The sequence below is a fragment of the Oryzias latipes genome, chromosome 1 (assembly GCF_002234675.1).
Source record: "Oryzias latipes chromosome 1, ASM223467v1".
In the NCBI taxonomy this organism is placed as follows: Eukaryota; Metazoa; Chordata; class Actinopteri; order Beloniformes; family Adrianichthyidae; genus Oryzias; species Oryzias latipes.
In genome coordinates, this window is record NC_019859.2 from 27,792,210 (window position 1) to 27,864,298 (window position 72,089).

Consider the following 72,089-nt stretch of genomic DNA (forward strand, 5'->3'; position numbering starts at 1 on the left):
GGGGGGGGGGGAGGGGTTCCTCCTGAAGTCCACTGTCATCTCCACTGTTTTGTGTGGGTTCAGCTCCAGGTGGTTCTGGCTGCTCCAGAGGACTAGCCGCTCCACTTCTCCTCTATATGCAGTCTCCACAGAGTCATAGAAAGTTCTTAGCAGTGTCCTGCACACCCCAAAGGACCTCAGTCGTCTGAGGAGCTGGAGACGACTTTGGCCCTTCTTGTACAGGGCGTTTGTGTTGTGTGTCCAGTCCAGTTTGTTATTTAGGTGAACACCCAGGTACTTGTAGTCCTCCACGACCTCGATGTCCAAGCCCTGGATGTTCACCGGTGCAGCCAGATGTGGTTTCCTGCTGAAGTCGATCACCACCTCCTTCGTCTTGCTGGCGTTGATGTGCAGGTGGTTCAGAGCACACCAGTCCACAAAGTTGGTGATGACCTCCAGGTACTCCAGATCATTTCCCTGAGATACCCACCCGACAATGGCTGTATCATCAGAGAAATTCTGGAGGTGGCAGCTGTCAGTGTTGTGTGTGAAGTCCGATGTATACAGGGTGAAGAGGAAAGGAGAGAGCACGGTACCCTGCGGCACCCCAGTGCTGCAGACTACCACATCAGACACACAGCCATGAAGCCTCACATACTGCGGCCTGTTGGAGAGGTAGTCGATGGTCCATGTAGCTAGGCTACTGCTGACTCCAGCTCCCTCCAGCTTCCCCCTGAGCAGTGATGGTTTGATGGTGTTGAAAGCACTGGAGAAGTCAAAGAACATGACTTTCACAGTGCTACCAGTGTCATCTAGGTGGGAAAAACATCTGTGCAGCAGGTGGATGACAGCGTCTTCCATACCTATTCCTGGACGATAGGCGAACTGCAGCGGGTCCATGTTGTCGTTCACCAGATGACGGAGGTGGTCCAGGATGATCCTCTCCATTGTCTTCATCAGATGAGAAGTTAGGACTACTGGCCTGAAGTGATTCGGCTCACTGGGACGTGCAGTCTTGGGAACTGGAACCACGCAGGATGTTTTCCACAGGACCGGAACTCTCTCCAGACTGATGCTCATGTTGAAGATGTGCAGAAAAATCCCACAGAGTTGGTCTGCACAGTCCTTGAGGAGTCTGGCGCTGTTGCCATCTGGGCCAGTAGCCTTCCTTGGTTTGATCCTCCTCAGCTCCCTCCTCACCTGCTCCGTGGTTATGGATGAGTTGGAGGGGTGATGTGAAGAGAGCCCTGTTGTGTTGGGTGGGGGTTGTGGTGAATGGATCCCCCCAGCAGAGTGTGATGGAAGAAGGTGTGTTTCTGATGACAGTTCAGAGGTGTTCTCGGGGGTGGGGATGTCGTGGGGGGTTGAGGATAGGGGGTGGTCAATGGGTGCCGTTTCGTCTGGACTGTGGGGGAGGAGGCAGGAGCACAGTCAAACCTATTGAAGAACAGGTTCAGTTCATTGGCCCATTCACGGTCTCCCGCTTCTGGGCCCCTTCCGCTGTCCTTCCCGTGTCCGGAGATGGTTTTAAGGCCTCTCCAGACCTCTCTGGTGTTTTTATCCTGGAGGCGCTCCTCCAGCTTCCTCCTGTAGCTGTCCTTAACCCTCCTTATCTCTTTCTTCAGCTCTTTCTGGATCCTCCTCAGCTCCTCTTTGTTTCCAGTCTTGAAAACCCTCTTCTTCTCTTTCAGCAGATTTTTTAATTCCGGGGTCACCCAGGGTTTGTTGTTGGAGAAGCACCGTACCTTCTTCATAGGTACGGTGTTCTCCACGCAGAAACTTATTTAGTCTGTGATGCAGGTTGTAAGGCTGTCGATGTCCTCCCCGTGTGGCTTGCATTGCACATCCCAGTCTGTGGTGTCGAAACAGTCCGTCAGCGTCGCACTGGCCTCCTCTGTCCATCTCCTCACATACTTCCTGGTGGGTGGCTGTCTGTTTACCATGGGTATGTAGGCAGGGATCAGATGAACCAAGTTGTGGTCAGAACGACCCAGTGGGGGGAGGGGGGAGGAGGTGTTTGCATCCTTGGTGTTTGCATACAGCAGGTCCAGTGTCCTTTTGTCTCTGGTCTTGCAATTTACATACTGGGTGAATGTGGGGAGAGTGGAAGACAGGGAGGCGTGGTTAAAGTCCCCGGAGATCAGAAGCAGGGCCTGGGGGTGCGATGTCTAAAGCTCTGATACAACAGTGTGCAGGAGCTCGCATGCTGCAGCAGAGTCGGCAGAGGGCGGGATGTACGTTGTTATCGCGATGACTTGCGAGAACTCCCTCGGGAGGTAGTACGGCCGAATGCTAACAGCTAGCAGCTCAATGTCCCTGTTACAGAGCTGCTCCTTTACCCTGATGTGCCCTGGGTTACACCATCTGTTGTTGACAAACATCGCAATGCCCCCTCCTTTCTTCTTACCGCTCTCCTTTACCTTCTTGTCCGCTCTCACGATCTGAAAACCGTCCAATGAGACGTGCGAATCCGGCGTCAGTTCGTTCAGCCACGTCTCCGTGAAGTACATGACGCTACACTGCCGGTACTCCCTTTGCAGCCTGGTTAGCGCTGTCAGCTCTTCCATCTTATTGGGGAGAAATCTCACGTTTCCCATAATAGCAGACGGCACACATGGTTTGTACCGTCTGTTCTTCTCCCGACGCTTCACTCCAGCTCTGCAGCCCCGTCTCCTTCTCCGTAGTTCCACGGGGATTTCCGGTCGTTGTCCCGGGAGCACCTTTGTGGTGCACAGTGCTATCAGCTGATTCTGTGTGTAAACAATGGAGCCCTGGCTGAACGGGTCTCCCGATGCCGTATTTAACAGGCAAAGAAGTAACCCTTGTGCTATCTTAGATGACCCCACCCTTACATTGACGTGTTCTCCCTACCATGACAAAGGTGGATAAATGTGGAAAGATTTCATGTAATCCATGGACATCAGTGAAGATCACAAATCATTGAAGAAAAAAGGTTCAGAGCACTGTCTAGTGGGTCTAGATGACCCAACTCCCAATGCTAAAGTGCCTAGGATAGCACAAGGGTTAAAAGTACACATATTCCAAACCTTGCTATATGTACATCCATAGGAGTAAAAGTCCGACTGAGGTTGGCAGCAAGAAAATGACACGAGACAGCACGAAAAAACACAAAAACACGGCGAAACTCTCGGAGCGACTGTAACTGGCTGCCAGCATGTCCGGCGCCACATACAGAATTGAAGTTGTAGTTGTAATAGCCATATGTGCATTGAAAAAGAAAAATCCTCAGGAAACAAACAATTTTCTCAAATGTAGTAAACAGGTCTGCGTTGCTTTGTATTCTTTGAAAAAGAATCTAAATTTTTTTGCTCCTATATCAACAGTTAAATAAGAGGTTTCGTGAATCATGACAAGATTTCTTGGGGTTTTTTTTTTTTTTATATAAATAAACTTAAACAATGGACAGACCTGCAGTCTGTAACCCTTGTGCTATCCTAGGCACTTTAACATTGGGAATTGGGTCATCTAGACCCACTAGACAGTGCGCTGAACCTTTTTACTTAAATAATTTGACATCTTCACTGGTGTACATGGATTACATGAAATCTTTCCACCTTTATCCACCTTTGTCTTGGTAGGGAGAACACGTCAATGTAAGGGTGGGGTCATCTAAGATAGCACAAGGGCTAAGAAACATTCAGCAATTCATAATTGTTTAGGTTTAATGAATTTCTCTCTTTTCTTTGGTCCTTGACATGTTTTTTTAATGTTTGATACCTTATCCTTGTAGGTTTTTTATTTGGCAAAATAAAAGCAAAATTCCAAATAACACAGCCCAGGTTGGTACATTTTATTCTGCACACATCTTTTAACAGAAAAAACAAAAAGGAGAAGTTTTTTCTTTCTTTATTGCTGACATGCAAACACTCTGAACTGCTCTAGCATCTCATCTAAGCCCAGGCATGTGGCTCTGTGTTCATCCCCTTGACACTCCTCTGCTGTTGGCCAATACTCAATCCAAGTTCTCTCTCCAAGGACGTACTGATATCTGAAAGCAAAGAAGTGGACGAACAATTAAATCTTGGTTAAACCTGTGGTTAAAGTGAAAACCACAGGTGAGTCCAATTCATGTGAGTTGTATGGGGATACATGTGGACACCGATTTGCATAAACCAAACTTACGTGAGCTGTTTTTCATCTTTGTGAATGTCTCTGGATGATCCCATGATCAGGTATGTTTTACCTTTCTGCAGTTTCAAAGCATCTCTGCAATGGGGATAACTGAGGAATGGCCGCAGTTTTCCCCTGGGGCCAACATCTGTACTTCCTGTAATAACAAAGGGAAATGTGTGTGTGAGGGGATAACTTACAGAAAAAAATAACCTTAAAAATTCGATTTCAGGCACAGACCATCACAAATTAATGTGTCTGACATGGAAAAAGGATAAACTGTAACTGTGCCCCTCAGGATACATTGTGAGTAGTGTGATACATTAACAGTTATTGATACTCACTCCATCCTTTTAAAAGAGTGGGAATTTTGTTTCTGTAACCAACAGTAAGTCAAACTTTTAAAAGTATAAAGCAACCCCCTTGTCCCCCACTTTATGGACAATTTTATTTCAGCACAGCCAAAAGGAAGAAGGGTGTCTCTTTGGGAGTATAAGAATACCTTCTGGTGTACGCTGATAAGTGTGGAGAATCAATTGATAAGAATCAGCACCTCCAGTTAGTGGCCATGGTTCCCAACCAGAAAACTATTACGTTTCCACTGCTGCTTAGAATCAATCACTCTGCCAAGTGGTTAAAGTTTGAGAGCTTTAGCATTCTGTTCCAATTAATGGACAATTGAAATATGATATTCACTGATAGAATGATGGAGTTTCTACAGTATTGCATTTGTAGTGTTGTTCAGATTGCTGTCACCAGAGCTACTGCCTAGAGCCAGCCCTGGGGTCTGAGCAAGCAAGCCAAAGCAAAAATAAGTCAGTTCAGTCAGTTTTTTCACGATGTTGAAGCCAGACAACTTCAGTAAGCGGTGATTGGTCCAAGTTGGTCTGAGTCAACATTTCTATGGCAACCACTCTCACCAATCAGAAGTGAGTTTGTCAAAAGGCCACACTGGAAACTGGGCTCAGGGGATTCTCTCAAACATTTCAAATGTTCAATGCAAGACCATATACTTTTCTTGAGACCGGTCAGTTTATAAATTGAATAACTTACAATAAAGAATTAATGTCATGAAAAAATTCCCATAAGCAAGAACGTGTTAAAAATAAAGGCATCAGGTTGGTTATTTTGACAAATATGATGACTAAGTAAAAGGTTTTTACTTCTCAACACAAGTCTATGGGATTTCGGCTTTTTGGGACCAGCAGGTACTTCCTATTTGGAATGTAAGGAGGAACGATTCACTAAGTCCAGTTCTCTTATACAGTCAAACTGTGTGACCCAGGTGGACACAGCCCAGAAAGGCTAAAAAGGATATCCAGTCTCCAACCCCACAACTTGCGGAAAGGTTTATGAGGGTCCGGTGCTGTCAGATCTTGGTCATAAATATAGGATTAGATCAAGGAATGGGATGTAACTTGTCTGCGAGGAAAGGGGTCTAAACTTGTAGAGGAAACTGAGCTGCACTGGCATCAGACAGACAGAAAGATCTGTTCTGTTCCGTTATTGGATTTCTCTACTGCTCAGTTTGTTCATAACAATTACTGTGTTTGAGCATAAGGATGTTCATCAAATGGACTCTTGGCAGAAAGACAGGGATACATTAGGTAGTCATGTGATCTGACCTTAAACCATCTCTCTTTTAGAGGTAAGAAGAGCTGTAAACTGACCCAACACTTGGTGGCTGAATTCATTGATGGACATGCAGTCCAACAAACTTGTCAAACAGACTCGGGAGTATTGTATTGTGAATATCTGGCTAAGCCAACACATACAATGGAATTTAACTCTATTTGTGTTAACCCAATAAGCCAACCCCAACCCTTATCTAGGAGAACAGTTTATTAGTATAAATTGCACAGAAAGTAGCATTGTTGGTGTCAGAGAGAAAAAACAACTGCACATTATCACCAACCTTCTTTGATGGAGTCCTGCACCCGCATGGCATAGATGTCTATAGACGGTTTTTGGACAACATCTTCCACCAGAACTTTGTACGCTGTAAGGCGACAAGGGAAGCTGTCAGTCTTAAAATGTGCATACGGAAGATGCACACTCAAACAGTTGCAAATGTAGCGCAGCTCTTACCATATTCAATTTTGCTGCTCTCTGTGCTCTCACAGATTTTAGATGTTCGCTCATCGTTGCTGATTTGACCATTCTTCTGCATGCTGCAGTTCTCTAGAAAAAAGCAAAGAACAGTGTAAGCGCACTGTCTGAAACAGAAGCTAATGTCACTGTAAATTTTAGTGCAACTGAAAACAGCTGACCATAAGAACATCTTGTGCAACCACAAAGAGCATCATCCACTGCTTTTGTGTGCCAGTCCCAAGTCCAGGTAAATATATTTACCTGGACTTGGGACTGGCACACATATATATTGTATATTGCTGGTGTATACACAACCAGCAATATACAAAAAAAACAAAGTTCTAAAGCAATTACTGCCTTAAATGACCCTTGTATCTGTTTTAATTATTGTTCTTACTATTTACTACTATTTATTTATTTATTTTTCCTTTTTAATCAAGAAATCTGATTTATTGCCGTGTTCAAAGACATTTATTTTCTTTTGAACAGGCAATAAAGTTATCTAACTTTAGAAAGGGTTTAGTCAGATGCGGCTTCTATGTAGAACAAAGGCCAAATCAATCATGCATATCACTATCAGAGCTTTCATACAACTTCAGTCATGGCCCATGTTAAAAAATATATGTACCGTTGTGTTTTGGTGCTTTTCTTGTATACCAGGGGCATTTTTTCAACATCTATACTCAGACAAAAGCAGCGTGCAGATGCATGCTTTTGTTTGATACTGATTGGTTTGTATCATTCTTGCCTGGAGTCATCAGTAGAAGTCCTGGGACACAAATGTTACCTAGTTACCTTCTGCACATGTGCACTCGTCATCTTTGCAGAGCTTCAGCAGCTGTCCTCCCTCCCTCTCTGGATGGTAAAACTTCACACAAGGTGTTTCTGTGAACAGAAAAAGGGTCTTCATAAAATTAACTTTTATCTTCACTTATCATTACTCTGATGAGAACAGAGGCAGCCTGTTCTTACGCTCATAATATTCATAGACAGACACTGCTGCAGGCTGAAGAACGCCCACCTCCATGGTCTGCTGGACCCTGAAACTGATCTCCTCTGGTCGGGTGTGAGAAATCTACAGATAAATGTAATTCAGAGGTCAGTAATTTGCTGTCATTTAGGAATACTCTGATCAGCCAGCAAGACTGTTAGCTGAATGGTTATGTGAGCGGGCCTGTTCTTTCTGAGTTTCAAATTCTTCTGCTTGTGATCTTGTTTAATAACTCAGTTGTATGATATAAACGTTACACAAAGGTCAGATGATCCAGAACATGCAGACAGTAACAAGAAGCAGCCAGGGGTCAAACCTTATCCAGGTAGATGATGAGTGAGCCTCGTTCCGACAGAGCTGTATTCATTTCATACTTGCTAATGAGGGGAAATCGCCCTCCAGACAGCTACAGACACAAGTACAAGTCATCATTGGTTTTGGGCACTCAGTAAATCTCATTTTGAACTGATTTACAGTCTTACAGCTTTTAGGTCATCTAAGTTGGGAGTGAAGCCTGTCTGCAAACCGATGTCTAAGATGGACATGGTGGCATCACGATTGCTGTCCTTGTATCTGCAAAGGAGAGCACTATAAAGAAACTGCAGAGAATTGGAGCAGAGCAAAAACAATGTTACTTACAAAACCTCTATCTGAAGCTTGTAGACCTTTTGATTCCCAATATTCTTAGCTGCAGGAAGAAACTTCTTTTTATATGGCTCAAAAAGTAAAACAGTAAAACTCTAGAAACAGACAGTTACCTGGAAGCAGCTGCACTGACACGTTAAACTTCTGGCAGTCACTTTCCTTTTCTTCAGGCAGAGCATAGTACAAGGACACCATCTGACCAACAGGACAAGCAAAATAAATGTGCATATTAACCAAAGCAAATCAAAATCATGGAAATTGTTTGCACTTGGTAGGGGGCAAAAGGGAGAACCCCAACCAAAAAGATTTTTGAGAGCAGCACTATGGCTTTAAAATAAGAACCAGGATTGAAAAACTCTTTGCTCTTCCCATTTCAAAACCCCATGTTCAAACAGATTTCTATAAATGAGGTCAACTTTAAAGTTGTCACTTTAAAAGTCCCCTTCTCTCCATGTAGATGAATTGTCTTCATGATATTCCTCTTTGCTATTTTATTGAGTTTAATAGAAAGATCAAAGTTGTTTAAAAAAGAGATGAAGATGTTTTCTGGTGACTGTGGTTCACATTCTGAGAATAAAGATATTTTCTTGGTGAAGGCTTCCTGGAAACCAGTCCTGTCCTCATGATTACTGATTACTCAAAAAAGATGCAGTCCTTACTTTGAGAACAGCTTCTCCCGATCCAGTAGCCTTCACTTTTATATCTTTGTTTATGTCTTTGATCTGCAGGGACAGACTCAGTCATAAATAAAACTAACAAAAAATGAACAAACACAGAGCTTAAGTGTATCAGCAGCAGGATCTCACTTTAGAGGTTCTTGTAGCATAGCTGTTTTCACGGTTGAATTCATATTTGTCAGGCTTTGATTTGCCTGGCAACAAGATATCCACTTTCAGATCATACTCTGGTTCTTGAGCATTGGCCCAGTACTCTGCTACAGCCTGGTACACAATTATTGTAGCCTAAATGAGAGAGGGGGAAACAGATTTAGGGCTCCAGAAGGATTTTGAATGTATATTCCTGAAAGTACAACGAGGTCAAAATTATTTCGAACCTGGGTGGATCCATAACCCCCACCAACAAACTGCTGCTGGTTGAACCATCTCACAACAGGTCTGGCATCTTCAAAAGACTTAAAAAGAAGAAAGAAGTTTAAACAAATATACACGTCATGTGTCTGAAGTTATATAACCCTCTATTGTAAGAAATGTCCTCTTCCTGATCAAAGGTTTAGTTAAAAAGGAGCATATATGTTTTTTTTTAAATAAATATGTGAACCAGCGCAAGCAAGATTCTTTATGTGAATAAGGGATGAGCTCACCTTGGTCTTGACCAAAGCCAGAAGAGCATAAGCTGTGGCCTCAAGGGTAAAGAGGTGCTTTCCAGGAACAGGCCAGTGGGTCAACTCTGGCAGACAAGAGCAAAACTGTTACCATGACACATGCCAAACAGGGACATGTTATAGGTTATAAATCCTAGAATCAGCAGTATTGAGTGATGCTTGTTGAATGATTTCTGTTTCAGCACCTGGAGAAACAAACTTGTAGAGAATATCGCGGTTTAGTTTTCCCTCATTAGCCAGAGCATATGATGTCATGGCAACAGCGTAAGGATTTGTAAGGCTGGGAAGTCGTTTCTCCAGGTAGGCAACTGCCTTGTCAATGCTGCCTGGCAGGGTCTACACAGGAGGGGGAGAAACAAATGATTAAAGAGAGTAAAGTTTCAGTGGTTAAAAGCTGGAGTACAAAAAGTGGAGACAAGATTTGTGAGGACTGCCATTTTGGCGCATAATTCCATTACTCTTGAAACACTAGTAATCTCTGTGTTATATCTGCAGACATACCAGAGAGTTTCTCACTAATCATTCAGAAATACTATGAAAGATAAGCCGTGCCCCCCGAGCGCGGCTTGTCTGCAGCTCACCGCTCCCCCTAGGGGATTGGTCAAAATGCGGAGAACAATTTTCCCATTGTGGGATAAATAAAAGTAAATTTAAAAAAAAATGTAAATCACTGTAGGACAACACTGATAAATCATGGACTAAGACAATCAGGATGTCCTTCCTACAACTCTTAAAAGGCAGAAAATGTGATTAGGTTGACCACCACACATCTCTAATTTGCATTACATGTTTTACAAAAACAGTATAGAATTGTGTAAAATAAATTATTTGTACGGATAGGTCTATCTGGTAAAGAACAGAGTACCTAAAAAGTGTTTCTACAAAAATCTTAAACTGTGAAAAATCTAATTAGATGGAGATGGGTACTCCAACTTGATAAAAGTTACAATAGTCTCCAAGAATTCAAAAGAGAATAAATTGTTTGTAGCACCAATGGTTTGGAAGATTATGGCCTAAACGTGTTTTGTATAACCAACAACCTGGTGGTGCAACTAAGTAAGCTTTATTAGAGCTTAAAGTAGATTTAAAGGTTGTCATCTGGACTAAGTTTTTTAAAGTTGAAGACTTTTCACCTCTTATCCATAATGCTTTGTCAATTGACAAAGTGTAACCCTTATGCTATCCTAGGCACTTTAACATTGAGAGTTGGGTCATCTAGACCCACTAAACAGTGCGCTGAACCTTTTTTCTTCAATGATTTGTGATCTTCACTGGTGTCCATGGATTACATGAAGTCCTCTTCACCTTTATCCACCTTTGTCATGGTACGGAGAACACGTCAATGTAAGGGTGTGGTCATAGGAAAACACAAGTGTTAAAAAGATCATATGTGTTTTTTTAACTAAATATGTGAACCAGTCAATTGATAGAGCCTTTTAGATAAGAGGTGAAATATCTTCAGCTTTAAAAAAAATTAGTCCAGATGACAACCTTTACACCTACTACTATGATGGAATCTACCTGGATGAATATAAGTCTTCACAGACTTCTTACAGCTTGGGTAGAAAATTCAGAAGTTACCAGTCAATATGTTTCATACCATTAGCTGTAGTAGTTTTTGAGGTATAGACATTGAAACTTTGGCCCTATTCCTTTTACTATAGCAGAAAAATTGTATCAAATTTTTATTTTAAAATAAACCAAAACAACAAACAAGCAGCTTTTCTTTGCATCAGAAGACATTAGAATAATGTTAACTACTTAATAGATCGATGAGCTAGAGTAGTTCAAAGAGTGTGTTATTTGCTGTTGCTGTTGACAGCTCCAGGGTTAAAGCATTGAGTACATGACTGAATTCTGATACAGTTACATAATCAGCTGCCACCGTGGCACTCCAATGCACTATATACCAGCTTGGCAAGACACTCACAGGTAAGTCAACATGTGAAATGGGGCAAGAGGAGGATCTGCCAAAAGCAAACAGAGTTTAAGTGTGGCCCAGCAGCATCAAACCTCCCTGATATAATAGCATTGTTGAGACACATCACACAGAATTCTTGCTTTGTTTGCTTTGAAACTCTCAAATCTAAGAATGAAAGTTTTATGGTAAGGCCAGATGTTCACAGATACATGCAGACAAGTTGTTGAAGGTGTCTTCTCCTTCAAATTTTTGTTGGGATTAAATTTTCAACAATCTGAATTTTCCGTTTGCTGAATAGATCTATGGATTTATTCAGTGCATTCTGTTTGTCTTCTTCCAATCCTTAGTGGACGCTAAATTTTAAAGACAATTGTTAGGATCAGCCTTGAAACTTCCTGCTGTAGCACTTTGTTTACTGTTCACTTCGTAACCAGTTGTACTTGATCTGGGTGGATGATGCCACATTTGATATAATGCACACACTTTTAAGAAAAACAAAATTTTTCTAAAAAACAATAATTTTGCAAACACCGGTTTGCAAAAAAAGAAAAAGAAAAAGAAAGAATGTTAAAAAAGTAGTTAGATTTATTATCAGAAACCTACATTGACAGTGGCTGAACAGAGCGAGCGTGACTCCTGCATGGCAATGAGGCAGAACGCTGTCATAGAGGCATCAGAGTCAGAGCCACGGACATCACCCTAGAGTGCACATAAATATAAGCAAAGTCTTAACTTATTCTAAGTTGGAAACGTGGACATGAAACAGTTAAAGATCAGTGGTTTCACTTACAATCATCTCTCCATGGTACATTTTTCCAGTTTCTGTGAACAAGCCATCGGGCTGCTGAGCTCTGAGTATCAGGAACTTCACAGCATCACAAATGTGTTCCTTTTTGATGGCCACCAGGTTGTTGGCCATGGAAAACACTTTAATAACATATGCTGTTAACCTTGTGGAATAAAGAAGACAATGCAGTGGTTCAGTTTCACAGAAACCATCAAGGCTGAGTGTGCCAAGCACATAACCTAACTACCTTATTCTAAAACTGTATAACCAAAGCCTGGAGGCACAAAGCTTGCTAGAATGAACAGTTAACAAATCTATCTTTGTAGTAGTTGCACATAAATAAATAGTAGTCTGATAGGGTAGCTTTAATGCAGAGGCAGTGCAGGCGACCTCTGACTGGAGGAATCAGTGACAAGTCATTCATATAACGGAATAGAGCTGTGAAAGATAAAGCTTGGAACAAGATTCACAAGATTTGCCCCACTTAAAACATTTAACACCAAGCTTCTACCAGCTATGATTGGTGGACATGCACTAGTGAACAATAGAAAAGAAAAAACAAGAAGGAGCCTCTCCTTCCTTGCCCAGTGGGAACACCATGGCTATATGTGCTTTCAAGAACCCCAGTTTAGAGCGTTCTTGAATGTGCGTCACATTCCTGGTGTGAACGTATCTTAAGGCAGCAGAGCTATGAACTGATTATTTATTCCTGCCACCACGTTGCACACAAAACTTTTTAAGTTGCAAGTAAAAATATTAAATATTTGTTTTTCTATTTTTTTTTATTTTGCTTTGAATTTTTTTTTTCTTTTAAAAATGCATTTCCGTTTGCAAAACACCCGTTTTTGCATGCGTTGTGTCAAATCTAGCTTTTTCCTATCTTTGATTTTGCTGACCACTCGGAGTGCGACTTAGCGTGATAAAACTGCCAGAGCCAAAAAAGTTCTCGCATGCTTTGTGTCATATCACTTTTTTCCCTATCTTTGATTTTGCTGACATTAGTTTCAGTTTGATGTGAAAAAGCTGCTATCAAACAGCTGCTGATTGGTTGAAAGCAAAAAAATATTGAAAGCAAAATAAATCTAATTGAAAAGCAAATATTTATTTTTTCATTTGCAACTTAGAAAGTTTTGTGTTCAACGTAGTGGCAGAAATATCACTCCATAAAGAGCTGCCATCAGTGTGTGAATGTATGTGTATGGGTGAATGGGCCGTCGACCGTAAAGGACTTGGGCATTTTAAGAAGGTGGTGAAGCACTAAATAACTATAAAACATTATTATAAAACATTAAACTATTTACAATTCTGTGAGATTTTTTTAAACTTGTCTTGATTAGCTGAAAGATCACATTACCCTGCATTTTCTACAGGACTATAAGGCACTATTTCATCTTTTCCCAGCTCATGGTTTGTGCTGACTGCAAACATCTGAGGCATTGCTATTGAAACCTGAAACCAGCACATCTCAGTAGAATGAAACCATTTTGTGAGCACAGTTTGTAGCGTCAACAAATCACACCCAACACGTTTGAATTTAAGGGAGTTAAAATGAAAAGCAGGAAGGGGGTGAGGGCCAGCCTTGTACCTCATCATTTGGTTTGAATGAAGAAACATGTAAACACTTCAGCCATGACGGTAGAATAAGTTATACAAAACCCTGTAGCACGATGTCTCATTCCTCTAATTTAAAAATACTGAAGACGAGCCTCTTATTTAACTAACATGTTGATGTATTTAGCATGTGTGCTAAATGATAATTGGTAAATACAATGTAAATACATGTGGTAAATACAAATAAAATTTTGAAAGTGTAGTAGGATTAACTGGCTCAGGTGTGGCTGAGAATAATTACGAGCGGTGGCCTCTTGGGGCAGTATAAAAACCTTAGGCGGTCACTGGCAGGATGTGCAGCATTTGGCCACTGGAACCGCCCACTTCCAGTTGTATACATCCGGTTTAGCCCCACAAAGTAAGGTAGCGGTGGTAGCCTGTTGTCAGTGTGTGGTCGGCTTTCCTAATTTTATGCTGGTTTTAGCGCCGGATACTCGCGGCCAAAGGGTGAGCTCTTGCAGCTCTGTGGATAGCTTAGCGCTTTTTTTTTGTTTTTGTTTACCAGGTGCTGAACAGACAGAGCCTTGGTAAGCTGGCGTCGCTCAAGCGCTGCGTTTACCTAAAGCTGATAATTTTAAGTGTTAATGTTGATTTTTTTTTTTCTGTTTTACCAGGGACTTTCTAACGCTCCCAAGAGTGGAACAGCTGCTGTTTTTTTTTATACGCAGTTTGTTATACGTGGCTTTTATACTGATTTTTATCGGTAGCTTTTATTGATCCTGTGTGGAAAAGGATCCAGTTTGGACTTCAAGGAGGGTTTGTCTGGAGTGCTCGCCGATGGAAATTCGCCAGGGAGGCGATCGGGACATTTTGGGGCCTGGACTCCCCTCATCTACCCCAAAGCGAAGACGAGCGGCACTCACTGCACTGTACAGCATCCAATTGAACGGCTAACCCCCGCCTGAGTAGCCAACTGGTGTTCTTATGTTAATCTTGTATTTTTAGGGTTGGTTCTGGGTCACCGAACTGCTGGGACCCGTTGTTATTAGTTTGTTTTTAGACGAACTATTCAATTATTGTCTCCAACTTTTTAATGACCCTGTTTTGTTTTGTCACCAGCGCTGAGGACCCAGGCGTCAGTCCTGTGTGTAAGGTGGAGGCCTTCCCCGGTTGGAGTGGCGTGTCTTCGGGTGAAGGGTTCACCGTGTGAGTGGGGTGGTTTATATTATAAGTTGACATTTTCTTTGGGAGCCTCCACTTCTCCTAGTGAAAAAGGTCCTCAGGCCAGTGAACGGGTGTCTGTGGTGCCCATCTTTTTAACTTCTTCATTTTAACTGGTTTTAGGAGTTTGCAACTAAATTATATTTTAATCTTGATTCCTCCGTCTCTTGTTTGTGCGCTTCCATTGCAAGAAAAAGTGTCCCTTGGGGCCACAAAAGCATAAAGCCTAAAGTGCTAAATAAAAAACCCACATTATAAAAATGTGTAACCATTCTGTGATATTCTTGATGGTCAGTACAATTTTCTTATAGCACTTGACCAAAAATATGATTCTGACCCAACTTTGGCTTGTTGTTTTGGCTCAGTGGCATGTCAGTGGATGAAGGTTTCTGTCAACAGCTAGACGTAAATGAACTGACAGATGGATGGACACATCAGTTAAAGGATGCATAAATGGATGGAAGGATGGATAATACTGATAACCTTACCAGGAGCTGCTTCCATGATCAGCCCATACAGCAAAAGAGCCGTCGCCTTTTAGGTAGGCTAGTTCGTTGGTGTAGCCTGTACAGAAAAGTAGTTGTTTGTTGGAGAATGACCCATGACTTCCCTTTGCATACAACCACAGCTTTTCAACCCCGAACTTTCATCTTACCTGTTTTTATGTGCTGAAGGGCCTCAGCCCGTTTCTGAAAGCCAACGGCTTCCCATTGGTTGGTTTTGTCCAAATATATGGTTGCAATGACAGGTAGGGTCATGTGGATCATGTTCTGCTCTCCACAACCAGAGGGCTGATAAATCAGAGTACCCATTGACTTTCCACTGATGGCATTTTCCACCAGTCCAGAAACTTGTTCTCGGCCTGCGTGCAAAATGTAAAACCAAAGTGGAAATAATCACCAGCAACTATGCAGAGCTCAGTTTGAGGATGAAAACTGACCTGTCAATGAGATCTGAGTGCTTGTTGGTGAGCTTGGAATAAAATTACTTTTGGGAATGTTGCTGTTCAGAACTTCCACTTGTTCACCGTCTAAAAACCCCACAATTGTGCAGTTATGGAATATAGGAGTCCACAGAAATACTTATTGCTATGTTAAAAAAGTTACTTCAATTTATGCAAAAATCATGTATAGGACTCACTTTTCCCCTTATGAGCTGGATCCAAGATTGTAGATTCTATAGCTTTAACCAGAACTCCTGGAGGCTGAGGAAGAAAATATTGGACAATAAGCTTATTTTTGCCACTGCATACTAGTGTCTGAAGCTCATTTTCTTTCTGTCACAATAGTTATTTTTTGGAAAGCCTTAGAAACTTTTTTTAAGATTTGGTCAATTTTTTTTACTCAAAACTCAATGTGGCGGCTGGGTAGCTTGGTTGGTAAGGTGAGGTGAGAGGCTGAAATCCTGGGTTCGATTCCCAGAGGGGAATGAACAATGTGATTGGGGCAATTACCCTATCAATGGCGAGCAATTAACATCACCCAGTGAGGGCCCTTAGGCAAGACCCTTAACGCTACTGCCTCTCGAGCGCGGTTTGGCTGCAGCTCACCGCTCCCCCAAGGGATGGGTCACATGCAGAGAAGAATTTCCCCATTGTGGGATAAATGAAGTATCAATTATTATTATTAAAACTACGTGTGAATCACAGCTATGCTATTTTTGTACAATGACAACAGTGTCCAGGCTGAGACTTGTTAAAAAACCAGATTGACTTACAACCACCCGCAGGTCTTTCTTCACTCCATCACTCAGGTACGAGTCTTTGACAGCAGCTTTGACCTCGATGGGAAGAGTCCCCTCCTTCATGGGAATAATGATGAAGGGAACAGATCTTGTGGACATGGCGCCAACGTTCACCTCTTGTCGATATTTCCCACGTTTAGAAGCTGCGCTGCACGTGTCCTTTTCTTCGGCTAGATCTATACGAACCTGAAGAAAGACAGAATGGTGGAGAAAATTCAGTCTTTCAACAAATAAAGACTAACAGTAGAATAAAGTGACATTTGTGGTTTTGTGTTAAAAGTCACATTAATTGCTTACTCCTCAGTCTGCAACAAGCACCTCGGAGCCCATAGTTTCCATATTAAAAGAAAACACTAACAAATATTTAAATGTGTCATTGGCTGATCAAGCATTTCTATCTTTCCCATGTCTAAGTTTCAGTCATAATCCTGCTTTGCTGCTCTTACGGTTATGAGCTCTGGCCTGTAGTTGTGTAGAATGGCTTTCACTTCCAGCTGCTCTCCGCGGACAGCTGAGTACGGCAGCCGGAGGTCTATGAAGAAGTCTTTGCGAACAATCACCTCCAGTGACTCTCCCACACAGATGCCTTCAATAAATACCAGAGGAATCAAACGTTTACAGAAGTGGTCATGGTGCAGGGGTCATATAATACAAACAGGAGCTGACTATCCACTAACCATGAGTTCTTGAGAGGCTGATGCCGGTGAACTCCCAGGTTGTGATGGAATCTTGCAGAGGAACATTTTTCACAGATGAAGTGGAGCCACTTGAGAATTAATAAGGGAGGGGCACTTTTAGACACAACTGGCAAAGGGGGGGTGTGTGTGATTACAGGTAAATGGAGAAGTGTCCCTCCAGCAGGACAGTTTTTACTATGGACTCACCAGTTGGGTGTATTTGGGGGGCATTGTGGCAAAATAATATCGGACCAGAGCCAGCTTTCCGGGAAATTGCTACGAGTAACGATTTCATTGCTATCCATGTAGCTGTCATCTGTCTCACCTGAATACAAAAAGAAACTTTGAGGTGTTTGTTTCCATGTGAACAGTCAGTTTTGTTGATACAGAAACTTACTTCGGGCCAGCTGCAGGCTCTCCTCTTTCTTTTCAAGCTGTTGTTTTTCCATTTCTTTGCAGCAGGTGACAAAAGCATCGACACAAGCCTGACCACCATCCATAATGTACTCAGAGCGACGCTCACATGTGTATGAAACTGGGGAGTCCTTCATGCCGTCCAAACAACATTCCCGCTGTAGATCTTCCTTATACTGACTCACTAACCACAATGAAAGTTTAGATGGAAACATTTAGGAGACAAATATTGTGAATAAAGTAGAGAAACTGTCTTTCTTCTTTAGGAATTGAAATGACATTGCATGCATTGAGATTTGCTTCACTTCTCACATAATGTGGTTCTGACATCCATGATGGTCGAGGCCCGCCTTCTCCTGGACGGTGCTGCACATTTCTTTTCTGAAACAAGAACAGAACAGAAACAGATGAGCAAAAAGAAGCTTGAAAAGTCCTCAGATGTCAGCAAATGATCAAAGAAGGGAAACAGTAAAGACACTTTGAAGGCTCTTTCACACAGCAATACTGGTCTAAAGGTGTTTAAATGACCCCACCATTCAGCCTTCATTTGTCTTCTATGGTTTCATTCGGATCTGACCCTCCTCCTTAGTTTTTTGTTTACTAAAAAAATTGCGCACTTACAGTCTCCAGAGTGATCAAGACAGTCACAGGATATTTGACAACATATATTAACAGATTGTCCTAGATAGATACCATCTATCTAGTTTAGACTAAATGTGTGTGTGCAGTTACAAAGGAATATGAGGTGCCGTGTAGGACATTATTCAGAATTAGCATTCATAAACACATATGTAAACTCTCACACACACTACTGAAATGCTTGTATACATACAACTGAAAATGTATTCATTCACATACACATGTGAAATCTCTCACATACACATGTGAAAATGCTCTCACACACACTACCGAAATCCTCTCACACTCACTACCGAAATCCTCTCACTCTCACTACCGAAATCCTCTCACACACACTACCGAAATCCTCTCACACACACTACCGAAATCCTCTCACACACACTACCGAAATCCTCTCACACACACTACTCAAAATCCTCTCACACACACTACCAAAAAATCCTCTCACACACACTACCAAAATCCTCTCACTCTCACTACCGAAATCCTCTCACACACACTACCAAAAAGTCCTCTCACACACACTACTGAAATCCTCTCACACTCACTACCGAAATCCTCTCACACCCACTACCGAAATCCTCTCACTCTCACTACCGAAAATGCTCTCACACACACTACCGAAATCCTCTCACACACACTACCGAAATCCTCTCACACACACTACTCAAAATCCTCTCACACACACTACCAAAATCCTCTCAGACGTGGAAGACTCTGAATATAGAACATTAATTATTTCATTGAGGAAATTAAATGTAATTTTTTGAATGTTTCTATTTCTTTCTATTTAATTTGATGTCTTACATTTTAGTTTATGAAATATTTATGAATACTGGAAAATCTCATGTTTTTTTTTTGGCCGGGTTTTTGGATTTTCATTTAAATTTTTAAAAATGAAAGTATTTTTTTTTATAAAACAAGTGATATGGTTTGACTCTGAATAAAAAATACTAAACTTTGAACTCACAAGTGTTTCATGTAATTAGACTATACGACTCATAATCCAATGTTGGAAAAATAATACAAAAATGACAAAAAGGTCACCCAGACCAGTTTTCCCTCAGGTGCAAACAATCTATTGTAGTTTAAAGTTGTTACTTTGGTCCGAGTTGTTTTAGGCTGCCGATACACATCACCTTAGCAACGCTTTTGACTGCCGTTAAATCTCGCGATAATCAGCCAACTTCCGTTTCTCCCGAAATGCCTTCCGTTTCTATCGAAATTTCAGTAGTATGTGTGAGAGGATTTCGGTAGTGAGTGTGAGAGCATTTTCGGTAGTGTGTGTGAGAGGATTTCAGTAGTGTGTGTGAGAGGATTTTGGTAGTGTGTGTGAGAGGATTTTGGTAGTGTGTGTGAGAGGATTTCGGTAGTGTGTGTGAGAGGATTTCGGTAGTGTGCGTGAGAGGATTTCGGTAGTGTGTTTGAGAGGATTTCGGTAGTGTGTGTGAGAGGATTTCAGTAGTGTGTGTGAGAGCATTTTTCGGTAGTGTGTGTGAGAGGATTTCAGTAGTGTGTGTGAGAGCATTTTCGGTAGTGAGTGTGAGAGCATTTTCGGTAGTGTGTGTGAGAGCATTTTCGGTAGTGAGTGTGAGAGGATTTCAGTAGTGTGTGTGAGAGGATTTCAGTAGTGTGTGTGAGAGCATTTTCGGTAGTGTGTGTGAGAGGATTTCGGTAGTGTGTGTGAGAGGATTTCGGTAGTGTGTGTGAGAGGATTTCGGTAGTGTGTGTGAGAGGATTTCGGTAGTGTGTGTGAGAGGATTTCGGTAGTGTGTGTGAGAGGATTTCGGTAGTGTGTGTGAGAGGATTTCAGTAGTGTGTGTGAGAGGATTTCTGTAGTGTGTGTGAGAGGATTTCGGTAGTGTGTGTGAGAGGATTTCAGTAGTGTGTGTGAGAGGATTTTGGTAGTGAGTGTGAGAGCATTTTCGGTAGTGTGTGTGAGAGCATTTTCGGTAGTGAGTGTGAGAGGATTTCAGTAGTGTGTGTGAGAGGATTTTGGTAGTGTGTGTGAGAGGATTTCGGTAGTGAGTGTGAGAGGATTTTGGTAGTGTGTGTGAGAGGATTTCGGTAGTGAGTGTGAGAGGATTTCGGTAGTGTGTGTGAGAGCATTTTTCGGTAGTGTGTGTGAGAGGATTTCAGTAGTGTGTGTGAGAGCATTTTCGGTAGTGAGTGTGAGAGCATTTTCGGTAGTGTGTGTGAGAGCATTTTCGGTAGTGAGTGTGAGAGGATTTCAGTAGTGTGTGTGAGAGGATTTCAGTAGTGTGTGTGAGAGCATTTTCGGTAGTGTGTGTGAGAGGATTTCGGTAGTGTGTGTGAGAGGATTTCGGTAGTGTGTGTGAGAGGATTTCGGTAGTGTGTGTGAGAGGATTTCGGTAGTGTGTGTGAGAGGATTTCGGTAGTGTGTGTGAGAGGATTTCAGTAGTGTGTGTGAGAGGATTTCTGTAGTGTGTGTGAGAGGATTTCGGTAGTGTGTGTGAGAGGATTTCAGTAGTGTGTGTGAGAGGATTTTGGTAGTGAGTGTGAGAGCATTTTCGGTAGTGTGTGTGAGAGCATTTTCGGTAGTGAGTGTGAGAGGATTTCAGTAGTGTGTGTGAGAGGATTTTGGTAGTGTGTGTGAGAGGATTTCGGTAGTGAGTGTGAGAGGATTTTGGTAGTGTGTGTGAGAGGATTTCGGTAGTGAGTGTGAGAGGATTTCGGTAGTGTGTGTGAGAGGATTTCGGTAGTGTGTGTGAGAGGATTTTCACATGTGTATGTGAGAGATTTCACTAGTGTGTGTGAGAGATTTCACATGTGTATGTGAATGAATATATTTTCAGTTGTATGTATACAAGCATTTCACTAGTGTGTGTGAGAGTTTTCATATGTGTTTATGAATGCTAATTCTGAATAATGTCCTACACGGCACCTCATAAAGGAATTCTGCCTCTTAACTGCAATGACCAGGCATTTACAAGAGAAAACAACACAACACTAATTTACTTTTATGACTTTTAGAATTGAAAGACAGTCAATATTTCAGTCCTCGAAGGCCCAAAGCGCTTTACAGTCACAGGCCCGCTAACCCATTTACACACATTTGCACACTGATGGTGGTTCTGCTGCTGAACACTGGTGCCAACCTTCAAAGGACAATGTTTCCTTTTTACAATAATAGGTTTGCAATGGCACTCATTCTAGATTCCAGTTTCTAATGGAATCACTATTCTACTATTGTTCTCATTATTTACCTGTTCTAAGCCAACATGAGTTGTATCAACCTCCCAACTTGAAAAAAAAATGCAATATTTTGAATAACAAGTGACTTCACCCTGCAAAAAGGTCACTGACACAGGGAAAATGTGCCTACCTTGTCTGTAAACTGTTCCTGATGCAGTACTGGACTCAAATAACAGCCCAGCATCAAAGAACACACTCAAGCCATTCTTCCCTCCACCAGGAGTGCAGCCAGTGTCAAACTTCTCCACCTCATCCCAAATCTGAGATGCAAAAAAATAAGACATCTGAAGGTTATAGATTCCCTTGTAAATTAGGCAGAAAATCTGGTGACTGAGTTGGATCATTCTTGAGTAATCATCAAACAACCAAGAGCTTTTAAATGTGCAGGGGCCTACTTTTTTCTGCGTGAGTCTGTGCTTGCTGTTTAGGACGTAAACACCTTTGTCTACGGCCACCAGTCCCACTGTGGCACCTGGATCTCCAGAGACCTTTAAACTAAACATCTTGCGGGGCTCATAGGAAGCAGCAGGGGTCTTTGGCTCCAATGTCAGCTGCAATTTTTGTCACACAGACATAAGCGGCAGCCCTTTCCATGCTGGGAAAAACAGCTGCTTGAACATGACTCACCGAGCCCATGCATGAATCTTTAACATCCACCCAAACTGAATCTGACACCACTTCATTATCGCTGGGATGGTAGAAAGCAATGATCCGGAAAGATGGCAGCATCTCTTGGGTAACGGGAATTATGAGGGAGATCAGCACTTGGCCTCTTGTTTTGTAACGTCCAAACTTCACCAGCTGACCCCTGCTGGTGATCTGGGGGGAAAGAGTCACAAATCCAGCAATCAGGAAACACTGAGTGAAGTATGTTTATGACCTAAAATCAAAAGCCAACAGCTCTCACCAGATAAGTGATGTCTTGGTTTCCACCTGGTTGCTTGTTAAGATTCAGGTTGACCTTCAGATTGTCACCTAATTTGACCTCAGGCGTGTCCACACCTGCAAGTGGGAAGAGTGCTCAAAGCCATGCAAGAGTAGACTGCAGAATGTTGAATCATAACACTGGATCATTTGATCATATTTTAGATGTTCATTAATGATACGGCTAAGAATCAATGTGATTCTAAATGAGATGTTTACAGTTAGTTTATAATTTTGATTTAAAACAATTCTACTTAAAATGTGTACATTTTTTCTAATTTGATCACTTTCATCACTACTAAAAAAACTGCTTTTAAATAGTGTTATAGTTTTAACTTAAAGTTTTCACTTAATAGATTAGGAATTTTACTGTAAACACTATGTTTTTATTTGTGTTTTGTTTAAAAACGAAGGCACTAAATTGCATAAAATAAATTGAATTTATAGATTTGATGAATAGACACTCCATTTTATAAGTAAAGGTTGATTTGATTTTTAATACACTTTAATTAAACTTATTTTCTACTCAGCCCTCCTTACCAATATGGATGTAAGTCTTGCTGTTAGTAGAGTACTGGTTTGCCTGCATTGTGGCTTCGGCTTGTCTGTTAAGGGAAATGTCTGGATCATCAGTCTTTGCCTGTGAAGGACATTAAAGGAACACATTGATTTCACTTCGGTAAAACAGTGGAGATAATTCAGCTAAATGTCAGCAATTGTCTTTTCAAAAGCTGAATGTGCTGTAATCTCCCAGTGGAAAAAACAAATGATGCTGAACATGGTTCAAAGGAGGCTACTTGATAAAATAGTTTAAAAATAGCACATAAAAAGCTGAAGAGTCACAAAGTAATCAATGAAAAATTCTGATTACTGTTAGTAAAACATAAGGAGGGTCATTGGCGCTCATGTAAAATGAATTAAAGAATAATACATAATATATTTGAAAGTACAAAACAACAAAATGTAGTCGCGAAAATGTATTGTTGAGTAGCATGATTAATAAAAATGCAAATAGCTGAGCAAAGTAAACATTTCCTCATTGATTAATAAATAGACATTATTAATTGTTCAGAAATGCCCAAATTGACCATATTTATAGTTATCTGCTGCAAAATTTAAAAAAAGAAACTTTTAATAAAATGTATTCCTTACAAGAAAGAGTAAAACGATTAATAATGATAATTTTTTACATGTAGGTTTTCACTGCACATGATAATGTTATAATTATGTTAATATTACAATAATTCAATTTTAAGAAAACTATTTTTCAGTATCCAATATTTTGTGTACTTTGCCCCTAAAGGGCCTATACCATGCAAAATATTTTTGTTTTTTTGTTTACAAGTACATTATAATGTTCTTTCTTCATGAAAAGAAACCCCCAGGCGGTATTTTGATCCATTCACGCATTTCTGAGTATTCCTCTAAAAACTTGGGTTTTGAGCAGCAGCCCATCCCAACCCATGAAAACAAGAGGGTTCTCACGGGGTGACGTAGACCAGTGAAAACAGCCCCTTCCAGGAAGAGTCTGTGCTGCCAGCACCGGCCCCAGGCTAACACACAAACCCACTTTCTCCGTGGAGCTAGCAGTGAACGGCTAAAACGCTTTTCTTTTATAACATGCACATCCATCTTTGCAAGAGTTCGGTTGTTTGTTTTCGTGAGCCAAATGCAGATACGCTGCTATGGCCAGCTGTACGTACATGAAATGTACGTTTCATTAACGTCATGAAATGAGCGGCACCCACTAGGAGTTCAAGCCGGTGCCTCAGAGATCGAGTCACCTAGGAAAATAACTCAGGAAAATAACCAATATTTACTAAAAGATGTGTTCTTTTGTGTGCCAAAGGTAATATATTATAATATATATCGATATTGTTTACTACAAAAGGCTTAAGAATAGCATAATATAGGGCCTATATTGATGTCAACTGGATTGGGTTGGAGTAAACTCAGTTTAATTGGCCAAAAGTATTCAACTAAGTTTTACTGAACTAATTCTGACTGGCTTGTAGTTAGTTAGTTTCATTCCCTTTATCTTTAGACTAACTTAAACCACAATGAACTGAAAATGTTGTGTTATATTTGCAGCAGCTTTTCCACTGTAGTGGTGTGGGTTTGGTCTTACAGAGATTGACAGCCTTTCATCCTGTGTTGCTGTATTGATGGTCAGCCGCGCCATGCCGTTGGCTGCAGTAAAGCCCCTTACAGGACCAGGAGTTACAACCACTGGGATGTTCCCTGCTGGACTTTCATCAGGATTTAAAACTTCAACCTGTCATCCAATAAAAGAAAGGTTAAACCATCAATTTAAGGTTCAACTTTTCTCTTTTGACATTTTTTAAAGATTCAGTGCAACAAACGTTGCAGTCAAAATGTACATTACAAATGTAGGTCAATGATTTACCGCCACATCAAAGGACATTCCAGGTTTAAAATATTTTGGAGTTCTTTTAAAGGTGATGGTGTAAGGAGATTTGACGATTTGGATGCCTCTTAGCTCTGCCTCCACCATCTCACTCCCTGTCAAACATTTCAACAAATTGAACAATGAAGTCTTTTCAGCCACGTTTTGAAGCAACACGATTGACATGAGGATGGATTGTCTTCATCTTACCGCTTTCTGTCAGCACGCTAACAGAAACAAAGATGGAGGTGCCCACAAGCTGATTGATATCCTGAAAGGTTTTTGTGATCTGTTCCCTCTTCAACACTACTTTTCCTTCTCCGTTTTCAATCTGAGGACCCAAAGACACATGCAGTTCTGACTTTCTGAAACATTGCAAAAAGATCACCATGATGGAATTGGAAAAATGTACAATCTGTTCTCACCGGCACTCGAGATAGAGAGTCAGGGAAGCTCTTCTTCTGTCCTTGGTCCATGACCCCAAACACAACATAGGCATTTCCATTCACTTCTTGTCCAAAAAGATACCTGCAAACCAAACAAAGGTTACCATGGAAACAGGATTTTAATGCCACAAGTTGTTTCACACAAGTTTCACCGACCTGGCTTTAATGTCAATCTCCAAAGTCTCACTGTCCACGTAGAAAAAAGGTCTCAGAGAAGAGAGCTTGACCTCAAAGCTGGGGAGCACTGTGAAAAATGTATTTAGGTTTGGTTTTGGTCCTTCAAGAGAAATATGTAAGTAAGAAGGTTTATAAGAAACAATTTTACCATATTCTTTGACCTCGAAATTTGCAGAGAAGCTCTCCTGTGGGTTGCTCTGGAACTTTGCCACAATTTTCCAAAGTCCAGGACTATACAGACACACATTATCAAAAAGATTAGAATTTACAAGAAACGAAAACGGTTCTGCACTGGAAATATGTCATGAAGTACACATGCTAAAGCAGAGATCTGCAGAAGGCAGCAGTGAGAATCATCTGCTTCCATTTAACCCTTTCCTCTGCATCTTCTGCACTCACACCAATCACCCTCATGTCCTCCTTCTTTACTTCCATGAATGTCTTCTTTGTTCATCCACTTTCTTTGTATCTCCGACCTCAGCATCATCATTATCCCTTCTCCAAATTTCTCCAGATCATCTCAAACTGGTTTACAGCATTTATCTCAAAAACATTTTCAATGAGACATCCCTCTTAATTACTTTTTCTTGATACTGTCCTTGTCACACCACATTGAAGAAGATCTCACCTGACAATCTCATTCAGCTGGTAGTCTCCGGAGTGCAGTCCTGACTTCAGAGAGACAGGGTCCAATGGTAGGATGATGCCTTCAGGGGTCTGTAGTCAGACAACATTTGGTGTTTCTGGTGGTCCATTTGTTGATCAAAAGCCAATTTGAAAACATGGAAGAATTAAGCAGAATACCACAATCTCGATCGAGATAGAGGTGTCAGTCTGGGCATCATTAAGTCTCTCTAGTGGCTCCATGCGAGGGGTCACTCCAAACATTCTGTAATACACTAAAAAACACACACACTTTGTTCATTTGCTGTCTGTCTCATGTTTTTGCATGTGTGAGTGAATGTTTATGCAAACGTGTGTGAATGTAGATGTGATGCACATCTGTCTAAATGTTGGTGCACAACTGTAAATTTGTGTTTGTGAATGTTTCTGAAACTATGGGTTAATTGGTTCATTTCAAGCAATGAAAACAAAGAAAAAAACAATTAAAAACAAATATATTGATATATTAAATCTACGTATTTATAAATTTATAAACTGATTAGAAAAAAGATGAATATAAATGTGTTTAATCAAAAATAGACATATAATACATACTGAACTCACACATTAAACATTGTATCCATTAAATATGATTTTCAATAATGTTTGAGTTATTGCTTGACAGGAGTGTTTTATTTTAATTTTTACATATTTGCCACAAACCAATCCATGATGGAATTTTCATACACATATATCAGGACATTCTGATGCATCTGTTTGAAAATATTGATTAAAATTTGTGTCTGTGAATGTTTTTACATGCTTATGCGTGTTTGTTGATATTTGTGCATGTATGCATGCTTTGTGCTAGTTTATGTGGATGTTTAGGCAGATGTGTGAATGTTTGTCAGTGTACATGTTTATTTTCCGTGTTGTATAAATTACTTTTAAAAAGTAATTATTTAATTTACTCAGATCAAATTAAATGACTTTATTCATTAACTATTTCAAAAATAATTCACTATTCATTTATTTACTTTACCTTTTTTCTTTTCAATTTCAAATTCTCAAGGGGAAACAGCACAAACTAGAGCCTCTTGTCTTTCATTCAAAGCAATTACTTCATGCAAAGTATGAACATGGCTCAAGACATAACCTGCTTTTTTTTGGTCTATGGTAATTGGTAAATGGTGTATACTTATATAGCGCTTTTCTACCTTCTTCAAGGCCCAAAGCGCTTTACAGTCACAGACCCATTAACACACACATGCACACACACATTCACATACTGGTGGCTGTTCCGCTGCCAAACGCTGGTGCCAACCCTACCACCAGAGGCTAGGTGGGGTTCTTGCCCAAGGACACTTGTCTCAAAGGCATGTAAGGCGGGAGTCGAACTTGCAATCTTACGATCATGGGTCAGCGAACCTGCACCACGGCCACCCCTGGTCTATGCCATTGCTCAAAGTAGATAAGGAAAAAATCTGTTACCCCTTCATTCATATCTATGCCTCCATGTCAATTTTCTTTTTCTAACTTGTCCTGTCCAACAGCTGAACATTCAGATAAGAGCTAAAGGCTTTGAATCTTCTGATTCACAATGTGTATATTTATATAAACTCATTTTTAAATTTGGGCTAAACTTTATTTACCTTTAAATTGATTATATTTGTTATAGTTTTTGTTGGACCAGATGGAAAAGAAAAGTAGGGAAGAGGGGAGAGGGATGTTAAAGACATCGCCCACACCACACAAAAAGAGAGGAGCCAAGAAAGAGCCAGTCACAGGGGAAAGCCATGGACCCCACCACCAAGCGCCTCCCCTGGGAGAGCTCTGGTCAGGCACAGACGGGACTGAGGCAGCCAAACCACTTATGGCAGCCTCTGTTTGCCTCATTGGAGACCCCAACCCACCAAGGTCCCCTCCCAGGACAGGACCAACCAGCCCGCCTACCTGCCTTCCACAAATCACGCGGCAATGGACGGCCCCAAGAGGGTTGCCCCAGAGCCACAGAAGGAGTGATCCCATCCCCAGGTACTGATCCCAGGCCCATGTAATGATACCTACTCCACGTTCATTTTAGCTGACTTTAGGTATTCCATTAAAATGTGTTGCACCTTTCTCCTTACCTCTGCCTTTCGTGCACAGTTCTGCGCTGCTGCACTAACCCCCCCATCATATTGACCAGAGACACGTGTAGCATGGAGCTTGGAAAGAAAAATAAAGTCATGCAACTTAGAAGGGTGAATTGATAAAGAAAGCTACCAAGAAGGTCAGCTCTTGTATTTCACACCAAAGAGGCCCTCTAGAGTTGTTTCATTCATAACCGACACATCAGTACTCAGGGAGGGGTTTGGCTCTACTGCTCACCTGCAGCTCCTCGGGATGAGAAGACTCCCTACACCAGCTCTTTTTGTTTCACCTTTGAGCCAGTTTAGAAAGCAATGTGACTACAGCAATGACGCCATGTCTGTTCTTTAATCCATCCCCAATTCTCCGTGTGCACCAGTAACTCAGTTTTTTTAAATTAACCTCTGTTTCGTTCCATTCAACAGAAAAAATGTCAAAGCTTACAAAACTTAGGTAACAAAGGAACAAGGTTCCTATTGTCCAGTAATCATAACTAATTACTAATATTTGAACTGTAATTCGTTACGTTCCTCCTTTACTGACAAACAGGCAAACAGATAAGAGCTGAGGTCCCCTGGTGCTGGACATTATGTAAATGTTACAAAAGTGGGTCATTTAGGTATGGACACAAGTCATGAATTTGTATATATTTTTGTTGCTTTTGAGGCTAAACATTATTTTACTATATTTGTGAGCAAGCAAACATGCAATTTTTTACAACTGTTTATAGGCTTTAAGTACAAAACAAACAGAGATCGAGTGGAAAATTACACTGGGTCAAACTTTGGGACTCAGATTTGGTAGTGATGTATGGATGGCATCCCTTTTAATTAAAGGAAGTGCCAACTGCTTGAAAATTGATCACGAAGGGGAAACTATTATGAAGATTTAAATGCATCAAGTTTTACATATACCAGAATAGAGCTGTGAAAAAAAAGAACCTGCAGCAAGATTCTCAAGATTTGCACTAGCACTACTTCGATGTTTTGTACCAAGACTCTTCCAAGGTTGCTGTCATGGGACAGTTAGCAGCAAAACAAAAAAAAGAAGCCCCTCCCAGCTTGGCCAATGTGAACACCATTGGACAGCCTTTTAAACTGTATTTTAGATGGTAAAATGTGGATGGGAGAGAACTTTTTGCAGCTCCATCAGGACAAGACTGAAGTCTTGGTTATCGGTTCTGAAGCTAAGAGAGATAGGGTAAAATTTTATCTGTCAAACCACTTTATGAAAATATGTGATACAGTAAGTCACCTCGGTGTGATTCTAGATGCATATCTTAGCTTTGAAAAACACGTGAATCAAGTAACTAAGACTGCATTTTACCATCTGAGAAATATCGAGTGAGACCCTTTCTCTTTAGAGCCAGGGCTGAAATCTTAATCCATGCTTTTATTACATCAAGATTGGATTACTGTAATGCCCTCCTTTCTGGGGTAAAGAAAACCACTCTTAATCACGTGCAGCTAGTCCAAACTCTGCTGCACGCCTTTTAACGAGAACCAGGAAGAGGGAGCACATTACAGCAATCTTAAAATCTCTGCACTGGCTCCCTATCAGCTTCAGGATTGATTTATGCCTTGGTCCTTTGTTTATATCAGACTTGCTTTTAGCTTATGAACCTCCCAGAGCCCTTAGATCCTCAGGCGCGGGCCTGCTGAGGGTCCCTAGGGTCAAGACGAAAATCCACGGTGAGACCTTGTTTAGAAACTCCGGGCCTCGTCTGTGGAACAGCCTGCCTGAGGATGTGAGGGCCTCGTCCACTGTTGAGGTTTTTAAAAATACACTAAAGACTCATCTATTTAACTCAGCTTTTAATTAGATCTCAAATGTGGTATTTTTACTGTTATTTTTTACATGCAATTTTATCACATATTTATTTGTTTAATACCTTTTAGTCCTTTTATGTCTTAACTTATTCTAATTTATATTTTAGATTTTTTTATGCATTAACTCTCTTATCTTATTTTATTTTAATTAATATTTTCATATTTTACCTGTTTTTATATTTTAACTTTCCTATTTTATTACTTCTACATTTTATACTGTTTACGAGTGTTTTCTCACCCTTGGCTGGGGTGTTAGTGTTCGGGCTCCAAGAGATTTTGGCCATGCTTGTCCCTGGCATCTCTTGTTGTGGGTCCTCCGGGCTGCCGGGCCTGGTGTGCCCATGCTGGGGGCACTGGAACTGGGGGTCGGGGGGCGGGAGGTGCTGGGGATGAGTTGTGCTTGTGCCGACACCCCGGCAAACAGGAGGACAGGGCGGACGGCGCCTTCTGAGTTCTCTTTTCTTTAGCTCTGTCATTTTTCTTTTATTTGTGCTTGTTTTTTGTGTATTTTATTATGAGGGGGCTTATATAATTATTTTATTACATGTGTGGGGATTGGTTTTACTGTATTCTTGTTTGTTTTTTATGGAAAGCACCTTGAGCTGTCTGTTTGACATGAAAGGTGCTTTATAAATACAAATAATTTGAATTTGAATATGAATCATATGTCGGTGTATACGTAGCTTCACATGTAGCTGTTTATCAAAAAGGGCTGTGCCTCTCCAAAGACACACACGTTATGGAATGTGGGGAGTAAAACAAGACGGGGAGTGTCCAGTCACACCAAGCCTTCAGCAGAAGGCAAGGTAATAGTGGCAGCCAAGGCCTCCCCCAGACATCCGTAAAGTGAATTTGCCCCCAAGTAATCCGACACCAGGCACCCAGACCAGAGACCGTCAGAAGGACCCCCACAGGATCAGGGTCAAAGGAGCACAGACAGCACAAGCCCAAGAAGCCCCCCCCCCCACGTGCCCAGGAGCCAGTACAAGGCACCACCCGAGAAACACCGACGTTACACTGCAGGCAACCACCCGCCCACCCGAATTGTAAATGGCTGTTTACCTTTGTGGGATTGTTTATGCAAAAGTGTGTGTGAATATATTTGATGTCTGTCTGTTGGTCAATCTTCCAGTTTCTGAGCAAGAACACTTTACAACATGAGCATTGAATGACGTGTGCATGTGGGGGGTTACCTTTGCTGTTGGGGGTGTACAACGTCTTGTCAGTCTGGATGAAAATGTACCCGGACTGGAAGGAAACCATGACGACTTTCTCCAGTGTTCGGCCTGGGAACGCAGCTTCCAGGTAGACATACTGTTTTACAGATGGATCCTTGCTGAAGTCTCCAGGTGGGATCTAAAAGCCAGATTGGGGTGGGTGGCGTCTGTACATGCAAATTTTGTAGTCATGAGAGCACATGAATACCTCCATGTACATGTGTACTTACAGTAATCTGTCCAAAGCCTTGAAAGTTATTGTCATTGGTTAGGGTTACTTGTGTGGTTGCCAGTGTTTTAGCTTTTGTTGGATGGTTTTTAACAGAGATGGTGACCGGTTGGTTCGCCCCGCTACAGTCCTGGCATTCAACAAAAATGTTTTCTGGTGTTCCCACTCGCAGCAGGTTAGGGGCAGACATCAGGTTGCTGTGAAGCAGATATTAGTTATTGAAATATTTACCCTGCTACTTATTGTTCCATTACTGCTTGAAAATATGCACACTTTTGTTTTCTAATTCACTTTTTCCTTTGGTTGAGAGGTGGGGGTAAGAGGTATTGGGTCTTCACTGAGCCACAACTATTCACTGGACTTTATACTCCACGATCATTTTGAATAGGATCCAGCAAATAATCAATAAATACTTATCCCTGAGTACACAAACCCTTAACCTAAGTGTGTCTAAAGGGTGGGGGTGGGGTGCAGCCTTATGATAACGGAGCAAAACAAGACATACTTAATATTTTAAGACATTTAATATTTAAAGCATAATGCTGGCAGCAACAACACTCCTAAACCTCACATGCTGAAGTTACAATAATACATTTTCCAAAGTTTTTATTACATTGCACAAAATACCGTCCACACACCATTATGTACAACCATCTGTAATCCTGCACATTACTGTATGATTACCTACTATCCTGTAGGATCCTGGGTAATCTGGTAAAAAGATGAATTGTTGTGATCATACGAGTTTCTCATGTTTATGTTTACATAAAGAAACAGGTAAGAAAAAAAAACTAGTTTGTAATAATCAAACTAAAAGCCAAACATTTTTAGAGAGGGCATAGCATTCTTCTTTATGCACTGTGCTATGAAAGCTTTCACAAGTATTGGTGGGGGGGGTTACTCACAGCGGTCCAGCATCGATGAGAGACATCAAGGAGACCAAGGCCAGAGAGGCCAGCAGCAGCTGAAGAGCCCTCCTCATCCTCACTTTGCTCATTTGACTGTGTGCAGCGGGACTCTACAGCACCTCTTTTTTATCGTCCCAACTGTCCTTCCATCCCCTTTTCACTATGTAGCAATCTTGAACCTCCCCAAAGTGCAAATGTACAAAGAGGAACATGAACAAGGTAACGCAGGATTTTCCGAAAACAGTTGAGAAATTCAAATAAACGTTATCGTTGTGAGGAAAAAGTCAAACATCATATAATCAATAAATTTTAAACAAACTTTCAAGATTTTGATTTGACAAAATGATGGAAAGCTCTCTACAGCAGATCTGCAGGGCGTCAGCTTTTGTTGTTTCCTTGGTGGGAGAGTCCTAAAACTTGACCTTGGCTTGGTTTTTTGGATCAACAAGTAAACATGTGACATTGGTGCCAAAAGTCGTCCTGATGTCATGACAGAGTTCTGGCAGGACTTTGTGATGTAACCGTAAAATCGGAATTTCACAAATCTGCAAACAGCCGGTGGATGAAAGATCTCTTGTTACCTTTTTTGGGACATTCTATGAATGATGACGGATGATGTGCAGGTTGGTGTTTAGGCTACAAAACAAGGGAAGTTTCAGAGGAAACATTTTTGCCAGTAAATAGATTTCTGCTGCTTTCAGTTGATAGGAGTGATCTTCTCATGTTGAAAATGAACGTTTACCAGATGCAGACAACAACCCCCTGTCTCCGCAAACACACACAGACGCACACAAACAAAGATAAACTATTCAGAATTTTTTGTTTCAGATTCTGATTGAAATAATAACAATAGGGGATTTTGATATTCATGTTGATGACCCCAGTGACTGTCTAGGAAATGCTTTTGCAGCTTTATTAGATTGTGTTTGTTTTACACAAAACGTAAATGAACCCACTCACTGTCACAAGCACACCCTGGACCTTGTTTTAACTCATGGTATAGAGATCAGCCAGCTGAGTGTCCTTCCTCATAACCCCATAATTTCTGATCACTTTCCAGTTTAAATTAGAATATGCTACTGCCCCAGTGAATAAAAACAGCTTAGAAGAACATTATCTGACCATTCTGTGTCTGAATTTAAACTCACAGTTCAACCAGTACTGAGTAACATGCTGAGCAAATACTCTGAGTCCAGCTCCCATAGCATCAGTCGTATAAATGACCAATTTGTCAATGATACCTTACAAGCCCTTAGGAGTACTCTTGATGTTGTTGCCCCCCTGAAACCTGACAAAACCCGAGTAGCACCGTGGTTTAACACTGAAACACGTTCTCTTAAACAAATAACCGGTAAGTTGGAAAGAGAATGGCGCAATATAGCCTCTTAAATTATAAAAAAAGCTCTGCATAGAGCTAGAACCCAGTACTATTCAACCTTAATATCAGAGAATGGAAATGATTCCAAGATTTCTTTTTAGTACAATTGCTAGATTAACTCGCAGTCAGAGCTCAGTAGAAACACATATCCCGTTTTCTCTCAGCTCTGATGATTTTCTTACATCTTTTGATAGTAAAATCTCAAATACTAGACAGAAGTTGAATCTAGTTATTCGTACTACCAGCCCAGAGCAGGCTGAAGCGGCAAAAGTGGAGGCATCCATAGAAACCTATGTAACATTAAGGCCCGTACACACCGGGACGAATATTCGCCAGGCGTTATTCGCCAGCGTTTTTCGCCACGTTTTTTGTGTTCACACCCAGGCGATTTTCGCTGACGATGAGCCGAGCGAACTTGCAATTTCCTTCCCTGACATTAGATGGCGCTTAATGTAAACAGAAATACTCCTGTACACAAGGTGGCGCTGCACAACTTTACGCTTCTTAAAGTCGCTTTTTACTCAGAAGAAGAGAGCAAGTATTTACGCGCTTGTCAGAATTATACAAAGAAAGCATGAATATTTCAAGCACCGGTAGCTCCAACTGGTGCTTGGTTCGGGGATATTTTAGAATGTCCGTCATTATTTCTTCGCGGCAGTGTAGACGCTACTTGGCGTCTATCTTCTTCGCTGGTATGTGTGCTCAGCAAGGCAGTTTTGTGTTTGAGCGCCCCCAAGTTGTGTTTTACTGTAACTTCAGAAGCTCCAGACACGTGTGCAAAAGTGCCATTCTCATTGGTCTAATATAATTCTACGCGACGCGTCGAAAAAAAAAAAAACGAACCCGAGGCGTTTTTTTTTTTGACGCTTTGATGCGTGGCGTTTTTTCGCGTCGGTGTGCACACTCTCATTGGTGCCCTTTGTTTAGTCACGAGGCGTTAAACGTCGGCGAAAATCGCCGGCGAAATTCGTCCCGGTGTGAACAGGCCTTTAGACTGCTTCACTGCTGTGGGTCAAGCGGAAATAGCATCAATTATTATGTAATTACATGTCTGTTAGACCCAATCCCCACTAAGCTTATTAAAGAAACCCTCCTCCCCCTAATTAATGAATCCATTTTAACCATATTAAATAAATCTTTGGAAACAGGTTATGTGCCACAGTCTTTTAAATATGCAGTCGTTAAACCTCTTCTGAAGAAGCCCAGTTTAGATCTTAGTAACCTGGCCAACTATAGACCAATATTAAACTTTCCCTTTTTTCAAAAATCCTAGAAAGAGTTGTAGTTAAGCAGCTTTACCGCCACCTACAGGACAATAGCCACTTTGAAGATTTTAAGACATTAAGTATTTAATATTTAAGACATTAAATATTAAATATTCAGACCACACCACAGCACTGAAACTGCACTAGTTGGAGTCTCTAATGACCTTTTATTGGCCTCGGAAAAGGGACTACTTTCTATTCTGGTACTGTGAGACCTTAGTGCAGCCTTTGACACTATCAACCACAATATTCTACTCCAAAGATTGGAGTTGAACATTGAGATCAGAGGAACTGCCCTCCAGTGGTTTAAATCCTATTTATTCGATAGATACCAGTTTGTTAATGTAAACTGACAGTCCTCTCATTGCACTCGAGTTAGCTACGGAGTCCCACAGGGCTCAGTTTTAGGACCCATCCTGTTCGTGCTTTAAATGCTGCCCTTAGGAAACATTAGTTGTTAGTAGGGTTCAAGATGTTTAAAGCTGGCGAACGTATGGTGCACTGGGGTTCTGTCCTCTATTCTCATCTACTTCTCTCTTCCTCTCCTCTATTCTTGATCATTTATTTATCATTTAGTTCTCCATCCCCCTGTGTGGTTCAGTGCGATTCATGTACTGTCCCTCTTTCCTGCTCCCCTCTGGGAGAGTGGGGGTGATTCCAGATTCCAGTTGGTTCATCCGTGCTCCTGCACTTGGCAGTGGTCCTCACCTCGTCTCTGGCTTGCCTCTACAACTGTTCCTACACTTGGCTATGGATCCTGCCTCTGGCTTGTCTCGCGTCCCCAGCAGTACCCCAACTCCTCCTGGATGAAGCTCATCTGCTTGACTATTTAAACATGTAGTTGTAGAGTTAGATAAGTTCATTCTTCTCTTCTCTGAGTTCTGGTACATCGCCTGTGTGTCCTGGGGAGGATCCCTCCTTTATGTGGACATCCACGAAGTGTCAGGTAGGGAGGGCTGGTGAGCATGAAGGACCCAAAACGCAGAGACGGGAGGCACACGGTTCCAGGGCAAAGGGGTTTAATTATAATAACAAAAAGGGCTGCCGAGCAGGGAAACCGAAACAAAACTCACTGTGGTAAAAATGGCAAACAGGGCAGAAGACAGACAAGGAAATGACAGACAGGGAAATGACGGTCAGGGAAGAGACTAGGTATGGACCAGCCAAGAGGAAGGCAGAGACAAGACTTAGATCTAAACAGGACTGACAAGACACATGATCTGGAGAGATTGGGACAAGGGAAGTAAAACACAAAAGCATGACAATACAGAAAACCTTCCAAAATAAAACAGGAAACAGAACTCAAACATGACAGAAACAAAAGGAAGCAAAACCTAAGGCAAAGACACCCAAACCATGACAAGAAGTTTCTTTGTTTTTTCCGGAATACGTTTTTTTCAGGAGTTTTTCCTTACCGTGAAAGAGTTTCTAAGGGCAGGGATGCCCAGTTTAGTTTAGTCTGTTTAGTTAGTTCAGTGTAGAATGTTCCTATTGAATTCTATTTATTCATTATCCTTATGATTTTATGTTTACTTTACAAATACCGGTTGAGACGACTGTTGTTGTGAATTTGGGCTGTATAAATAATATTTAAAATTGAAAATAATTAAATTCCACTATATCTGAAATACATCTTAAATATCTTAAAACAGCTAAGAGTGATAAATCCAAATGTATTAATAATCAACCATGATATCAGACACTTGGAATTTGTTGTGTATCAAAATGATTGGGGGAAAAAATGGTGAGACAGGTTTGGACAAAAATTATGATATATTTAAAAAAAATGGTGCGACCACAGGAAGATGTTTGACTCAGGTGTGTCCAGCTAGCATCAAAGTTGTCTTCAATCCTGTAATCAATCAGCCTTCCTGTGTTGTGGTGAGAGGTGCCATTTGATAACATGATGTGTTCTGCACTGAACAAGGACCACAGAAAGAAAAAGACACATTCTCAGAAAATCCAAACAACAACATTAGCCTTTTTTGATGAACACAAAATCCATGCGGGAAATGCCGCAATCTGCATCTTGGCTGCACGTAAATATGTGGGAATAACATCAGCCTTTATTTTGTCAGGACATGACTGGAAACACATATCCACCTGATTGTTTGAACAGTTTCTAAGGACTGAGCGACATTTCTGCTTTGAAAAGCTCACACACCGCCCCAAATCCGCTGTGTGAGCTGGAAGTCTGAGCTCTGCTCAGGCACACGGTTCTCCTGCGTCCGGCAGCCGCTAACCCAGAGCGGTGGGAGGGATCGCAGTCCAAGTCTCCCACACATAACAAAACAACAAAACGCACACGTAACAAAGCATCCTCCCTCTCCCTTAAACACACATTAATAAATCCGGCTGCTCTGCTCAGAGACACGGTTCGCTCGGTCCACCGGCACCCGAGCCTGGAGCGCAGGATCCAGACGTCAGGGGGCACGAAGCGCTCCTCCCCCGCACTCCCCTCATGAGGGGTGTAAGAGAGGGGAGCGGCGCATCGCACCGGGCCTCTGCTGAGCAGCCGGTCGGTCCTGTTTGAGCTCCAAAGCTTTCTCTGGAGGGTAACATCCGTTTATGCATGATGTTAAACCAGAGAGTAGTGACACACGATCGGAATGAACCGTTTACATGCAACACGATCGGATCAACAATCGGCATAACCCACCAATCTCGATCGGAAAGAAATTTTGATCGGGTCTGATCGGGGCAGACTAATCCGAAGGACGAATGCTTCAGATTCGGCCTGAAGGGACCTCTGGCCAGAACCTGCCAGCGCAAGCTGTGGAGCAGCTTGTGCAAAAGCAGTACGCACCAGGACAGGACCTGCACAGACACTGTCAACCCAGCCGTCATTTGGATCTGTGGTGTCAATGAGCCACTCCTGAATTTTTAGTGCTCTCGCATTCTCAGATTTACGGGAACTGAGCGAACACGGCTGAAATACCTTTCCAGTTTTCAAAATAAGTTTAAAACACTGAAAAGTCAAATGAATGATTGAAGGACAAAATACACACTATTCTTATATTAATCAAATAAACATTATTTATGAAAAAAAGGCTGAGATATGATTGGGTGTGTACAAAAATACTCCCAACCATATAGCCCATTCATTTCTGTTCATTGTAAATGTCCAATACTGTTTGGGATTTGTCACAACATAGCATCATATGACAAAGATGGAATTTTTGAAACATTAGCAAAATATTTTGCCATTATCTAGGCCAGTAGCTCCTTTCATTCTCATTTCCTTGACTCTTCAAATGCTCCTTTCATTCTCATCAGGACTATGTTGACTACTAAGACAATAATTTCCAGGCACTTGTAGAAAATATGATTTATTTATGTTTGAAATCCCAAATATTAAACATTTTCACAAGTAATGAGCGTCTTTTTCTGACAGAGATGCAATGTTTGAGACACTGTAGCTAAATATTTTGCCATAATCCAGGTCAGCAGCTGCTTTGATTCTCTTCAGAACTATTTTGGCTACAAAGACTGACATTTCCAGACACTTTTACTGTAGAAAATATTTGACATTTTCACAAAGTCCAATCATCTTTTTCTGACAAAGATGCAATGTTTGAGACACCGTAGTTTAAGATTATGCCATAATCCAGGCCATCAGCTCCTTTCATTCTCATTTCCCTGGACTCTTCAGATACTCCTTTCCTTTGGAATCTTAGGGTAAACCTTGACAGGCATTTTAAACTTGACAGGCAGGTCAGTGCAGTAGTCCAGTCTCATTTTGTGTCACTTGAGGCTAATCAGCAAAGTTAAGCCATGTCTTCCTGCTCATGCTCTGGAACAAGTGGTCCATGCTTTGATATTCTCTGGACTGGACTACTGTAACTCTCTGTACAGTGGCATTGACCAGTCTCTGCTCCTCCATCTCCAGCTGGTTCAGAATTAAGTGGCCTGCCTATTACCGTGGGTAGACGGTGTGAGCAAATTACTCCACTTTTACACTCTTTTCACTGGCTGCCTGTGTCTTTTAGAATTGTTTTTAAGACTTTACTGCTGGTTTTTAAGTGTTTGAATGGTCTGGCACCTCTGTATCTCTCTGAGCTGTTCCATGTGTATCGTCCAAGTCGAGTCCTATGACCTGAAGATCCAATGCTTTTAACCCTTGTACTATCTTAGATGACCCCACCCTTACATTGACGTGTTCTTCCTACCATGACAAAGGTGGATAAAGGTGGAAAGATTTCATGTAATCCATGGACACCAGTGAGGTTCACAAATCAGTGAAGAAAAAAGGTTCAGCGCACTGTCTAGTGGGTCTAGATGACCCAACTCCCAACGTTAAAGTGCCTAGGATATAGCACAAGGGTTAATGGTTCCCAGGACTCTGTTTGTGACTCGGAGAGATGGAGCCTTTTCAGTTGCAGCTCCCTAATTCTGGAATGCTCTCTCTTTTATGTGTGGTCTTCCAGAACCTTTAGTAATTTTAAAACACTTTTAAAAACTCATCTTTTTACTCAGGCTTTTAACTCCAGTGAGCATGTTTAGTGGGTCAGCTTGTTAATGTGAATTTTATTATTTTATTGTTTTTATCTTGCATTGCTTTTAATGTTTAATTGATTTTCAAAACAGGAAGGGGAAAAAGCATGGACTAATTTGGAGAATGGTCCGGATGACTTTTTTGACTTCTGGAATTAGGAATATTGGTAATGAAATCCATTGCTATGTGGGACCAAGGACGACAGGGCACAGGTAGAGGCCTAAGAAGACCTGCTAGCAGATGACAAGGATCCTTCATTCTGGCACATACTGGGCACGAAGAAACAAAGCTCCTTGTAGGGCAAAATCCTAAACTACAGTGTCTCAAATATTGTTTCTGTCAGAAAAAGACGATTAGACTTTGCGAAAATGTAAAATATATGGGATTTCAAACAAGAATAACTCAAATTTTCTACAGTAAAAGTGTCTGGAAATGTCATTCTGAGCAGCCAACATAGTTCTGAAGAGAATGAAAGGAGCTGCTTACCTGGATTATGGCAAGATCTTAAACTACAGTGTCTCAAACATTGCATCTCTGACAGAAAAAGACGCTCATTACTTGTGAAAATGTTTAATATTTGGGATTTCAAACATGAATAACTCAAATTTTCTACAATAAAAATGCCTGGAAATGATTGTCTCTGTAGCCAACATAGTTAGAAGCTGCTGGCCTGGATTATGGCAAAATCTTAAACTACAGTGTCTCAAACATAGCATCTTTGTCAGAAAAAGACTATTGGACTTTGTGAAAATGTAAAATTTTGGAAATTTCAAACATGAATAACTCAAAATTTCTACTGTTAATGTGTCTGGAAATGATTGTATAAGTAGCCAAAATAGTCCTGAAGAGAATAAAAGGAGCTGCTGGCCTGGACTATGGCGAAATGTTATGCTACAGTGTCTCAAATATTGCATCTCTGTCAGAAAAAGATGATTGGACTTTATGAAAATCTAAAATATTTAGGATTTTAAACATGAATAACTCAAGTTTTCTACTGTTAATGTGTCTGGAAATGATTGTATAAGTAGCCAAAATAGTCCTGAAGAGAATAAAAGGAGCTGCTGGCCTGGACTATGGCGAAATGTTATGCTACAGTGTCTCAAATATTGCATCTCTGTCAGAAAAAGATGATTGGACTTTATGAAAATCTAAAATATTTAGGATTTTAAACATGAATAACTCAAGTTTTCTACTGTTAATGTGTCTGGAAATGATTGTATAAGTAGCCAAAATAGTCCTGAAGAGAATAAAAGGAGCTGCTGGCCTGGACTATGGCAAAATGTTTTGCTACAGTGTCTCAAATATTGCATCTCTGTCAGAAGTCTCCACTTCTATATGATTCTCAAAAATCATACATAATAACATGTCCACATGGGAATAATTAAACTACATTTACAATTAACATAAATGAATAGTAGTATGTTTATACACACCCAATCTTATTTCAACCCTTTTCATAATATTTTTTCATTTGATTAACATAAGAATAGTGTGTATTTTGTCTTTCAATCATTCATTTGACTTTTCAGTGTTTTAAACATATTTTGAAAACTGGAAAGGGATTTCAGCCGTGTTCGCCGTAAAACTGAGAATGCAAGAGCACTAAAAATTGAGGAGCGGCTCATTTGACAACACAGATCCGAATGACGGTAGGCTTTTTTTTTTTTTTAAACTTGTCCTGTCCAACAGCTAGGCAGGCAGATGAGAGCTGAGGGCCTCTTGTGTTGGACATATTTTACTTTAACAAGAGGGGTTATTAATCTTCAGACAAACCAAAGGTATGACTGAATAAACCCCTTTTGTAATTGAGGCCAAACTTTATTAATTTCAACCATGTTTGGAAATCTTTGGTGTTGGACCGGACGGAAAAGGAAAGAAGGGAAGAAAAGAGAGGGATGTTAGAGAGGGGGGGTGATAGTGAGAGGGGGGGGTAAGACCATGAAGCAGCATAGAGCAGACAGGTTTACTGATTGTTTATCATTACGGTACGGTTCAAATGTAGTACAAAAAGGGCGGGGCCTGTCCACACACACTCAAATGTTATCAACACACCTGCTAGCTGCAAAAATGTCCACATGTCAACATGTACACAAAACAGATAGTGTTCACAAACGCAAACCTATGCCTTTAAACCAACAAGTGTGAAATCTTTCATTCATTCAATCATGCAAACTATTAGTGCAAAGGTGAGCTAACACCTGTGTTCAGGTGAGTGTTTATGTTCTTCTAAAATGGATGGTGGAATGTGAAAAGGAGGAGGAGCGCCCAGCCACCCCCACACCCAGACCCCCGCCGCAACAGCAGCGGCAGCCGGAATCCCCCCAACGCCACACGGAACAGGCAGGGAACAACCGCCCCCCGGGCGACAAAGACCGCCACCCAGGCCAGGGCCAGCAGGACCGCCGCGAGGCCCCCAGAGCCAGAGAGCAGGGAGGCGCGGAGGGAAAGAGAGCGCCGCCCCAGCCCAACCAGGAAAGCAGCCCCCCCGCCGCGCCGGGAGAGCCCAACGCAGGGCCCCACCGGAGAAGGACGCCCACAGCCCCAGACGAGCACCCCACCACCACCCAGGAGTTCCGGGCATCCCCCGGAACCCCAGGTACGAGCCAGGACCCCCCAAGGAAGACCCGCTCCGCACTCCAGGCAGCCACCCACCCGGCCCACGGTTGGTCCAGGGAGGTGCAAGGCAGGGGCCCGCCGCCCCCGCCCAGGAGGGGGGAACCCCGGGGAAAAAAGGGGGCCCACAAGGGGTGTTGTAAATATGGCCCGACCAGGCTCGGCCACTGTTGGAAGTTTGGCGGGGCCCAGCGCTCAGGGGCAAGGACCAGGACCCACCCCCCAGGGACACGAACACCCCCGGCTCAGGTGTAATGTGAACCCCCCCACCGCGCGGAGAGAGCATCGCCGGGCCCAGGAAGCCGGCACCCAGGGGACACGGCCGCCGTCGCCAAGGGGCCCGCACCCCCCACCAGGGAAGGGGTAGGGGACAGATGGACCCAGGTCCCACCTTCCTTGCAAAATGTGTGTGCGTGTATGTTTGTTTGACAGGGTGTGTGTGTGCATGTGTGTGTGTTTATGTTGGAATGTATATATTGAAGGGGGAGGGGTGTGTGTACTAAGGGGGTGCAGTTAAAATTGGCGAGTAGGGCACTAAGGGGACATCTCCTGATTACTCACAGTGATGTCCCCTCACCCTCCCCACCAAGGGGCCCTAAATGTCTGAGGTGCAGTTGAAATTGGCGGGTAGGGTGCTAGGAGGACATCTGCTGCTTGCTGGCAGTGATGTCCAAGCACCCCTCCTACCAAGGACCCTACATGTCTAAGGTGCAAATAAAACCGAAAGAGGGGGGGCCCACTCCATACGGCAACCATAGGAGGGGGGCCACTGCCAAGTAGCTCCCCCCCAAGGCGCATCGCAGGCTAGACCCCCCACCCCCTCACCCTAATATGAGGTTATATGAGGAAGGGGGTAAGTTGGGGACAGCTGGTAGACTGTCCCCCGGTGGGAATGATGGTAGGCTTGACGGCAGTACACAGACGGCGCAGAAGACAAGACGATGCACGCAAAGCCTTCGGCGAGAGGGAGCAGACATTAACCTGAAGGGCCTGATGGTCGACTGTGGTGCAACTTCAAATATCATCACTCTGATCTCCAGAAGTTCTGACGTTTTGATGTGAATTTCCAGGCCGGATCACACTGTGTGGAGCTGGATGATGGCACAAAGTGTAAAGGGGTGGCGGAGCGTTGCGGTGACGCTGAGGTCTGTCTGATTGACAGCAGAGGCAGATGGGTGAAGGCTCTGTTGAAGCAGGCCTTGTAAATCCCATCCTACCTAAAGGGCATCTTCTTGGTGAAAGCAGCAACAAATGGTGGAGCAACTGTAATCTTCAAGAAAAGAAAGCATGTATTGATTCACAGAGACGTTACGAAATTTCATATTTATGTACATGAAAGGTTATATTATTTACACACAGGTAACGATGGAACTTATGCTAATCAGTGTGATGACCAATGTAAAGGATGCTTTGAAATGCAGACATGGCATGAAATTCTTGGACAGTTGCCATGCAGATATTAGAGTAGTTGCAGAATGTTGTTGATGTCATGAAAATCAAAGGTTGAACTGCTAAACTTCCAACATGTGAAGTGTGCACTGAGGGTAAACTTTACCAAACCAGAAATGGAGAGCCTGATGTTCATACTGACCTGACTGGACCACTGCACCCAGAATCCAGAGATGGTCACAGATATGCAGTTTCATTTACTGGTGATTTTTCTAGTGCAATCTATGTGTATTTCATAAAGAATAAGAATGAGGCTGTTCTGGCTACAGAAATGTTTCTGGCTGATATTGCTCCATATGGAAAAGTAAAATGTTTTAGATCTGACAATGGCACTGAGTTTACTGGAAAAGCTTAGGACCTTCTGCGTAAGCATTGCATTAGACATGAGACGTCGGCTCCATACTCGCCACATCAGAATGGTACTGCAGAGCGTAACTGGCGTACTCTTTTTGACATGGCAAGATGTATGCTGATTGAAAGTGATCTGCCCACACAGTTGTGGACCTATGTTGACTGCTGCTTTGGTGAGAAACAGATGTTTTAATAAACGCATAGAGCAGACACCGATTGAGGCATTTTCAGATTGACGGCTAATCTGTCCTGGAATGCAAAAGTTTGGCACAGACTGTTTTGTTTACAAACAGAATTAAAGTAAACTAGACCCAAGGTGGGAAAAGGGTGCTTTCATTGGCTATGATAAAAATAGGCCTGCTTATATTGTTTATTTTCCTGACACTAAGAAAGTGCAGCAGCAGTTAATTTTTTGTCAAAAACATGTGTAGAGCAAAAGACCCAGACTCTAACAATGCCTGAAGAGAACTTTATTGAGTATAAGCCAAAATATTCAGATCACAGTGTTAAAATGGAAGAACAACCTGATATAAGTGATCAATATGAAGTGATTCCTGTCCCACCACAGTCAGAAGAAGTCAAGCATGATCCAGAATCTAGACTTACCCTTCTAGAGAAAGAAGGAAGCCAGACAGGTACACTGACTGTACCATGACTAAAACCTTGTTTGAAGAAACTGAGCACATTCAGAATAACTTTGATTATTGCTACAAAATCACATGCAACATACCGGTTCCATTCAGAGAAGCTGTAAGCTCTGATAAATCTAGTGAATGGATCAAAGCACTGAATGAGGAAATGGCTTCACTAAAGGAAAATCAGACATTCAGTTTAGTGCAGGTGCCTGAAGGCAGAAGCATTGTGGGCGGCCGATGGGTGTATGCCATCAAAAGCAACATTGATGGAACAGAGAACTATAAGGCCCGATACGTTGGAAAAGGATATAGCCAGAAGATGGGAATAGACTATGAGGAGACATTTTCTCCTACAGCCAGTCTGACAGGTGTGCTGATGCAAAAAGCTGTCCAGGAGACAGATTGGACAGGAGTGAGATTTATATGGAACAACCAAAGGGGTAAAAGGTGAAGTCTCACACAAATAAGAAATCGGTTTACAAGTTGGACCTGTATGGTCCCTGTATGGAACCTGTATGGTTTAAAACAATCTGGCAGAAACTGGAATAAAGTGTTTCATGATCATTTAGACCAAAATTAGTTTGTACAGAACCAGCTGACCACTGTGTTCATTCAAGGGAAACTGTACATGACAAGGTCATTTTCAGTAGGGTGGATGATGTAATCATTGCAGTAAGTGATAATCATGTGTTAAAGATTGTGAAGAACATGCTTACTGCAAGGTTTAAAATGAAAGATTTTGGACAACTAAGACATTTTCTTGGTATTGATTTTGATCAAACACATGACCATGTAATCATGTCACAGAAAAGATATGCAATAAAAATCCCAGAGAGGTTTGACATGCTTAACTGTAAGCAGACGTCCACACCATGTGAACAGAAATTTGACCATACAGGTGGAGAAATTCTGAGTGATGTTACCAAGTACAGGGAGACAGTAGGTAGCCTCATCTATCTCACTATGTGTACCAGACCTGATTTAAGTTTTGTTGTTTCCAAACTGTCCCAACATTTTAGCAATCCCAAAACACAGTAGTGGAGCACAGTGAAACATGTTTTGAGATACCAAAAAGGTACAAGTGAGAAGACTCTATGTTTTAGAAAAAGTGAAAACCTTGGTATTTGAGCTTATAGTGATGCAGATTGGGCTTCTGATGTACAAGACGGACGATGAACAACAGGTTACTGTGTAAACCTAAGTGAAGAGGCAACATTAGTTTCCTGGAAAACAAAGAAGGAGCCTACTGTGGCGCTATCTACCTGTGAGGCAACCTGTGAGTATGTGACTTTGGCTGAAACCATCCAGGAATGTTTGTACTTAAAAAACTGCTAGAAGGAATGGATGAATATCCATATGCACTTCCAAAGGTGTACGAAGACAACCAAGGTACTATAGCCTTTGCCAGATACCCAGCTAGCAGACAAAGGTGCAAACATGTTAAAATAATGTACCACTTTATCAGATTCAATTCAGTTTATTTCAATTCAATTCAATTTTATTTGTATAGCCCACATTCACAACAATAGTCGTCTCGCTGGCCTTCGTATCGGTAATTGAAAAAGCAAAACATAAAATCAAAAGGATCATGAATACATAGAACTCAATAGGAAAATAATAAATTGAACTAACAAACAGACTAGACTAAACTCGTCCCTGCCCTTAGACCCCCCCCCCCTTCGGGGTAAGGAAAAACTCCAAAAATCGATTCCGGAAAAAACGAAGAAACCTCAGGGGTGTCCACATGAAGGAGGGATCCTCCCCCAGGACGTACGGGCGCTTCACCAGATCTCATAGAAAAGAATGAACTTATCTTACTCTAAAACTACATATTTAAAGTCCAGCAGACGAGCTTCATCCAGATATAGTTGGCGGGACGGCCGGGGGCGCAAGTCGAGCTGGAGACAGGATCCACAGCCAGGTGTAGGAGCAGGAGGAGAGATGAGGTACACGGCCAGGTACAGAGCAAAGACGAGCCAGAGGCAGGATCCACAGCCAGGTGTGGGGGCAGTAGCAGAGGCAAGCCAGAAAGGCCGTTCACATTTCCAATTAAATGCTAACTTTTGTGATCTCCTGTGTGACCGTGAAATGACCCAGAAATGACCCGCATGTGAAGAAGAGTACTCAACGGTGAACAACGTTACGCGTTGTTTGTGGAAGTAGCTAACGTTAGCAATGGATGTCGACAACAGTGTTGTCAACAGCGGAGCTATTTTTGCATTATTATATTTATTTTCACAAAGGAGCCAGCACAATTTCAGGTTTCTATGGATGCCTCCACTTTTGCCGCTTCAGCCTGCTCTGGGCTGATAGAAGGAATAACTAGATTCAACTTCTATCTAAAATTTAAGATTTTACTATCGAAAAATGTAAGAAAAACATCAGAGCTGAGAGAAAACAGAATATGTGTTTCTACTGAGCTCTGAGCAATTGTACTAAAAAGAAATCATGGATTATTTCCATTCTCTGACATTAAGGTTGAATAGTACTGGCTTCTAGCTCTACACAGAGCTTTTTTTTTTATAATTTAATAGGCTATGTTTCCAGGAATTCAGAGACTGCTCTGAACCGGAGCTGCGCCATTCTATTTCCAACTTACAGGTTACTTGTTTAAGAGAAAGTGTTTCAGCGTTCAACCACGGTGCTACTCGGTTTTGTCTAACCAACTTAGGTTTCAGGGGGGCAACAACATCAAGAGTACTCCTGAGGGCTTGTAAGGCATCATTAACGAACTGGTCATTTATACTGGGACTGTTGCTATGGGAGCTGGTCTCAGAATATTTGCTCAGCATGTTACTAAGTATTGGTTTAACTGTGAGTTTAAACTAAAACACAGAACGATCAGATAAGGTTCTTCTAAGCTGTTTTTATTCACTGGGGCAGTAGCATGTTCTAATGTAAACTGGAAGGTAATCAGAAAGTGATCAAAAATGATGGGGTTATGAGGAAGGACACTCAGCTGGCCAATCTCTATACCATGGGTTAAAACAAGGTACAGGGTGTGCTTATGACAGTGATTTACATTTTGGGTGAAACCAACATGATGTAATAAAGCTTCAAAGGCATTTCTAAATAGTCAATGGGGTCATCAACATAAATATTACAATTCCCTTGTAATATAATTTGATCAGAATCTAAAATAGTAGTCGATAGGAAGTCGGAAAACTCCGTAAAAAATTCAGAATACGGGCCGGGGGGGGGGGGGGGGGTAGATAAATAAAACAAGTTTTCGAGTCTTCCTGTTTGGGTGATTTATAGACAACATGATACTTTCAAATGTTATAAACATATTTTACTTAAGGGATGAGAAATGAGCTAGACTGTGATATTACTGCCAAGCCACCTCCTTTCCCTGAACTCCTGGATTTCTGATAGTCAGCATAAGTGTGTGTGGGGAGGTGCTTCATTCAGTCTAACATAAGCCGCGTTTACATGGGCAAAAGTAATCGGAAAGAACGCCTGATTGGAAGAAAAATGCGTCATGTAAACACGTCGTTCGGAATACTCTGCCCCGATCAGACTCCTTCGGATCAAAATTTCTTTCCGATCGAGATGGATGGGTTATACCGATTGTTGATTCGATCGTTGTTCATGTAAACAGTACATTCCGATCGTGGGTCACTACTGCCCTTTTTTACGTCATGCATAGACGGTGTTTTGCTCCAGAGAAAGCTTTGGAGCGCATACGGGACGGACCAGCTGCTCTGCGGACGCCACGTGCAAAGCGCCGCTCCGCTCTCGCCCTGCTGGCTCTCCCCTCTCTTTCACCCCTCACAAGGGATATGCGGGGGAGGAGCGCTTCGTGCCCACGGACGTCTGGACCCGGCACCCGAGCTCTGCGTTCGGGTGCCAGTGGACCGAGTGAACCTCTCTGAGCAGGGCAGCCGGATTTATTAATATGTGTTTGAGGGGAGGATGCTTTGTTACATGTGCGTTTTGTTGTTTTGTTATGTGTGAGAATTTGGACTGCGAGCCGTCCCGCCGCTCTGGGTTAGCGGCTGCCGGCTTCAGGAGGACCGTGTGTTCGAGCAGAGCTCAGGCCGCCAGTTCACACAGCAGCTTTGGGGCAGTGTGTGAGCTTTTCAAAGCAGAAATATCGCTTAGTCCTTAGAAACTGTTCAAACAATCACATGGAATTGTGTTTCCAGCTGTGCCTCGACAAAATAAAGGCTGATGTTATTCCCACATGTTTACGTGCAGCCAAGATGCAGATTGCAGCTTTTCCCGCATGGTCCTGGATTTTGTTTCCATCAAAAGGCTAATGTTGTTAGCGCGTGTTAGCCTCTCTTAACCCTGGCTTCTTCCAGCTCCGTTCTTCCACAAAAAAGCACTGACCACACGGATTAAAAATAAAACGATGAGCGAACAGGCGCTTCATAATATTCATTACATTAATAAAAAGCACGTTTGGAAGATCGTCTCGTATATTACCGAGCTGCTGCATAAAATGTGTGGCAGCAGTTTGTTTACAACGGGACTCATTTCCGCTTACGGTATTTTCAACACTACTGCGCATGCCCAAATGATTTATTCCGACCAAAAGTGTGGCCCATGTGAACGTTTGTTCTAATCGGAAAAAGGTTTTCTGTGCCCATTTGCACGGTTGGATTTTAACCCGACTATTGATCCGATCAAGATATTTTGCCCATGTAACCGCGGCTATAGTTATCCTGTTGGAACCATGTTTCTGTTAAGGCTAGTAGACTAAGTTTGTTATCTTTAATGAACTCATTGAGTAAAAGGGACTTTGAGGAAATGGATCTAACGTTTAATAAACCACATTTAATGACATCATAGTTCTTGAGGGGCTGTAAGGTAGCACGAGAGCGTGTGTACCAGGGATGCCCAAATGCCTGCCTTAAGGGCCGATGTCCAACATGTTCTTCAACCAAGCTTCCATTGAATATCCTTATTGGCTAAACACTCCTGATCCATTTGGATCAGGTGTAAATTTGGGCACCTCTGGTGTAAACAGAGAGCTCTCAACAACTGGGAGGGGAAGAGGGGGAACGGTCTGCACCAAGGGTCCCGCCCACAGCTCAGAGGCTAATGACCTTCTGCTGCTCTGCAGAAATATGTTCTAGAAAACAACAAAGGATTTTTTATTTTGTCTAAAAATGACAAAATCAAAAATCCAAAGACCACTAGGAACACTTTTACAATAGATCAAAAGATCAGATTGGGACTTTAAAGGACGAAACTCCACTAACACTCATGAATTGGACATTAAAGTTTTCTTTAAGCCACATTACACATTCTCTATTACATAAATGCTTTTTGTGACCTCATTTAATAACAACTTTAAGGATTTCACAGAATCTGTAGTCAGAAATCTAACTTCAAACAAGTGAAGAAATGTCTGTTCTTATCTCTAACCACTAGAGGGTGCTATCGTACATTCCTCAGAAATTGTTTCAAATTCTATTTGCAAAGTAGATCAACTGATCTTTCTCCTCTTATGTCAGTCATTGTTAAACATTCCCCTCACACCCTCAAATTGTTGAGTCATCAGGGGGAACTTTTAGAAATTGTTCAAAAGACCAATTATCTGAAAGACTAAAGAAGCATAACTGCTTTCAGAAGAAACACACATCTCTGTGATGAATTGGTGAAGGCAAAAATGTGTTCTTTAACTCAGCCAAAACACAGGTCTTTCATACAATCTTTCCAACACAGGATGTGGATTTATAGTTTCTACAACGTTCATCTGTCACAATGCAGCAGCAGTCCACATTCCAGGAATTGTTGACTTGCACTAAGTGTGGGATGCAGTATTTGGATGAAACAGGGTACACCTTGTAGGTCAGGTTCACTCAGCACTGACACACATAATGAAACACAAAAACACACACACTCATGTTGTATTGTATCAGTCAAATCTGTCCAACACAAGAAACCCTCAGCTAACGTCTGTTTGTTCAGCTGGACAGGGTTATAGTTATAAAAATAGCAATAACAGTTGAGTATTACTTTTTCAAACAAGTCTTTGTTTTTCCATTTTCTTTCTTTAAATTGGTTATATATTTCCTATTTTTTCGCATTAGTTTGGAGCGCTGATTTATTTTTATTCTGTGCTTTTTTTTAACATATTCTTGTAATGTTAACTAAACAATCACCATGAGTGTCTAAACTGTATCTCATATATTTAACAGTTGAGTGTAATGACTAAATAGAACATAAGTGAAGGTATGTAGTGAAGGTATATGGCTGCACGGTGGCGCAGTGGTTAGCGCTCTTGCCTCACAGCAAGAAGGTCTCTGGTTCAAGTCCCGACTGGGGGACCTGAAAAACTACATCAACAGGGGACCTTTCTGTGTGGAGTTTGCATGTTCTCCCCATGTATGCGTGGGTTCTCTCTGGGGTCTCCGGCTTCCTCCCACCATACAAAAACATGCTTCATAGGTTAATTTGCAACTCTAAATTGTCCCTAGGTGTGAGTGTGAAAGTGAATGGGTGTGTGTTTGTGGACATTCTACCCTGACACAGACTGGCGACCTGTCCAAGTTGTCCCCTGCCTTCGCCCACAAGTGGCCGGGAGAGGCTCCGGCAGCCCCGTGACCCCGAAAGGGAAAAACAGTTAAGAAAATGAATGAAGTGAAGGTATGAATGTCATTGGCTATCCTTTTCAATTTGTAGTAACTTAAACTTAAAACAGATTTCTTGAAGAAAATCATGTTTTAGATGTTTCTAACATGATTTTTTGGCATTTGTCTGATGATGGAGGATATCTACAATGAAAATTAAGTTCTGACTTGCATTTCTGAGTTTTTCTTTCGTTCAAATTGCTGTTAATGAGGTGCAGACAAAAACATGCTCTTAAAGAAAATAGCTTATTTGTGATGTGGAAATAATGCAGAGGAGGTCACAAGCTCCCTGTTCCGCTCCATTTTGACGCATCCAGTTAACTAGATCCGTACGTCTTTGTTTACCTTGTCTGAGCTGGTCTCTGGCTCAAAACTGTTCGGCTAGATAGCTGCTAGGTTGGGTTTACAAAGGCTGTAAGCTAATGGGAGACCATGTAAACAGACAGCTCTATATAATGATCCACCCATCAAGGGAGAAGATTAGCCCAGTTACTATTACAAAGCATGTAGGCAAAATTACCAGCTTTTTTGTAAGCTCATAAGAAATCATGCTTTTCTGTGATGTAAAAATGTATTCCTTCCAGTGTCTTTGGCTCTTCAAATACACACATCCTTAAAGTTAATATTTTACTCTAGCATATGCTGACACCTATTTTACTTTGAAACTAATCTACATTTCTTTGCTCCAGTATCAACAGTTAAGTAAGAGGTTTCTTGAATCATGAAAAGATTTCTTCAGTTTTACATCACTAAACATAAACAATGGACAGACCTGCAGTCTCTAAGAAACTTTCAGCCATTTATAATGGTTTAGGTTTAATTATTTTCTCTCTTTTCTTTGGACCTTGACATGTTTTTTTTAATGTTTGATAACTTATCCTTTTCATACGGTGGCCCAGAAGGGTCACAACACAACACATTAACTTTATACACAACACACTAACTTTACACACAAAACATTAACTTTACACAGAACACACTAACTTTACACACAACACACTAACTTTACACACAACACACTAACTTTACACACAACAGATTAACTTTACACACAACACATTAACTTTACACACAACACATTAACTTAACACACAACACATTAACTCAACACAACACAATAACTCACAACACATTAACTCAAAACACAACACATTAACTCACAACACAACACAATAACTTACAACACAACACAATAACTCACAACACAACACATTAACTCACAACACAACACATTAACTCACAACACATTAACTCATGGCCCAGAAGGGTCACAACACAACACATTAACTTACCTCACAACACATTAACTCACAACGGAAGTAAAGCAGCAATTGAAGTGCTTTTATTCTGAAATTTCTACTGGGCTGAGCAGCTAACTACCTAACAGAAAGTAATGTCACAGTGAGCTGTGGAGGGAGCTGCACGCGCGCTCCTCTCCTCTCCTTTTTTCCGCTCCGTCCTCTCACACAGGCACGTGCAGTCCCCAACACACGCACACACAGGATGGAGCGGAAAAAAGGAGAGGAGCGCGCGTGCAGCGACAGAGGGGGGTGTCAGAGCGGAGGGAGGAGTGTGTGTTCATATTGTGTGTGTTTAGAGGAAGGAGAACCGTAGTAAAGACAAAGTTTCTGGCAACACTGCTGCTAGCTTCTCTTGTAGCAATAACATGCTCCCTCCACAGCTCACTGTGACATTACTTTCTGTTAGGTAGTTAGCTGCTCAGCCCAGTAGAAATTTCAGAATAAAAGCACTTCAATTGCTGCTTTACTTCCGTTGTGAGTTAATGTGTTGTGAGGTAAGTTAATGTGTTGTGTTGTGACCCTTCTGGGCCATGAGTTAATGTGTTGTGTTGTGAGTTAATGTGTTGTGTTGTGAGTTATTGTGTTGTGAGTTAATGTGTTGTGTTGTGAGTTATTGTGTTGTGTTGTGAGTTAATGTGTTGTGTTGTGAATTAATATGTTGTGTTGTGAGTTAATGTGTTGTGTTGTGAGCTATTGTGTTGTGTTGTGAGTTAATGTGTTGTGTGTAAAGTTAATGTGTTGTGTATAAAGTTAATGTGTTGTGTGTAAAGTTAATGTGTTGTGTGTAAAGTTAATGTGTTGTGTGTAAAGTTAGTGTGTTGTGTATAAAGTTAATGTGTTGTGTTGTGACCCTTCTGGGCCACCGTATTTGCAGGTTTTTATTTGGCAAAATAGAAGCAAAATCCCAAATAACATAGCCCAGGTTGGTACATTTTATTCTGCATACATTGTTTGACAGAAAAAAACAAAAAGGAGAAGTTTTTTCTTTCTTTATTGCTGACATGCAAACACTCTGAACTGTTCTAGCATCTCATCTAAGCCCATGCATGTGGCTCTGTGTTCATCCCCTTGACACTCCTCTGCTGTTGGCCAATACTCAATCCAAGTTCTCTCTCCAAGGACGTACTGATATCTGAAAGCAAAGAAGAAGTGGACGAACAATTAAATCTTGATTAAACCTGTGGTTAAAGTGAAAACCACAGGTGAGTTTAAGTCATGAGTTGTATGGGGATACAAGTGGACACTGATTTGCATAAACCAAACTTACGTTTGTTGTTTTTCATCTCTGTGGATATATCTGGATGATCCCATGATCAGGTATGTTTTACCTTTCAGCAGATTCAAAGCATCTTTGCAATGGGGATAACTGAGGAATGGCCGCAGTTTTCCCATGGGGCCAACATCTGTACTTCCTGTAACAACAAAGGGAAATGTGTGTGTGAGGAGATAACTTACAGAAAAAAATAACCTTAAAACTTGTATTACAGGCAAAGACTATCACAAATTTTTGTGCCAATACAAGAGATTAACAATCCAGTCCAAATGTGTCTGACATAGAGAAAGCGTATACTGTAACTGTGTCCCTCATTGTGAGGAGTGTGATGCATGAACAGTTATTGATACTCATTCCATCCTGTTAATAGAGTGGGAACTTTGTTTCTGTAGCCAACAGTAAGTCGAACTTTTGTGTGGAGAATTAATTGATAAGAATCAGCAGCTGAAAGTTAGTGGCCATGGTTCACAACCATAAAAAGATGAAGTTCCCTCTACTGTTTAGAATAAATCACTCTGACAAGTGTTTAAAGTTTGAGAGCTTTAGCATTCTCTACCCCAGTGTTATTCAACCAGTGTGCCGCCGCGGGAAATTGCCCTCATTAACTGATCTAAAAACATTTCCATCTCCAGGATTTCAGCTCTATGTTCATCCAAACAGGCCCTAATAAAACACTAAGTAGTTAGAAATATGAAAGATTATAAAATCCTTTTTTTCTTTGTGTTTATTTTATTTGTTTAAAGACACTTTGATGACGATGATGGTACCGCGATTTAGCTGCAGCTTCAGCTGTTTTTTGGAAAAGTCCCGCCCCGTTAACAGTCTCCACCAATCATTCTTGGAGGCTTAATCACATGCCATCAGTCTGACCAATAAGAAATGGTTAAAGTCTTTACTTCCTTGTCCCGATTTAGCTCATAAGTCTCTCAGTTCCAACAAAAATAACAGCTAAAGTTCGTCTTTAGCGGTGTAGCTTTCCACAGAATCCGGTGTCAGACCGTGTAACAAGTGAACAAAACAATAAAGCTCAGAGAAGCAATCTCCAGCCGTTTGCCCACTACATCTCCCATTATGCATTGGGTTAAAGTTACAGGGTCTCAGCGCACAATGAGATATGTTGTTAAACGTCTTGAAACCACAATGAACACACATCAAACAGTTTTTAAATCTTCTAACTTAACGTTTATTACATCTTTTAGAAAAAACAGCTGCAACTTCCTGCTTTTTCTGCCACAATTATCCCAAAAAGTGTATGTGAAATTGCGGAGGGACTGTAGATCAATACAGACTATGAGTTTCTCATATTTTTTTTTTTTTTGGATGCTGGTGTGCTGCGGGATTTTTTTCAAGGTTAAAGTGTGCCGTGGCTCCAAAAAGTTTGAAAAACACTGCTCTACCCAATTGATGGACAATTAAGAAAATATGAGATTCACTAATAGAATGGTGGAGTGTCTGCAGTATAGCATTGTAAATGATGTTCAGATTGCTGTCACCAGAGCTACGGACCTGGAGCCGTCCCTTGGGTTTGAGCAAGAAGACCAAAGCAAGGCAAAAATAATTCTTCCTGTGTGTCCACTGACTGTACCTGAGAACTGGACCGAATGAGTGTGGCACCTCTAGTAAAAAATGGCAAAACAAAGTCAATTCAGTCCGTTTTTTCACGATGTTAGAGGCCAACAACTTCCGTAAGCAGTGATTGGTCCGAGTTGGTCTGAGTAATCATTTCTATGGCAACTATTCTCACTGAAACAGTTTACAACTTGAATAACTTACATTAAATAATAATGGATTGAATTTATCTGCGCTGGTCCATTATTCATTCACTCCTCATTCATACTTGGTGACGGTAAGCTACGGTTGTAGCCACAGCTGCCCTGGGGCAGACTGACAGAGGCGTGGCTGCCATTTCGCTCCTACGGCCCCTCTGACCATCACCGGGAACATTCATGCACGTTCACACACCAGTGGAGCCACACTGGAGGCAAGAAGGGTGAAGTGTTTTGCCCAAGGACACAACGACATTTTGGCTGGTGGGAGCGGGGATCGAACCGCCAACCCTTCGGTCATTGGACGACCCGCTCATCCACCTGAGCCACTGTCGCCCCTATCAATAAAAATAATTACGTCAAGCAAGAAAATGTAAAAATAAAAGGGTATCAGGTAGGCTATTTTGACTAATATAATGACTGAGTAATAGCTTTTTATTTTTCAAAACAGGTCTATGGGATTTCGGCTTTTTGGGACCAGCAGGTACTTCCTATTTGGAATGTAAGGAGGAACGATTCACTTAGTCCAGTTCTCTTATACAGTTAAAGTGTGTGACCCAGGTGGACACAGCCCAGAAAGGCTAAATAGGATATCCTGTCTCTAACCCCACAAGGGTCCGGTGCTGTCAGATCTTGGTCATCAATATGGGATTAGATCAAGGAATGAGATGTAACTTGTCTGTGAAGAAAGGGGTCTAAACTTGTGCGGGAAACTGAGCTGCACTGGCATCAGACAGACAAGACAGACAGACAGACAAGACAGCCAGACAGACAAGACAGCCAGCCAGACAGACAAGACAGCCAGCCAGCCAGCCAGCCAGCCAGACAGACAGACAGACTGCAGTAAAGAGTACTAGACCTTTTTGGATACTCTGCCACCATCTTTGGTCGGCTGATATGTATACCCGGAGTGGTCATTTGAAAGAACAGCCCACACAACCTGAACCCAAGGGGTGTTCTGTTATTGTCAAAAGTCACAACTCTGTCTCCCCCACTGGTCAACAGTGGGAACCATCTCCAGAGTTCTAAACACACTTCCTGAATTCTGCACACCTGACTCTCATCCAAATAAACCACAGCATACTTAAGCACTGCACTGAGCTGAGCTAAGTTTGGAGTACTGTATACAGTGAGTCAATAAGTATTTGATCACCCTGTGATTTAGCAAGTTCACTCACTTAGAAAACATGGAGGTGTCTAAAATTTGCACATCATAGGTGCATTTCCATCAGTGAGAGACAGAATCTGAAGAAACATTCAGAAATCACGTTGCATGATTTTTTATAACAATGTATTTGTATATTACTGTGACAAATAAGTATTTGATCACTTGAGTTAAACAACTTTAATATTTGGTACAGAAGCTTTTGTTAACAACTACATAAGTCAAACAGTTCCTGTAGTTCTTCACTAGATTTCTACACACTGCAGCAGGGATTTTGGCCCACTCCTCCATACAGATCTTCTCTAGGTGTGTCAGGGTTCAGGGCTGTCGCTGAGCAACACGGAGTTTCAGCTCCCTCCAAAGATTCTCTATTGGATTTAGGTCTGGAGACTGGCTAAGCCATTCCAGAACCTTGATATGCTTCTTAGGGAGCCACTCCTTGGTTTTCTTCAGACGGGCCTTGACATGGGCTGACTTCAGCAGGGGAACCTTCCGTGCGATACATGATTTTAAACCATGACGTTTTAATGTATTACTTATAGTAGCCTTGAAAACGGTGGTCCCATCTCTCTTCAGGTCATTGTCCAGCTCCTCCTGTGTAGTCCTGGGCTGATTCTTCTCCTTCCTTAGCATCATCGATACTCCACGAGGTGAGATCTTGTGAGGTGCCCCAGTCCGAGGGACATTGACAGTCATCATTAGCCTCTTCCATTTTCTGACAATTGCTCCAACAGTTGTTCTTTTCTCACCAAGCTGCTTGGCAATTACCCCGTAGCCACTTCCAGCTTTGTGAAGGTCTCTTGTGTCTTTTGACAGCTCTTTTGTTTTGCCCATGTTGGTAGTTAGACTTCTGACTGATTGTGTGTTGCACAGGTGCCTTTATGCAAGCTAACGACCTCAAACAGATGCCACCAATTTAGAATCATAAGCAGAGTGGAGTTGGATTATTTAAAAGCAGAACAGCAGGTCTTTGCTGGTCAGAAATCTATCTGATAATCAAGTGATACAATACTTATTTGTCACAGTAATATATAAAATAAATTGTTTGAAATAAATCATACAACGTGATTTCTGAATGTTTCTTCAGATTCTGTCTGTCATTGTGGAAATGCACCTATGATGAAAATTTTAGATTCCTCCATGTTTTCTAAGTGGAAGAACTTACTAAATCACAGGGTGATCGAATAATTATTGACCTCACTGTATATTATATTTGGATTGCAACGTGGGTTATAACATGGATGTGTGTGGCTCTCGGCAGCTCTCAGAACAATCTTCAAAAAGTTGAATATCTCCAAAAAAAGAGAGCCAACCGAGGCCCAGAAGAAAAACCAAGCAACAGGTGACTCCGAAGACCTTAAAAGAATACTTGACGACATCCAAGCTACGTTATATCCTTTCATGGAGCAAGTGAACGACATCCAGGCCAAGCAAATTCCTCTCATGGAACTAGTGGAAGAGTTTCAAAGACTCCGAGCTCAAAACAAGTAACGAGATAGAAAATGTTTTCTGGAGAAAACACTGGACGATGTGGAACAACAAGCAAGGATGAATAATGTCTTCTCAGTGGATTACAGATCAAATCTTGGGCAAAGCTAAATGCAGCTGGAGCTGCTGTTCTGCTTTTAAATAGTCCAACTCCACTCTGCTCATGTTAATAGCGCGACCATTGCTAGCTCTTCTTCTTCTTCTTCCACTTTCGGCTTCTCCCATCAGGGGTCGCCACAGCGAACGAGTCGCATGGTGAATTTGGCAATGTTTTACGCCGGATGCCCTTCCTGACGCAACCTTCTCAAACCGGGCTTGGAACCGGCAGAGGTAGAGAAGGGAACAGGGAGCAGCCCGGAGTCGAACCCGGGTTTCACGGACGGAAGGCGCCGCAAACCAGCACGAGCTAAACTGGCCCAGCGCGACCATTGCTAGCAGTTCTTCTAAAACTGGGAGCGATGGAGAGACTCTGAAACACCAAGTGGAATCATTTCTCACGTCTAAAGGGATTTCCCTGGATCTGGATCCTCATTAGGTTTGTGAATCAGAAACACAAGCTAGCTCTGATGAACCAAAGGGAAAGTCTGAAAGGATCTGTTGTTTATCTAAATGACCATCTGACCAGAAGGAATGCTGAAATTGCCCAACGAGCCAGGCTTATCAGGAAACGTAATCAGGAAACGTAAGCAGATTCAGAACACTTGGGTAAAAGGCTGCAGGATCTTTGTTCAACTTCTCAGTCCGCTGGACCGGTCCAAGGTACTCGCTGTCAACAACTTGACGGACTTGGAGAAGTGTTTGATCACGGACCATGGACTAATAAATGGAGAAATAAATTTAAGAACAAAAATATCATTTCAATAAATATAAAGGTGCCTGGGGTCTGCGCTATCTCTTTGACCTGCAGACAACTTGACCTCAACTTCAGCTACACTGATAACAGCTGCAGAAGGAAAAGGACCTTAACAAACGATGTCTGCATACATTACAGCGAAGAGAACTTATAGGCTCTGTTAAAACCAGAAGGATGGCTGTCAATCAGCTGAAGTACCAACCTTGGACAATGGTCAGACTATGGACCCTTTTATTTTACATTATTACCTTATAATAATAAAATTGCCTAATCAATTATTGAAGATAATAAAATGATTAATCTCTTATTGTATTACTTCACTTGCTCCAAAAATTGATTCATGATTTTTTCTAATGAAAAATAATTTGTCCATATTTTTTACTTTTGATACTTGATCTGCATATGCTATGAAGATTTCTGAAACAGTGTTATGTCTATTTTTTTCTTGATATAGTGGTATTTTTATTTCATAGTCGGGATTTTTCTAATATAAATAATCTGCAACTATTTTAGATAACTGATCTGCATGTTGATCTGTGTTGATTTCTAAAATAGTTATGTCTATTTTTAGATAATTAAGCAATTCATCTTTGTCATGTGATTTTTTGAAACTTAAGGATTCTAAATTCTGTCTGATAAAATGTTATGAAAAAAATCATGTAATGAAAATGGTACGGTAGAACAGGAGTGGGATAAAAGGGGTTTATACAAATCTACACTTTAGTTTCTCGAAGCTATATAACCTCTTTTTGTGATAGTAAAACCTGTCCAACACAAAAAGCCTTCAGCTGGGAACTGCTGTCTACGAAGGAAGCTTTCTCTGAGTGGAGACATTTGTCCGAAAGGGTTGGCTCAACCGTTCCTGGTTCTCACTGACCTCAAGAACCTGGAGTACATTAAATCCGCCAAGTGGTTGAACCCACGGCAGGCACATTGGTCTCTGTTTTTCTCCCCCTTCAATTTTCAGATCACATATCAACCAGGGTCCAAGAAAACATAGGCTGATATACTGTCTCATTTACACGACACCTCTACAGAAGAACCTGTCGCACCAGAACCCAGAAGAGCTGTAAACCGACCACCGCTTGGTGAGTCGAATTCATTGATGGACATGCAGTCCAACAAACTTGTCAAACAGATTTGGGAGTATTGTTTTGTGAATGTCTGGCTAAGCCAACCCATACAATGGTATTTTTTTCTCCATCTAGGAGAAAAGTTTCTGTCAAGGTTTTAGTTTCTTTGCTTTTGTGTTCTAGTTGTCTTTTGTTTCTGTCATGTTTTTATTTCAGTTTCCTGTTTTATTTTGAAAGGTTTCCTGTTATGTTGTTGTTTCGAGTTTTAGTTTTGGTCCCCATCTGCCCTCATTGTTTCCACCTGTGTCTCGTCTGTTCTGTATGTATTTAAGTCCTGTCTTTCCCTTCCTCCTGTGCTGTTTTAGGTTAATGTTTCCCTGTTTCTAGTGTTTCAAGTTTTTCTAGTGTTTCAAGTGTATTTCAAGTTTTGAGTTTTTCTAGCTTGCTCAGCAGTGGATTTTGGTTTTATTGTTTCTAGTTTTGGTTTATTAACGATCTTTGTTCCTGGAACCTCCTCCCTCCTCCTCTCTGCTCCTGGTTCCTCCCTCAACTCCCCCTACGTAACACTATGTATGGATCAGCCATACTTGCACCCAGCATAAACTGAACTCAAAACATGACAGAAACAAAAGACAACTAGAATACAAAAGCAAAGAAACCAAAAACATGACATATGAACTCAAAACATGACGGAAACAAAAGACAACTTAAACACAAAAGTAAAGAAACTAAAACCGTGACAGTTTATCAGTAGTAGCATTGTTGGTGTCAGAGAGAAAAAAAAACAACTGCAGATTATCACCAACCTTCTTTGATGGAGTCCTGCACCCGCATGGCATAGATGTCTATAGACGGTTTGTGGACAACATCTTCCACCAGAACTTTGTACGCTTTAAGAGGATGAGAGCAGCTGTTAGTCTCAAAATGTGCATAGGGAAGATGCACCCTCAAACAGTTGCAAATGTAACGCAGCTCTTACCATATTCAATTTTGCTGCTCTCTGTGCTCTCACAGATTTTAGATGCTCGCTCATCGTTGCTGATTTGACCATTCTTCTGCATGCTGCAGTTCTCTAAAAACAAGCAAAGAACAGTGTAAGCGCACTGTCTGAAACAGAAGCTGATGTCAGTGTAAATTTCACTGCAACTGAAAACAGCTGACTGGTCTGTTAAGAACGTCTTGTGCAACCACAAAAAGCATCATCCACTACTTTTCTGTACCAGTCCCAAGTCTACGTAAATACAACAATATACAAAAAATGAAAGTCAATGAGTCCAAAGGCATGTATTTGTTTGAAATATTGTTATTACTATTTATTTATTTTAATTTTTAATTAAGAAAACTGGTTTATTGCCATTGTCAAAGACAAATGTCCTTTCTTTTGAACAGACAATAAAGTTATCAATCTTTAGACAAGGATTTGTCAGAAGGGGCTTCCGATGTAGAACAAAAGCCAAACAATCAACCAAATCACTAACAGAGCTTTCGTACTAGTTCAGTCATGGCCCATGTTAAATAAATATATAATAATACCATTTTATATGTACCGTTGTGTTTTGGTGCTTTTGTTGTATAGCCAAGCTTTTTTTTTCTACATCTCTACTCTATGCAAGAGCAGCATGCGGATGTATGCTTTTGTTTAATACTTATTGGTTCATGTCACTCTTTTAAATTGTATTTTAGATTTAAAGTCAAGGATGGCAGAAAACCTCCTACAGGTCAAAACAGTAAAAGGACAAACAGAAGTTTTAATAATTCATTCTGAAGACAAGATAGAGATGATTTGACCATATCTTAGGAATTTTAAACCTTACTATGTGAGAAACCTGAGCGTACTTTTTGACACTAGCTAAATTTTATTCCACACATTTAAAATGTCTTTAAGTCAGGATTTTATTATCTTAAAACATTGCCAGAGTCCGCCCATTCCTCTCTCTTGCCAGCTCAGAGGTGCTGATGCATGCTTATATTTTTAATCGCTTAGATTACTGTAATACCCTGCTCTCTGGTTTACCATGTCTATTTCAAACTTACAAATATTACAGAACTCTGCAGCACAATTTCTGGGACTCCCTGTGTGAGACATGCTGCTACTCTCAGAGTCAGGTTTCGTTTCATTGTGTTCTTGTTATATTTCTTTCTGTCTCATAACGTACGTAAAGTGTTATTTCACATCAAGTCCAACCGGAAAGCTCTCTTAAGGCTGGAACAAACATGTCACGGAGGTTATTTTGACATAAATATCCTGAACCCCTACAAGCTAGCCACAACCCCACGCTGGAATCTTACAACGACAGGAGGCTCGTCTCCCGGAATCCAGAAGCCGCCACGCCAAGCGCGGAAGACGGGGAGGGTACAGCACGCAGGCTATGCCAGCTGGCTAGCCGCAAGACGCTAACACGTCTGATCATTCTACTTGCCAACACACAATCTTTGGCGAACAAGATGGATGACCTTATCAGCAGGCTGGCTGCACAGTATAACATCCAGGACTGCTTCATTTTATGTCTCTGTGAGACGTGGCTTGTTTTGAAAATGTGGAATATCTGACTGTTAAGTGTAGGCCTTTCTACCAACCAAGGGAACTACAGTGCATTATTCTGAGAACAGTTTTACATACCCCCTCAGCTGATGAGGTAGCTACACTCCAGGAGCTGAACAACATGATCAGCAGGCATGAGAACAACTACCCTGCTGCTTCTTTTGTTATTCTAGGAGATTTCAACCACTGTGATGTTCCAAAATTTATTAACTTTCCCACCAGGGGAAACAATATTCTGGATAAATGGTATATAAACCATACTGCTGAAGTCCATATATATCAGGAGGCTTAAAGCAGATCCAGCCACAACCAGGACTGTAATGACATGGACTGCCAAACACACAGACGTACACAAAAAAAATCAACAAACACTGACATTAGCTTATGTTACAACAAGCAGCCTCCAGAAATCCATCAAGGCTGCCAAAAGAAGCTATAGCCAGAAAATTGAGCTGCTAGAGGGAAACCAACACAAAAGGGCTTTTGCAGGGAATGAAAAAAAAAATCACCAACTACAGGACAAAGACCAGCAGATCAGAGTTCCTGGACAACCTAAACAGCTTCCACGCAAGATTCGACCAGAACAACAAAGAGGTTCCCCAGAAGACGCTGCACTACAGGTGTCTCACACACAGGTCCTAAGGGCCCTGAAGCAGGTGAACCTGCACAAGGTGACAGGACCGGACCACGTGTCACCAAGCGTTCTGAAAGCCTGCGCGGAGCAGCTAGCATAGGTGTAACACAGACATCTTCAATCTCTCCCTATTGCAGGAAATGATGGCCCGAATCTTCAAATACTCCGACATCGTGACGGTCCAGAAGAAAACATACATCACAATAGCGAATGACCTGAGACCAGTGGATCTCACTACTGCAGCAATGACATGCCCGGAAAAGCTGGTACTGTCGCACATCAACTCCTTGGTCGACGATCAGTTTGCCTACCGCCCCAACAGATCAGCAGAAGACACAGCGGCCCTGCCACTTCACTCCACCCTGCAACATCTGGACACTAAGAACACCTGTGTCTGGTTACTGTTCCTGGACTACAGCTCTGCATTCAATACCATTAGGCCCCGGAAGCTGACTGCAAAATTCTCCAAACTGGGAATACCTACACCCAGCCGAAACTGGATACTGGACTCTCTCACTGACAGAGACAGGTGGTGAGGGTGGGAAAGAAGGTCTCTGCGGAGCTGACAGTAAAGACCGGAACACCACAGGAGTACGAAGCAACTGTCCTTGGTCTCACCAGAGGAGAGGATGAATCTGCACACATAGACCTGGTGCACAAGTATTTTGAAAGAGATTCCTAAAAAAGTTTCCTCACAGCAGACCCAAGCCTTAAGTTTCTTTTAAAAGTTACTTTTATAAGTATTAATTGTGTGTGGGGTCATGGGTTGTATGTGTTAAAGGAGGGAAGTGGGAAGGGTGGGTTGGGTTTTTATTATAACATTGTCCATGTTTTTTGTTTTAAATGTTTACACGGTTCGAGTTGCGCAAGGCATGAGAAGCACTTTTTTTGTAATAGTTTGATTTGATTTGATTCATCAGTGCATTTGAGTCATCAGTGGAAGTCCTGGGACACAAATGTAACCTAGTTACCTTCTGCACATGTGCACTCGTCATCTCTGCAGAGCTGCAGCAGCTGTCCTCCCTCCCTCTCTGGATGGTAAAACTTCACACAAGGTGTTTCTGTGAATAGAAGAAGGGTATTCATAAAATTGACTTTTATCTTCACTTATCATTACTCTGATGAGAACAGAGGCAGCCTGTACTTACGCTCATAATATTCATAGACAGACACTGCTGCTGGCTGAAGAACACCCACCTCCATGGTCTGCTGGACCCTGAAACTGATCTCCTCTGGTCGCGTGTGAGAAACCTGCAGGTAAATGTAATTCAGAGGTCAGTAATTTGCTGTCATTTAGGAATACTCTAATCAGCCAGCAAGACTGTTAGCTGAATGGTTATGTGAGCAGGCGTGTTCTTTCTGAGTTTCAAATTCTTCTGCTTGTTATCTTGTTTAATAACTCAGTGGTATGATTTAAATGTTACACAAAGGTCAGATGATCCAGAACATGCAGACAGTAACAAGAAGCAGCCTGGGGTCAAACCTTATCCAGGTAGATGATGAGTGAGCCTCGTTCCGACAGAGCTGTATTCATTTCATACCTTCTAATGATGGGAGCTCGCCCTCCAGACAGCTGCAGACACAAGTACAAGTCATCATTGGTTTTGGGTACTCAGTGAATCACATCTTGAACTAATTTACAGTCTTACAGCTTTTAGGTCATCTAAGTTGGGAGTGAAGCCTGTCTGCATACCGATGTCTACGATGGACATGGCGGCATCACGATTGCTGTCCTTGTATCTGCAAAGGAGAGCACCATGAAGAAACTGCAGAGAATTGGAGCAGAGCAAAAATAATGTTACTAGTTTACTTACAAAACCTTTATCTGAAGCTTGTAGACCTTTTCATTCCCAATATTCTTATCTGTAGGAAGAAACTTCTTATTATAAATGACTCAAAAAGTAAAACAGTAAAACTCTAGAAACAGACAGTTACCTGGAAGCAGCTGCACTGACACGTTAAACTTCTGGCAGTCACTTTCCTTTTCTTCAGGCAGAGCATAGTACAAGGACACCATCTGACCAACAGGACAAGCAAGATAAATGTGCATAGTAATCAAAGCAAATCAAAATCATGGACATTTTTTGAACTTGGTAGGAGGCAAAAGGAAGAACCCCCTCCAAAAATACTTTTGGGAGCAGCACTATGGCTTTAAAATAAGAACGAGGATTGAAATACTCTTCACTCTTTTCATTTCAAAACCCCACGTTCATACAGATTTTCATACAGGTCAACTTTTACAGCATGTGCCAAATTATAATGCTGACATTTTTCTAAATTCTCAATGCAAATGACAGCATCATTTTCAAGTCCCTAACCATTAAAGTATATATTAAATGTTTTTGAACAAACCTCCTAAAGGTAACAGTATCTTTTTTTGATTAAAACCTTAAAATGAACTGGTTCACCACTTTATTCCACTATAGAACTAAAAATGGTCATTTATTGAATTTGCTGCATTAGGAGGTCATATTTAATAAAATCAACAGCTAATCCAATCAAAAACATCTTAATTGGACCCCTTATTTTTTCACATCTCCACAATTATTGCATCAATTGAACCTATGAGTTTTGGGAGTTTTTGCTTAAATTTATTTTCAGAATGTCAGAATTGCCCCACAGAGCTGCTGTTTAGATGTAAACTGCTTCCCACCGTCATAAACATTTTGCTTAAGGATGTTCCAAAGGTTCTCAGTTGGGTTGAGGTCAGGGGAGGATGGAGGCCACACCATCAGTTTATCTCATTTTATGTCCACAGCAGTTGTTTAAAGGACATGAAGGTGTTATCTGGTCACCGTGTTTGAAATTTGGAGAATAAATACATTTTATTGGTGAAGTCTTCATGGAAACCAGCAGAGGTGTGGAATCACGTCACATGACTTAAAGTCGAGTCAGACACGAGTCATAAATTTGACGACTTTAGACTTGACTTGGACTTTAGCAGCAGTAACTCATGACTTGATTCTGACTTGTGTCTTCTGACTGAAAGACTTGCTATTTTCTCCAGCACCCAAGATTGAAAAGTATGTTGACAAAGACCAGGCTGTGGTCTCTCTGTCTCTGTGTATGTTTTCATCTGTTTGAACCTTCAGCACATCCAATCAAATTAGGCCCACGTTGGTTTGATTTGAGACATCCAACCAATCAAATTGAAGGATGACCAATGAGACAATCTGTCATTCAAAGTGCCAGTACCCTGTTTGCCACTGTTATGTTCCGGTATAAAAGTTATGAGGTTGTCAACAAAAAACAGTTTGTAGTTTGCAGAACAGGTAGTTTAAGGATAACTGACTAAACAATGACCAACTATGTCCAGTTCTTGGAGTTTCTTAAAGACCGGAAAGTTCTGAATGAAATTGAAGCTAGCTGCAGTTAAATTAATGAGGCTGTAAACTCTATTTTAATGTTACATTGAGGGGGTGTGCAGGTTACCAGCTAAGTGTAAGCAGAGAGGTCCCAAGTGATTTAGACATTTCTAGCACCCATAAAAAATGACCCAGCTGCTGTAGCTGGAAGGATTCTGGATCTTCCCATATACTGTAGACTGCTTTAAGGGTTTTTAGTATGCATGTGTGGGGGTGTATCAGTCTGTATAGTAGTCCTTCATCTGTCATGACCGGTGGAGCGGATCCGCACGCGACCCGGGCCTCATTCCTGCTTCTGTATTGTTCTTAGTACTTAATGTGTGAATGTTTAGTCCCAACTTCTGAGTTTACATACTTTTCCGCCGGCTTGATCTTGTTCATTTAAGCATGCGATTACTGCTTATTTTTCGTGTTGCTATTGCTCTGAGCTGACCGGGAACTTCTCGGGGTAAGCTGCTCCAACGCACCTGCGACAGTAGCTGGAGCTCAACGTCACGTCTATGCCAGGGAGTCTTTATTAACCTTATCCATGGAAACACCGCACCAAGTGATCTACCCACTGACTTGAGGAGGAAGCCACAGACACGGAGGCTAACGCGGCGAAAAAGAGGACATCGAGGATGCGCGCGGCAGCGGCTCAAGAAACGTGGAAACCACCCACCTCTGCCTTCAGTAATCCTCAGCAAATGCATGCACTGTCAAGGAAAGTTGATGAACTAAGGATAAACAATCGGCATCTACATGAATACAGGGATCATGCATGATCGTGTTGACAGAAACCTGGCTCTGGGAGGACACACCTAACAGCTACATTGAACTGGATGGATTCCACTGCTCGCTTTTAATAACAACGATATAATTGGATTAAAGACAGGTCAAAAGGGTTTGGACATTGCAATAAAAAAAGCTAAAAACAAACATCGTCTTGATATAGGGACAGTTTCAATGCCAAAAACTCCAAACACCTATGGGACACAATGAAAAAAGTGACAAACATGAATTCTGTCAAAACACAACCAACTACTTTGATTTGTGCAGACAAAGCAAATGAATTGAACGTATTCTTCTTGCGGTTATATTCACATAATGTGGGGTAGATGGCTGACTTTCTGGTGAATGTAGTTCATGTACCGACTTTATAAATCGTGACTTGGTAATCAATGCTTTTAGCAAAGTACCAAACAAGAAATCAGCAGGTCCAGATGGTTTAACATCATTTCTGTTTAGAAACTGCTCTGTAGAATTGTTCTGTAGAATATTGGGCTCCGGTGTTCCAAATGTCAATACAGAGCTGTAAGGTTCCTTCTCTATGGAAAAAGTCTGTCGTAATTCCCATTCCAAAAATTAGACCTTTCGCAATGACATGTATAGCAATGAAGTGTTTTGAAAAAATCCTGATTGAGTGTCTTAAGGAAGAGGTGTCACCATTCTTGGATAACTTGCAATTTGCATACAAGCAGGGCAGCAGCACTGTGATCAGTGCATCTCACCTCATTCTAAAGCACTTAGAGGCACCTAACACTTATGCTAGAGTGTTATTTGCAGACTTTGGTTCTGCCTTTGATACTGTACAACCAGCGATACTGGTCAAAAAGATGATGGAAATGAACGTAAATCCAGACATGGTTAAATGGTTGTTTTTACTCCTGACTGATTTAACACAAGTAAAGTTCAATGGCACACTTTCAAAAGTGTTATGTTGTAACACCGGAATACCACAAGGGGCAATGAATTCACCATTGCTCTTTACTCTTTACAATAACAGCTGCCAAAGTAGCCACACCCAAAACAAAATTATAAAGTTCTCTGATGACTCAATTATTATCAGTCTCCTTCCCGTTGCAGATAACCCTTCAATTTACTTTGATGAGGTCAAAAATTTCAATAAATGGCGTGAGGATCATAATTTACTCTTGAATACAACAAAACTACAAACAACACTTTGGCTAGTAAAGAGAATAATAAATGACCCTGGTCACTTTCTGTTCCCAAAATTTGAGCTTTTATCTTCAGGCAGATGATTCAGAGCAGTCAGATACAAAACAAATCAATTCAGATCTTCATTTATTCCAGCAGCGGTCACCCTGCTGAACAAAACTGATTAGTTGTAATTGCAAAGGGAAATCTTTGTAGAGCAGTTGTCCTAGAAATAACTAAATTGTTCTTCTCACTTGTTGTAAGGAGCTTATGTACTCATTATGTTGGGCTCCAGCCCTTAGTTTTAATACTTGTTGTATTTTTATGGAGAGTTATTGTTTTGCGAATTGTTAATGGATTTTTACAAAAAACCACTTTTAGCAAGGTGGTTTCATGGGATCGAATAAAACATTTTACACTTTTTTACTTTTTACTATTCATGTTCTCGACTGTGTGGGTCAGGCCTGGGGGGAAAATCTGTATACTCTGTTTTTATTTATTTACTATGTAATCGCTTTATGCTCTTTTATCATGTATGTGATGTGTACGGTGAATGATGTTGTACAGTTTGCAGCTCTTTGCTCTCCTCTTTGAAGACAATAAAGTTTACCTTACCTTACCCTATCATCTTCACCTGCTATCATGAGATGTGCACTTATAAAAAACATGTATTCACTATAAATGCAATTTATTTGTATTATTATAAAATATTTGATCATGAATATACTAAAAATAGATATATTGCGTATTTCCTGTTCAGCTCCACCTCAGAACAAATCAATACTGTGCACACTTGATATAAAATATATATACCGGTATATATATATATGTATATTTATATGTTTATATATGTATGTATGTGTGTGTGTGTGTGTGTGCGTGCGTGTGTGTGTGTGTGTGTGTGTGGGGGGGTGTGTGTGTGTGTGTGTGTGTGTGTGTGTGTGAAAGAGACCCTTAATGCTACGGCATTACTCATAACCCTTGAGAGGCAATGAAACACATGTCATGCCGGCTCAGGCGTCGCCCGGCCAAACAAGGTCTGCGTCATGGGCTGGGGGACCAGAGCACCCTGATGGAAAGTGGGCTACTGGAACAAGACAGAAATGGACTAGACGTGAGAATAAGGTTCTGATAGAATGATATTTCTCAAGCAATCCCACAAAGAGGGGTTACATGCAGAGAATGTGGAATGAATGGATGCTTTGAAACCGACAATCAAAGCTAACTGCCAAGCAACTGGTAGCTCAATGTTCTCACTTTCACAAATAGCAACTCCTGTCACAACTTGAGGTTGTTCTGCAACACAACTGCAACACCACAGGAGAGCCAGAACAGCAGGTCAGAGAGGAGGCTATACCACACTCCCACCCTGAGCTTGGGTACACAGCCCCAACAACCATAGACCCTGAGCGAGGCAGCAACTGACCTGAAAGACAAGATTATGTCTAGAATGAACACTAGGCAACACCAGCTACAACGGTTAAGTGATGTACCGTCTGAAAGTCTCCTGGAAACCTTGAATGAAGTTTGAGGGCAATTCCTGCCACAACAATCACAGAAACCAATAAACTGGTTTACACCTCAGCAGCAGTGATCCTTGAGATGCTTGGCTGTAAGAGCAACCATGGGAGAAAATAATACCCGCCATGGAAGCAACGGTTAGAGGCCAAAATCAAGGCAACTCAGAGGTATGTGAGTAAGCTGACAGAGGCTCAAAGAGGTACAATGAGAAAGCAAGTAAGAGATCCAGCCAGATGCCCATACCTGAAAACTGGAAATCGCCAAACAAAGGCTTCTAGCCTTGAACAGCCGCCTCAAGAGGTACACAAGAGACAATGAAGCCAGACGGATAAACAGGCTGTTCGCAACTCAGCCTGCAAAAGTGTACGCTCAGTGGCAAGGTCAAAACAGCCGAGCAGACCCATCAAGGCTGGAAACTGAACAGTACTGGAAAAGTATATGGGAGAAAGAGACAGCACATAACAGCAACTCCCAGTGGCTGGTCACTCTGAGAAAAGAACATAGCAACCTCCGTTTACAGAATCCAGTAACCACCACAGTGGCAAACTTCCCAAAAAGAGTTTTAGGTATGAAGAACTGGACAGCACCGGGCCCTGACATGATACATGCCTACTAAAGAAGCTTACTGCACTCCACGAGCGCCTGGCAGCACAAATGAACCCGCTAAGAGATTCATTTGCACAAGTGTCCATCAAATGTGGGATATACCAAGGTGATGCTCTGTCCCCACTGCTGTTCTGCATAGGTCTGAACCCCCTCAGCCAAATAATCAACAAGCCTGGATATGTGTACAGACTCAGAAATGGGGCCAACATCAGTCACGTCCTCTACATGGATGACATCAAGCTATATGCTAAGAGCGAGCGTGACATTGACTTCCTCGGTCCAATATGTTTCGGCTATGTTTTTAAAAACATGCTGATATGAGATATGAAACACAGTCTGTAGGTAGTAAATGTGTTGAGTTCACATGTTTATAAATAAACAGTCAGTGCCTTTTCAGCCACAAACGTATAACTGCACATCACTGGTCTGTAATAAGGTTATTAAATATATCCAGACTTTACCCTGCTTTCTTTGCCATTTCCATGTTACCACAATTGCAAATGCGGTAAAAAGGGTTTTTGTTATAGAGAAATCGTTTTGGATTTTTGAAGTGGGGATGCATGAGTTTAGAGCCAATTTACATACTTTGCTTGCAATTTTTTGATAAATACAGTTCCTAAAAACGTACATGGTCTGTATAAATAATATTAATCTGTTGTTGAAAGGACTTGAAACATTCAATGGTAGGACTTGGACTCGATTTGAGACTTACTGGTCTTGATTTGTGACTCGACTTGGGACTTGCTTGCTTTGACTTGGGACTTAATATGTCACTTAAGGACAAAGACTAGAGACTGACTTGTGACATGCAAAACAATGATTTGATTCTACCTCTGGAAACCTGTCTTGTCTTTACAATTAATAATTGCACACATCATTGTTATGTAAGCCAATGAGGCTACAATTCACATTTAAACCACAGATCTAAACCCCTTCAAAAAAAGTTGCAGTCCTTACTTTGACAACAGCTTCTCCTGATCCAGTAGCAGTCACTTTTACATCTTTGTTTATGTCTTTGATCTGCAGGGACAGACTCAGTCATAAATAAACAAACAAAAAAAAAGAACAAACACAGAGCTTATGTGTTTCAGCAGCAGGATCTCACATTATAGGTTCTTGTAACATAGCTGTTTTCACGGGTGAATTTATATTTTTCAGGCTTTAATCTGCCTGGCAACAAAATATCCACTTTCAGATCATACTCTGGTTCCTGAGCGTTGGTCCAGTACTCTGCTACAGCCTGGTACACAATAATTGTAGCCTAAATGAGAGAGAGGGAAACAGATTTAGGGCCCCAGAAGGATTTTGAATGTACATTCCTGAAAGTACAACAAAGTCAAAATTATTTCGAACCTGGGTGGATCCATAACCCCCACCAACAAACTGCTGCTGGTTGAACCATCTCACAACAGGTCTGGCATCTTCAAAAGACTTGAGATGAATACAAAAAGGAGTTTATAGAAATATAAACCTCGTGTTTCTGAAGTTATACTGCAACCCCCTATTGCAAAAGTAACAAACAAAATGTCATCTTTACTTACTTCCTGATCCAAATTTTAGTTAAAAGGCTGCATATACATTTATTTATTTATTTATT

At 41.5% G+C, this 72,089-nt stretch overlaps 2 protein-coding genes across 2 annotated transcripts in view; both read right to left on the reverse strand.

Annotated features, from left to right (window-relative positions):
* Window positions 1-3,777: 3,777 nt before the first annotated feature.
* c3-1 (complement component C3-1) lies at window positions 3,778-32,305 on the reverse strand. Its single transcript, NM_001105082.2, is given in 43 exon segments — window positions 3,778-3,988; window positions 4,123-4,267; window positions 6,026-6,109; window positions 6,199-6,291; window positions 6,997-7,086; window positions 7,174-7,276; window positions 7,509-7,598; window positions 7,675-7,765; window positions 7,832-7,880; window positions 7,951-8,032; window positions 8,497-8,559; window positions 8,644-8,799; window positions 8,892-8,969; window positions 9,159-9,244; window positions 9,365-9,515; window positions 11,704-11,799; window positions 11,891-12,050; window positions 15,148-15,223; window positions 15,315-15,521; window positions 15,600-15,689; window positions 15,800-15,863; window positions 16,376-16,588; window positions 16,849-16,988; window positions 17,080-17,168; window positions 17,287-17,404; window positions 17,477-17,677; window positions 17,806-17,874; window positions 21,479-21,608; window positions 21,744-21,899; window positions 21,976-22,167; window positions 22,256-22,350; window positions 22,813-22,912; window positions 24,401-24,547; window positions 24,680-24,795; window positions 24,890-25,010; window positions 25,105-25,207; window positions 25,282-25,369; window positions 25,451-25,533; window positions 25,931-26,019; window positions 26,107-26,201; window positions 31,058-31,220; window positions 31,312-31,507; window positions 32,216-32,305. Coding segments are annotated over 43 exon segments (4,977 nt in total). The 5' UTR covers window positions 32,293-32,305; the 3' UTR covers window positions 3,778-3,846.
* Window positions 32,306-53,263: 20,958 nt separating this feature from the next.
* Window positions 53,264-72,089, reverse strand: part of c3-2 (complement component C3-2) — a gene marked incomplete in the record, with an annotated part of 170,209 nt that continues 151,383 nt past the window's right edge. Inside the window, 6 exon segments of the mRNA XM_023959901.1 lie at window positions 53,264-53,421; window positions 53,557-53,701; window positions 60,714-60,797; window positions 60,887-60,979; window positions 64,055-64,144; window positions 64,232-64,334. Coding sequence (XP_023815669.1) covers window positions 53,280-53,421; window positions 53,557-53,701; window positions 60,714-60,797; window positions 60,887-60,979; window positions 64,055-64,144; window positions 64,232-64,334 — 657 coding nt within the window.